Below are 72,089 nucleotides of genomic sequence, written 5' to 3' on the forward strand. Positions count from 1 at the left end.
AAAAAAATACCAACATGAGTTCAGTTTTTTGTGACATAAATAAATTATAGAGATTACGTGTAAATTTTGACGTTATTTTTTGTAATCCATTCGGTTTACTTTAAATGGGAAACAAATTTTCCGACGGAGTGACGAAAGACTGCACACTCTCTGACCAACGCTAGTAGCTGCTAGTCTACCAACCAGGAGGCCTAATCTTTATGGTCCAATGTAATAGCGCCGATTAGCGTAGTGTGTAGTAAAGAGTAGAGAGATGCAGACCGCGCTAAGCGCCTTGCCATCCAACACCTACCTCGGTTGAGTTTTGCCTCTTTCGAAATTTGGGCGTGAACACTTGAGTGATGGGGGGTTTTAGTCAATTTAACTTCATTACTATCGGCTCCAACGCGTAGGTTGAAATCCTTCGATTTGCTCCTAATGAAATCCAGCAGATTTTGACTGGTCAATGCTAGACAACTAACTTATACAAATATCATTGAAACTCAACCTTCTATTTCACCTAATAGAATACAGTTAGGGTTGGTAACCAAATACAAGGCTGATTGGTTAGGGATCGTCGCCGCAGAGGGTGTCCATTTTCCCAAATCCGCAGCGAGGCAATAAAGTGGTGGGCAATAAATAACTGATACAACGCCTAGGCATGGAAGTGGCGGGACAGTTTGCCGCATGTTGCTATTGAAGCTAACGATATAACCGTGTTGTAATATTCGGAATTCATTGTTGCCTCACTTGTATTCTTCTTTGTGCAAGAGAAGCTGGATACGTTATTCTTTTATTTTAATTCTTTAAAAACAGTAGCAATAAGTCTAAGTGATGGAAGTTCAGTTTTTTTTTAATTTATAAAAGTGGGTATTCGAATATTCACTTCATCGTTTTGTTGTTATCCTGTTCATATTTTGCTAGCCTATCCGTCATATGAGACGAACTTTTAATGATAAATTTAGTGATAAAATAAAATAAGAGTAAATTTTGCGATCCGATTAGAAAAGTAGAATAGTCGTGATAATAATAATTAACTTCACTTGGCGACGACATTTACGTTGCGGTAGTTTCCGTTAAGCATTTAACATCAGGTATAATATACCTTGTATCTAATATCAGAGACATTAGGCAATAGTCATTTTGTTGTAGTGTCATCCGTCCTTTATAGGCGAACAAGATTTCAAGTTAGTCCAAATTTAAAAAAAAAACACGTGTGGCACTCGGAGACTGCCGCGGTAAAGCTATTGCATAGCATTTTTATCAACTTATGCAATTATAAATCGACAATAATAATTTAATATTAAAACAACAATAAAATAAGACCACTCTATATTTATAAACATTAAAAAAAGCTAAACATTAACTGTCCCCTTCACACTCATAACCTAGACCGTGCGGGGGAGAGACGGGCAGACTTTTCATGATGTGCATGCGGCAGTGCGACGTCACGCCGCGCGCTTATTCACTACACAAGCGCAACGTGTGAATGTGTTGAACGCGAGCTACATAGTAGGCGTAGTGGGGGTGTCAGGTTATTTTCGTTACGGAATTTCTTGATTCAGTTCATAGAAGCTATGCCATAGCTTAAAACTTACGGTGAAAGATTTCATTACCATAGCATAAACGCATCGAACAATACGTTACAGCGATTTCATTATCAAAACTATTTTACATGGTTTATTTGGCTCACGGATGGAGTTTTAATTATTGCTATAGATATGTTCTCATGAGTATCGATAACGACGGGGGCTGGCTCTGCGCCAACACTGCAAGTTGTGGCACAGCTAGTCGTGCGAAATATCAAATTACCCGATAGTTCCTAATACCGGCTGGCTTTTGAAAGTCATTTAATCTAAGAAGGGGCTACGACTTTTTTCTTTTCAATTGATTTTATTTGACAACAGTGAACCTCGGTCACTACAACTATCATGGATAATACACATAAATACAACTATCGCGGTGTTTATGTGTAATATAACCTATTGTATATTTGCGTTATTATAATTGAAACCTTCCCGGTAGTAATATACAAAAAACTGCTGTACAAAACACAATGCTGTAAGTAACGTGCGAATGTAGAGAAAATAAAAACATATGTGTATTAACTTTTTTAATATTAGAAGTGCTGTTTTGTTGTGTGGTCTAATTATTAAGGTACATGTAGTTGCGATTATACGTGCTTTAAACATTTAAAATGAAGTTACAATCTAACAGCACAACCAAACTCAAATTTTAATTTTTACATGCTGTTTTGTGTTATACAATTAAAGAATAATAGAATAGGTTTTTTTCTGTTCACAATAAGCAAACTGTGTTCTTTATTTTTAATGAAACATCTAGCACCACTCTTCTCGGAATGAAATAAAGTTACCAAATAATAATTATGACATTGCGTTGTTTAAAGATTTTAAAATATATATATATATATATATATTTAAACTCTTAAATTGGCTGCTGAAGTTTTAGACCACCTGGTATTAGGCAATTACCGGATCCTATAGAGAGTAAGTACAACATGAATGTCATAGACAGAGTCGAAAGCTCGGTTAAATTGGTATGTTCATATATTACACCGCACAGCTCGAGGCGCGTAATTGCTTTGCATCTAAAAAAGGACAGTAGGAAGCGTGTGGGCTTAAACAATAAGCTACCAATTCGGCGCGACATTTCCTGAGCAAAATTTTATTTTTTTATTTTTCTATTGTTTATTTTGGATGGACGAGCTCACGACCCACCTGCTGTTAAGTGGCTACTGGAGCTCATGGACATCTACAACGTAAATGCCACTACCCATATTGAGATATGAGTTCTAAGGTCTCTGATTTTAACAGTAATTTAGTGGCGTATCGACATTTCCTTACGCTATGTTTAGTAGTTGGCAATGAATAGTGGGGTGTCTGTTTTGATAACGAATTTCTATAAGATTCATGGGTTTGCTGATTAATATAAACAAAGTTTTGACTGATTCGATGGCGCAGTTTTCTTTTTCCTACCTAAGCTGGTCTTGAGAGGCTATGCCAGCGTAATCGAGTGAGTAGGTGAGCTCTCGGGGCTCTAACCTGGGGGCGTTGCTAACACTAGCCCTAGCAAGAGTAGTGCTTCGCAGAATCTACCACCGGATCAGAAACGCGACCCTATTGAGAAGATCCGGCGAGAAACTCAGTGGGCTGTGTCTATGGGTTAGTTTACTCGCCAAACCCTTCGTCGCGAGCGACGGGTTCAACGAGAACGGTGTCCGGTGCTTGAGGTACTTAAGTTCGTTAGTGGACCGGGAAGATCCGAGTAGTGGAGTAGTTGCGGCCCTGACTGTTGCGCCAAGCGTAATAGGTTCGATTCCCACCTTGGGCAAACATTCGTGTGATGAACAGATGTGTTTGCTTTTTGTCTGAATATATTTAATCTATTTACGTCTATATTTAAACGTATTTAAAACTCTATGTCAGTCTCTAGTACTCATAACACACGGAATCCTAATTTGGGGCTGTATGACCATGAGTGATTTGTTCTCAGTTTTCTTTATCATCAGTTATGTTTATTATTAAAAGTAATAATATGGGTCAAGAGTTTGAAATTTAAAAAGCACTGTTTTAATTTTCAAACTTAAATTTACTAAAATCGAGAGTACTTACTCTTATATCTTTATATTATTAACTTTATATCTTTGTTAAAGGAGAACATTCTGGGAACAACAAATTTGAACTTTTTTTTTTTTTTCGGGTAGAAGCCGAACATCCTACGAGGTCCCCGCGCAAAAGGGGCGCGCGGGGTATGTGAGACTCAATGATCTGCATGGTGTTGTGAGCAGACCGCTGGCCCAAGGATTTTAGGGCCCACCCACTAAACGACTCCCCTGCACTCTTACACCCGACGTCCGATCCCCTCCGAGGTCAGAACCCGGATGACGTAGGGGGGTTACCGTGGCCAACACTACAACGAGACGGCCCGGCTCACCAAGGACCAAGGACGCCCAGCCGACGGAGCCTTCGAGGCGAATCGAAGGCTCTGTAACGTCGGCCGTCTCGGTACGGCAGCCCGTCAGGCCGCCCAGACGGTGCCGCTGGTGTCCCGGAATACTCCGCTGGACCAGAACCAGCCTGCCGGATCGGGACGCGATACACCGTCGACCGGTCGCTCTATTTACTCCACGGCAGCGCGCTAGAGTGCTGGTAGCACGCCGCGCGGCCTCACCCCCTCAGGTCGCCCCTTGGCCTTCATCGGGGGGAGGCCGCTACCTACAGGGGCCGGGACGTACGGGCGTATTCCCGCCTCCGGCCCCGGCTCGACGGCGACGGTTCGGTGCGGAAAGGGTAGAGCTCTCCCTCTCTCGCTCCGCCGCTTCCTTCTGCGAGATGGTGGACTCGCAGAAGTCGAGCATCGCCTTCCAGGACGCGTCGCTGCCGAGCATCGTAGCCACGACGCGCGGCAGCTAGAGGTCCTCTCCTATGACCGGGACGAGGGCGGCGCGTTGCTCGTCGAATCCAGAACAAATTTGAACCTGGAAAATAGTATTGTTTTTAAGAGTAATCTTGATTCACGCTTTCAGTTATACGAATATCGAGCGAGATCCAATTAAATTTGTCCATAATAATAATTAATCAACCCGAGTCGGGATCTTTCGTGCGACACAGAACTTTCCTCTTTGTGTTAGTGCGAAAGTAATTTAACTTTATACTACCACTATTTGTTATGCCGACCGAGAGGGCTGGTGGTCGTGGCGTCGACGACCGCCGGTGAGGCGTCCCGAGGGGGAGGGTGATGAGAGAGATGTGCTCCGCACTAAACGCTTCACTTTCCCCCTTTTGCTTTTTCATGAGTTCTGTCTCATGCGAGGTTTGGATGCTGGTTGTTGAGCGACAGGAGGTTTTAGTCGGTTCAACTCCGACATGCTCCGCTCTCCATCCCCAGTGGAGGGCGGGAGTCCGGTGATTTCCTCCTGACAAAAAAAAAGCATTATAATTGGTTGAACTTGTGTGTTTTTCCAAGCTGCTAATGAAACATTTATTACGGGCCGTGAATTTTCACAGCTCTCATATCATTCATTATGAACTATTATAGAAAGTTGAGTAATTGTCAACTTATGGTGAGTAATTGTCAAATTGTTTTTTGTATTTTGGGGATATGTTTTGCTGTAGAGAAAACCGACAATGTTTTTGTTTGTTTGGACTTTAATTGCGAATATTTAAAATTATACTAGCTCGTAGTATGAGATTAGTACAAAAAACAAATGTATGTAGGTGGAAAACGTAAAAGGAATAGAGTTACAATTATTGTCAAAAAATAACACAGTGACATGTTAAGAAGCGAATCGTATTGACTTTTGTATTTTAAAGTACTGATGAATGGTTTTTTAAACTTGATATTCTCAACTGCCTCCCAAATGTGGTCACAGTGCGGAAACAAACATGGTTTTCGAAAGAATTTCAGTGAACTGAAAGTGATGTCATCTATTTTACAACAGCAGCATTCAATTTTGAAATCATATTTTTTAATTTTACTGCGGCCTACTTTTCGATTGGAAAAAGAACATATATATTCATATAGATACCAATAACTATAATGATAATTTATATATTAATATTTATAAAACAATTTACACGTAAATATTACATTTTTGCCACGTACCATCCGGCTATGGAATGAGCTCCCCTCGCCGGTGTTTCCCGATCGCTATGACATGTTCTTCTTCGAACGAGGCTTGTGGAGAGTATTAAACGGTAGGCAGCGGCTTGGCTCTGCCCCTGGCATTGCTGACGTCCATGAGCGACGGTAACCACTCCCCATCAGGTGGGCCGTATGCTCGTCTGCCTATAGGGCAATAAAAAATTTTTTTTTTACATAAATACTTATGCAACGTTTTGTAAATACTAAGTAGACGTTTTACTTTAACACATATTAAACAGATTGACAACTATCTGAAAACATATTTCTGGGGCATCATTTTTCTTGTTGTAGATGTGTCAAACGGATGCCGGAGTCCAGCTCGCGCCATAATATATACATATGTCATTAACGACCGTCTGGTGTAGTGGTAAGTGACATGGTCACTACACAAGGGGGTCGCGGGTTCGAATCCCGCCAAGGGAAGATATTTGTATGATAAATATAAATGTCTTTTCCAGGGTTATGGATGTATATTAAATATATGTATGTGTATAATAAAAATCTTACATTTATTTCCGTTAGGTATCTGGTACCTGTAATACAATTTCTTTACGAACTTATCACGGGACCAGTTAACGTGGCGTGATTGTTAGTAAATATTTATTTATTTATTTATGTATCAAGTGGATCAGGCGAAGTCCTTCACCCCACAAATCAGACATGAACACGTCTTATTTATTAGATATCGTTTACGTTTACAACAAGTTCCTATCTCCAAGAATCTAACTCCGACCATTCCATTTGGGTACAACGGGCGTGTTATTAATTAGGCCTCGCACGTATCTATCAAATCTATAGAAATAGCCAAGAAAATACATAAGTGTCTATTTACACAGAACCTTTTAGCTTGTAAATATTTCAAAGTTTTGCGAAGAAAAGAAATATACTTCTAACAAATTTCGAGGCAATTTGTTCAATTACTTCATTAAAACCTTAGAAACTAGCGTCAGAGCCTTTGAGACATCAATTTCATAGAATCACATATAAGCAAATACATTTCATTAAATTTCTGTATTTGATCAGATCGATTCGGCTCTCACGCCAACGCGGTATTGGTTTATTTAGCCCACATTCAATTAATTTAAATTATCATACGAGCATATACATAGTATACGTAAGCGAAGTTGATCGAATTTGTTAAGCAGAATTATATTATTTGTGGTATTATTAATCCTTTATAATAACTATTTAATGAGCTTGATTGGTAAAGCAGTTGTTCCGCACAAAACTCGACCAATGAACAAAAACATGAACAAGAATCACTACATCTTGAAGACGTACTGCGATAAAATCTTTTTGGTCGGCTCCGGAAACTTTTGGTATCAAAAAACGGAATCTAGAAATGACAAAACATTGCTTTACAAAATTTATAGCTGCGTTTTGTTTTTTACGTATGGCTTCATGACGGTGCTGGAGATCATGGCGGCGACGATGGGCGATTTCCCGGATGACGAAAAACGGGACTCCGTGACGTTTGCCACAAGCCACACCGTTGTTATGATTAAATTTATTTCCATAATAAAAAACAAAGAGCTCTTGAAAACGCTGAATCGTAAGATGATGATGATTTGCGAGGCTCACGAGGAACAAACTCTGATGGACGAGATGTATCGGACCGTGAAAATAAATGTTGTCGCTTATTGTGTCGCGGTTTATGGTTCAGCCACGTTTTACGTGTTTGAAGGTTTGAGGAAATTTTATAATGGTCAGTATTATTTATTTATATTATGATTGCAATTAAAGTTTTATTTTGTAAGTAAAAATAATAAAATGTCTCTATAAGCTAAAAGCCCTTTTCAAGTTTTATTCAAAGGAGATTCTGAATACAAAGGGTATTTTTTAGCGCACAAATTATTGAATAAATGTCCTAACTAACCTCGTCCGAGCCTATAGGCCAAACCCCACGATTTACTTGTGGTCTGTAGCAGTTTAGAAGCCACTATACAATTAAGTATAATAAAAAACTACTATACAATACAATACTCCTCAAACCGATTGAGAGTTATTTTTTGTAAAATGACACTCGACAATTTAGCCCGAAACTAAGATTTCCTGTAGTATATAAACTAGAGACTACATACGTTTTCATTTCTGCCACGTACCATCCGGCTATGGAATGATCTCCCCTCCCCGGTGTTTCCCGAGCGCTATGACATGTCCTTCTTCAAACGAGGCTTGTGGAGAGTATTAAACGGTAGGCAGCGGCGTGGCTCTGCCCCTGCCATTGCTGAAGTCCATGGGCGACGGTAACCACTCACCATCAGGTGGGCCGTGTGCTCGTCTGCCTACAAGGGCAATAAAAAAAACTTATTGAACACCCACACACATTGGTGATGACTACGGGCTCATGTGACAGCCGTTTAGTTCCAGATGAGTAAGCTCGTCTGCCTATCTAGGGCAAGGAAAAAGTAACATTCTCTTTATTTCAAAGGTTCTCACTTCGTCACAATAGTCACATATTACCCATCTAAGGATGACGATACAATGCTGGCAAGTATTGTCCGAATTGCCACCACACTAGTCTTACTGGTGATGATGCTGTCTATGATTATATCAGTTGATACGTACACAATGGCGTATTTAATAATGTACAAATATAAATTCATAACGTTGAGGCACTATTTCAAAAGATTAAGGGAGAATGTAGATGAGCTTGTAGCGGCTGGGAAGGCAAGATTGGCTGCTGAGAAATTGGCTCAAGGACTTGTCGAGGGTATCAAGATGCATAATGAATTGTTAAGGTAACCGAATCACCATTTCTTAGATGAGTTTGAATCAGTTATGAACAGTTTCATTTTCTAATGGTTTTCCCGAGTAGTATACACACATAACTACTTTTATTTATTTATTTTTTATTGCTTATATAGGTGGACGAGCTCACAGTCCACCTGGTGTTAAGTAGTTAGTGGAGCTCATAGACATCTACAAAGTAAATACCGCCACCCACTTTAAGATATAAGTTCTAAGATCTCAAGTATTCAACGTAACAACGGCTGCCCCACCCTTCAAACCGAAACGCATTACTGCTTCATGGCAGAAATAACAGGGTGGTGGTACCCATCCGCGCGGACTCACAAGAGGTCCTACCACCAGTAATTACGCAAATTATAATTTTGCGGGTTTCATTTTTATTACACGATGTTATTCCTTCACCGTGGAAATCAATCGTGAGCATTTGTTGAGTACGTATTTCATTAGAAAAATTGGTACCCGCCTGAGATTCGAACACCGGTGCATCGCTCAACACGAATGCACCGGAAGACTTATCCGTTAGGCCACGACGACTTCGACAAAACACATTTTTTTTATTATTAGCGGTAGCTATATTGGTAGGTAGCGGTAGCTATATTGGAATAGGAAACAGAAGAAAAAAATCGATGTGTACAAGCTCTGAATCTGTCTATTTAAGTAAGGAGATTATACTCGGGTTGTGGAGGATATTCCGAAATCCGTTCCTTCCTTCCTAACAAGCGCGACAACCCGAAGATCAATAGTAGGATTCTACTACTAGTAATTAAATTAAAACTACTAAAACCAGTAATTAAAACCTTCACGGAATATTTGTCCGTGATGGCGAAAACTACAAAGAATTCGTAAACAGTGGAAATAACACATAATGACAAACTTAAACCATAAAACTAGTCTTACTCACTATAAATGTTACTTTTGTCATCGTCATTGATCACTCAAAATTTTTATCAGCAATAGATTTAAGGGCTTGATTTTTTGTTGTAATTATGATATTTGAGAAAGATTTTTGTTGTTTTGTAGATGTTTTAATATTTTTATTAAAATATATATTTGATGAGATTTATAACATCCCATTAAGATTAATAGTAATAATAGTAGAATCCGGGAGGTCTGTGCATTAAATTAAATTAACTTTATTACGTAAAGGTAAGGTAACTAAATCTTGGTAATAATATATAATCTTGACTATATGTATTTACTCTTAACATAAACTTGCGATTTGAATTTGAAATAGAATGTATGTTTGTTTGTTAGCTTCCGCACATCGCCGAAACTACTAAATGTATTTTTATGAAGTTTTCACAGGTAGGCAAGTATTCATTTGGAGTAATGGTTTTTCACGCATTTTTTCAAAAATTTTATATTTAAAAAAAAAAAACAATATTTTTTTTTTTTTTTTTTTTTTTTTTTTTTTTTTTTTTTTTTTTTTTTTTTTTTTCTTATTTTATTCTGTCAGTTCTTAGAAGCTGTAAGCATAACACATAACACATATTATTTATAATATGCGAAAGTAACTGTGTCTGTTAAGTTATGTTAACTTAAGTTTTCATATTCAAACCGGTGAACTGATTTTGACGAAATTAAGTATGAAAATAGGAATCATGAGAAAGAATATAGACTCATCCCACTGCTGGGCATAAGTCTCTGTTCACGCGACATAAAACATAGTTAACGCCGGTGAAGCTGTGGGTGGATAGTTACACATAAAAGCATTCATAGGAAATTAAGCATGAAAAAATGTCTTAACAAAATTCACAATATTATATTAGTCATATTATATTGTATGTATTGAATTTTAAGCTATTGCATAGCTTTTATGGCGGGCTTTGAGCGCGGCGACTGAATCAAGAAATTCCGTAACGAAAATAACCTGACACCCCCACTACGCCTACTATGTAGCTCGCGTTCAACACATTCACACGTTGCGCTTGTGTAGTGTTTGTGAATAAGCGCGCGGCGTGACGTCGCACTGCCGCATGCACATCATGAAAAGTCTGCCCATCTCTCCCTCGCGCGGTCTAGGCTATGAGTGTGAAGGGGACAGTTAATGTTTTGGTTTTGTTAATGTTTATAAATATAGCGTGGTCTTATTTTATTGTTGTTTTAATATTAAATTATTATTGTCGATTTATAATTGCATAAGTTGATAAAAAAATGCTATGCAATAGCTTTACCGCGGCAGTCTCCGAGTGCCACACGTGTTTTTTTTACTGGTGGTAGGACCTCTTGTGAGTCCGCGCGGGTAGGTACCACCACCCTGCCTATTTCTGCCGTGAAGCAGTAATGCGTTTCGGTTTGAAGGATACGGCAGCCGTTGTAACTATACTGAGATCTTAGAGCTTATATCTCAAGGCGGGTGGCGCATTTACGTCGTAGATGTCTATGGGCTCCAGTAACCACTTCACACCAGGTGGGCTGTGAGCTCGGTCACCCAACTAAGCAATAAAAAAGTTAAAAATGAATGTGATATTCTGCTTCAGTTTATCAAAAGACATCCACAAAGCGTTCGGGACAGTAATGGCGTTACAGCTCTGTCAGAGTTCGGGCTCGGCGGTCTCGCTACTACTTCAAATTGCCGTAAGTAATACAATTGTTACGCTTGTCTTCACTTGCCCACGACTTTTTCTACTGATTTTCCAGAGGGATAGCGTTATTTGCCTTGAAAATGTTAACGTCGTTTCCTTAGAGATTTTTGCTTGCGCGATAGAAACTGGCAAAAACGCTCCGTTCGTTATTTATGTTCAGAAATTTATCAAGATAAAAACGATTTCATGATAAAAGTATTAAAACCAGTAAAGTGATTGATTAGACGAGCTCTTGGTTGAGAACATGAACTAATAGTTCTACTTTTGGGTGCATTTATGTATTTCAGCTACATTTTGTTTTCAGTCTCTGTATTGATCTTCTGCAGATTCTTTAATGGAAATTTGAAAGTCTTATAAATTTTTGTAAAACTAAAAAGACCATTTGTAAATCTAAATTAATATTCGTGATCTATCAGTAATAATCAGTATACTTTAAAGTAAAATACCAGAAGAAAAATTCAATATGCGGCAATTAGTCCATAGATAGCGGACATTGTATAATCGCACTGTCACCTATTGTTAGATACTCTTCTGAAGCATCACCTAAAACATCATGCCATAAAGCGCCAGAAACCCCACAAAGAAAGTCCATTTTAGGCTTAGATTGTGTTAGATGGAATGAGCTAAACCCACTGTACGGGAGGTAAGTGGCTCTTGGTGAAACTGTTCAGCTTGACTTCGGTGGCGAGTGCTGGTACTATTGTTAAAGTAGATGAACTTCCAGTAGAGGTACAGATTTTGTGGAATAAATGGTAATACTCAGTTTCTCCGGAAATTCTGTGACTATACGCCATTTATAAAATTGGGATCTCCGAAGTTTTGACCAGCTAGCCGTTTATTTAATTAATAAATAGTAAACTATAGTAGGGTTATTTTGTCGCTGCAGTTTGGGTCATAAAAAGTCGGAGCGGTGCAGCGAATATTTCGCTCTCTCTTTCACTCACGAGCCTTATGGACGAGAATAGTGATGCGAATTATTGTTGTCGATAAGCGTTATCGATAGTATATTTAGTTTTGTCATTTTGTGGGTTAGTGATAAAAATCAAAGAAAAAAATTGATAAAGCAACGTATAAGTACAAAAGTTTAGAATACAACAAGTCACAGTGGGTTTCATTAATAACGCATTAATAATTCAAAAAATTTAAAACATTGTTGATAACAACACGTGCTTGTGCTGGTATATTGATGCCAACAGGCAAAATATTATTTTGAATAAATTGTGCCGTTTTGGTACAAAACAAAGGAGTAGCCATTGTGTCACTAAAGAAATTCAGAGAACGAATGCACAAAAACAAATTTCTCTTCGACATATATACTATGGCTTTCGATGACTCATTTCTTTCTATCGATAATGGCGTTGCGCCTGCGCAACATGCTCACCGTCCTAGCCCGGCTGTGTTTTATGACCCAAACTGCAGCGACAAAATAACTCTACTATAGACAAACCCGGCCCGCTTTGCTGGTCCGTTTTTGATTAACTGTTAACTGTCACTATTTACTACTGTCTGTCGCTACCGCTGGGTCCACACAATCCAATCTGAAGATTTATATATGTAAACATATATACACACCCCGACTTTTATGTTTAGGGAATTTATACTAACATTAAAAGTAATCAAAACATGGCAACTGAGATTAAAACGTTCATTTCTATTTTAATATGCTCATCAAAATTGATGAGTTATATCAAGAACACATTTGCAATATATGGTATTTACATAATATATGAGGGCGAATTAACCATTATTTTGTAGCTTTCAGATCAACTGACGTTTACTATGGGCATGAAGATATTTTTCTTTTTAGCAGCTATGTATTTATTACTTGCATTATTCCTGTGCAATGCAGGCGAAATTACCTATCAGGTATGTACGTCAATTGTGTAGAATTGTAGATTTATATGAAATGGGTGTATGTAAATTTCCGTTATCTGGTACCTGTAACACAAGTTCTTTACGAACTTATCACGGGATCAATTAACGTGGTGTGATTGTTAGAAAATATTTATTATTATTATTTATTTATTATTATAAGACCTACACCACTTCACTCATTTTTCATATACGAGCTGTAAAATTCGGTTCACTGATACAGTTATTGCGAGGAGGAACCCGTTTATGAAAATTATATTTATATTAGTTCATAGTTCATATAAAGGAAGTTTATCATCAATATTATCATACATGGAAGATATCTCAGGAAAACTATTATAGGGGGCTTTATGAACGCAATAGAACCCAAAATAATGATTTAGTGAATGTTTGTCTGTTTATCTGTTTGTCTGTTTATCTGAGCGTTTGTGCACGCTAATCTCAGAAACAGCTCTGCTGATTTATTTAAAAGTATTATCAATAATACCTCGTTAAGAAGATATTTGCGTAAGTTTTTTAATGGCCATAAATTTCAGATCAATTTATCTATTAAAGCACACCTTATTCTAAGCTGGTTCAGTGTCTTACGACGACTTAGAATAATTGTATTTTAATTTTTCAGGCATCGTTGCTATCAGATGAGATATTCTACTGTGGTTGGCACAAGTGCGAATCGCCAGTTTTATCGACTCGAAGGAATATCAGAGATATCGTCTTAATTGCAATTCTGCGAGCCCAAAGCCCACTGGTTATGAAAGCCTTTAAAATGGTAGAATTAACTTACGCCACGTTTATATTGGTAATAATTGAGTTTTTATCAAAAGCAGTATTTAGTACTGTCTGTTTGCATATTTCTTAAAAAATAATTGGGTATCCCATTGTACAACCAATTCAAGACAACGGAGAATTTGTAATATTGTGCGATTTAAATAAAACCTATAATAGGATCTGTTTGCAAATAAATGCTATTGAAGGTCCAATCGCGGAATCCAGCTCATTGAAATGTCTGCACATAACTTTCATTCTGTTTCGGTTCAGTGAGCGATCATTTTATTAAATTGTTTCATGTTTCAGGTGGTGAGGAGTACGTATTCGGTGTTCGCTTTGTTTTACGCGCAGAATAAGTAGCTCGATTCATTTTTGTTATTAAAGAATTATGAGATGTGTTTTTTGTATTTATTTGTTCATTCATTCAATGTAATGGAACCAAAAAAATCTCTAACGATATTTTATAAGTCACTACTGTCATTTGTTTTATTCGAGTCACGCTAATATACGTTAGATTGCAAATTCAGATAAATCTGTTATCGTTAAGGCCGGTTACAGTGCTCCACCGACCGCCTGTGCGTACGTCAGTCGCGCTTGTCGTTTATATGAAAATTCATAAATCATTACAGTGCTGGACTGACCGTACGCACGCGCATATTGCTACGCACTGCGTACGAGGACCGTCGGTCTAGCGCGTCCGCATGCGTGCCGTCGGTCGACCGATGCGCTATGGAAACAAATGAACGCGTTCTGTGCTGCACCGATCGGTGGACCGACGGTCCGGTTTGGGTATCATCATCAAAAAAAGCGATTTCGTATTGAACGTGGCCAAATATATCGACACCGAGCGCCTAATTACCGAAGTTCGTCTTCGTGAACCGCTCTGGGACAAAGGCCACGTGTTATATAAAGATCGTGATGGCAAGTTAAAGGCCTGGCAAGAAGTATATGCTGATAATTCATCAAAACTTGATCGTCATTCTGAAATAATTAAAAAAACTTGAACGTTCCTTAAACGTTTTCGAAAATAATAAGCAGCAATTAAACTATTTGCAAACGCTTCCGTTTTGCGTACCGACTATACCAATCCGATCAGATCGTTGGTCAGGAGAGCACTGAATGAAGCAAACTGACGATCGGTTAATGCGTACCGTCAGGACGGAACGTACGCACAGACGGTCGGTGGAGCACTGTAACCGGCCTAAGATTTCTGTATTGCGTACGTATGCAAATATAAAACATTTCAATGTTACGCATTGCGTGCTACGATCATGTAAAAAAAACCCATTTATTTTGATTTGTTATTAAGATTTTTTTTCTTTTTGTTTTTCTTACCTAAGCCTTGAGAGGCTATGCCTGCGTAACCGTAACGCGTAGGTGAGCTCTCGGGGCTCAAACCAGGAGGCGTTGCTAACACTGACCCTAGCAAGAGCAGTGCTCCGCATAATCTAGCGCCGGATCGGAAACGCGACACACTGAGAAACTCAATGGGCTATGTCTATGAGTTAGTTTACTCGCCGAACGCTTCGTCGCGAGCGACGGGTTTGACGAGAACGGTGACCGGAGCTACCTACCTAAAACATCGTTAATGGATCGGGAGGATCCGAAATGACCTGCTTAGGGTGACGTCGACTGTTTAGCATTCGGTCCACAGGATCGGGTATGCAATTTCCTGCGGCCACGACAAGAGGGTTAGCTTACTCGCCGAACCCTTAGTCGCGAGCGACGGGTTCGACGAGAATGGTGACCGGTGCTTGAGGTACTTAAATTCGTGAGTGGATCGGGAGGATCCGAGTGGTGGAGTAGTTGCGGTCCTGACTGTTGCGCCGATCGTCATAGGTTCGATTTCCACCTCAGGCAAACATTCGTGTGATGAACAGATTTGTTTGCTTTTTGTCTGAATATGTTTTATCTATTTACGTCTATATTTAAACGTATTTAAGTATGTAAGTCAGCCTCTAGTACTCATAACACACGGAATCCTAATTTGGGGCTGTATGACCATGAGTGATTTGTTCCTAGTTTTCTTTATCAGCAGTTATGTTTATTATATAAAGTAATAATTTGGGTCAAGAGTTTGAAATTTAAAAAAGCACTGTTTTAATTTTTAACTTAAATTTACTAAAATCGAGAGCAAGTCATATCTTTGTTAAAGAAGGACATTCTGGGAATAACATATTTGAACCTGGAAAATAGTATTGTTTTTAAGAACAATCCTGATTCACGCTTTCAGTTATACGAATATCGAGCGAGATCCAATTAAATTTGTCCATAATAATAATTAATCAACCCGAGTCGGGATCTTTCGTGCGATACAGAACTTTCCTCTTTGTGTTAGTGCGAAAGTAATTTAACTTTATACTAGCCTATTTGTTGAACTTGTGTGTTTTTCCAAGCTGCTAATGAAACATTTATTACGGGCCGTGAAGTTTCACAGCTCTCATATCATTATGAACTATTATAGAAAGTTGAGTAATTGTCAACTTTGTTGTATTTTGGGGATATGTTTTGCTGTATTGAAAACCGACGATGTTTTTGCTTGTTTGGACTTTAATTGCGATATGTCAAATTACACTATCTCGTAGTATGAGATAGTACAACAATCAAACGTACGTTGGTGGAAAACGTGAAAGGAACAGAGCTACAATTCATCATCATCATCATCATTCTCCTGCCCTTCTCCCAGCCACCTGGGGTCGGCAAAAAATGTTTTCTCCTCCCATACTCTTGGAACATATACTTCCCCTTTTTACCTCCCCTCTAACATATTCGCTCACTCCCCTCTTACCCATATCGTCTTTCACGCAATCCTTCAAGTTTATATTTGGGTTTACCTCTTCCTCTATATCCTTCCAGAGTTACAATTCTTGTCATAAATAAAACAGTGACAAGTTGAGAAGCGAAGGCCGTGAGTGGATCAGGTGAAGTCCTTCACCGTACAAGTCAGACATGAACACGTCTTATTAGATATCGTTTGTTTACGTTTACAACAAATGTTCCTATCTCCAAGATTCTAACTCCAGTCATTCGATTCGGGTACAACGAGCGTGTTGTTAATTAGGCCTCGCACGCATCTATAAAATCTATGTTTCTATAAAATCTATAGAAATCGCCAAGGAAACACATAAGTGTCTATTTACACAGAACCATTTAGCTTGTAAATATTTCAAAGTTTTGCGAAGAAAAAAAATTACTAGTAACAATTTTCGAGGCAATTTGCTCAATTACTTCATTAAACCCTTAGAAACTAGCGTCGGAGCCTTTAAAATATCAATTTGATAGAATCACATATAAGTAAAAAAAATTCATTAAATTTCTGTATTTGATCAGATCGATTCGGCTCTCACGCCAACGCGGTATTGGTTTATTTAGCCCACATTCAATTAATTTAAATTATCATACGAGCATATACATAGTATACGTAAGCGAAGTTGATCGAATTTGTTAAGCAGAATTATATTATTTGTGGTATTATTAATCCTTTATAATAACTATTTAATGAGCTTGATTGGTAAAGCAGTTGTTCCGCACAAAACTCGACCAATGAACAAAAACATGAACAAGAATCACTACATCTTGAAGACGTACTGCGATAAAATCTTTTTGGTCGGCTCCGGAAACTTTTGGTATCAAAAAACGGAATCTAGAAATGACAAAACATTGCTTTACAAAATTTATAGCTGCGTTTTGTTTTTTACGTATGGCTTCATGACGGTGCTGGAGATCATGGCGGCGACGATGGGCGATTTCCCGGATGACGAAAAACGGGACTCCGTGACGTTTGCTTCAAGCCACACCCTTATTATGATTAAATTTATTTCCATAATAAAAAACAAAGAGCTCTTGAAAACGCTGAATCGTAAGATGATGATGATTTGCGAGGCTCACGAGGAACAAACTCTGATGGACGAGATGTATCGGACCGTGAAAATAAATGTTGTCGCTTATTGTGTCGCGGTTTATGGTTCAGCCACGTTTTACGTGTTTGAAGGTTTGAGGAAATTTTATGACGGTCAGTACTATTTATTTGTATTATGATTGCAATGAAAGTTTTATTTTGCAAGTAAAAATAAAAATAAAAAAAGATGGTAAAGACGGCTTGAAAATGAACCTAAAAGCCTTTTTCAAGTTTTAATCATAGGAAATTCTGACTACAACGGAGATTTTTAGTGCACAAATTTTTGAATAAATGTCATAAATAACCTAACCCCGTCCGAGCCTATAGGCCAAACCCCACGATTTACTTGTGGTCCATAGCAGTTTAGAAGCCACTATACAATTAAGTATAATAAAAAACTACTATACAATACAATACTCCTCAAACCGATTGAGAGTTATTTTTTGTAAAATGACACTCGACAATTTAGCCCGAAACTAAGATTTCCTGTAGTATATAAACTAGAGACTACATACGTTTTCATTTCTGCCACGTACCATCCGGCTATGGAATGAGCTCCCCTCCCCGGTGTTTCCCGAGCGCTATGACATGTCCTTCTTCAAACGAGGCTTGTGGAGAGTATTAAACGGTAGGCAGCGGCGTGGCTCTGCCCCTGGCATTGCTGAAGTCCATGGGCGACGGTAACCACTCACCATCAGGTGGGCCGTGTGCTCGTCTGCCTACAAGGGCAATAAAAAAAACTTATTGAACACCCACACACATTGGTGATGACTACGGGCTCATGTGACAGCCGTTTAGTTCCAGATGAGTAAGCTCGTCTGCCTATCTAGGGCAAGGAAAAAGTAACATTCTCTTTATTTCAAAGGTTCTCACTTCGTCACAATAGTCACATATTACCCATCTAAGGATGACGATACAATGCTGGCAAGTATTGTCCGAATTGCCACCACACTAGTCTTACTGGTGATGATGCTGTCTATGATTATATCAGTTGATACGTACACAATGGCGTATTTAATAATGTACAAATATAAATTCATAACGTTGAGGCACTATTTCAAAAGATTAAGGGAGAATGTAGATGAGCTTGTAGCGGCTGGGAAGGCAAGATTGGCTGCTGAGAAATTGGCTCAAGGACTTGTCGAGGGTATCAAGATGCATAATGAATTGTTAAGGTAACCGAACCACCATTTCTTAGATGAGTTTGAATCAGTTATGAACAGTTTCATTTTCTAATGGTTTTCCCGAGTAGTATACACACATAACTACTTTTATTTATTTATTTTTTATTGCTTATATAGGTGGACGAGCTCACAGTCCACCTGGTGTTAAGTAGTTAGTGGAGCTCATAGACATCTACAAAGTAAATACCGCCACCCACTTTAAGATATAAGTTCTAAGATCTCAAGTATTCAACGTAACAACGGCTGCCCCACCCTTCAAACCGAAACGCATTACTGCTTCATGGCAGAAATAACAGGGTGGTGGTACCCATCCGCGCGGACTCACAAGAGGTCCTACCACCAGTAATTACGCAAATTATAATTTTGCGGGTTTCATTTTTATTACACGATGTTATTCCTTCACCGTGGAAATCAATCGTGAGCATTTGTTGAGTACGTATTTCATTAGAAAAATTGGTACCCGCCTGAGATTCGAACACCGGTGCATCGCTCAACACGAATGCACCGGAAGACTTATCCGTTAGGCCACGACGACTTCGACAATACACATTTTTTTAATTATTAGCGGTAGCTATATTGGTAGGTAGCGGTAGCTATATTGGAATAGGAGACAGAAGAAAAAAATCGATGTGTACAAGCTATGAATCTGTCTATTTAAGTAAGGAGATTATACTCGGGTTGTGGAGGATATTCCGAAATCCGTTCCTTCCTTCCTAACAAGCGCGACAACCCGAAGATCAATAGTAGAATTCTACTACTAGTAATTAAATTAAAACTACTAAAACCAGTAATTAAAACCTTCACGGAATATTTGTCCGTGATGGCGAAAACTACATAGTATTCGTAAACAGTGGAAATAACACATAATGACAAACTTAAACCATAAAACTAGTCTTACTCACTATAAATGTTACTTTTGTCATCGTCATTGATCACTCAAAATTTTTATCAGCAATAGATTTAAGGGCTTGATTTTTTTTTGTAATTATGATATTTGAAAAAGATTTTTGTTGTTTTGTAGTAGTGTTTTTTTATTAAAATATATATTTGATGAGATTTATAACATCCCATTAAGATTAATAGTAATAATAGTTGACTTCGGGAGGTCTGTGCATTAAATTAAATTAACTTTATTACGTAAAGGTAAGGTAACTAAAGAAGAGTGAATACATAAATATAATCTTGACTGTATTTATTTACTCTTAACATAAACTTGCGATTTGAATTTGAAGTAGAATGTCTGTTTGTTTGTTAGCTTCCGCACATCGCCGGAACTACTAAATGTATTTTTATGAAGTTTTCACAGGTAGGCAAGTATTCATTTGGAGTACCAACTGGTTTTTCACGTATTTTATCAAAAATTAGATATTTCAAAAAAAGGTTTTTTATTTTTCTTCTTTTATTCTGTCAGTTCTTAGAAGCTGTAAGCATAACACATATTATTTATGCGAAAGTAACTGTTATGTTAAAAAGTTATGTTAACTTAAGTTTTCATATTCAAACCGGTGAACTGATTTTGACGAAATTAAGTATGAAAATAGGGATCATGAGAAAGAATATAGACTAGTATTCATCCCACTGCTGGGCATAAGTCTCCGTTCACGCGACATAAAACATAGTTAACGCCGGTGAAGCTGTGGGTGGATAGTTACATATAAAAGCATTTATAGGAAATTAAGCATGAAAAAATGTCTTAACAAAATTCACAATATTATATTAGTCATATTATTATTATATTGTATGTATTGAATTTTAAGCTATTACATAGCTTTTATGACGGGCTTTGAGCGCGGCGACTGAATCAAGAAATTCCGTAACGAAAATAACCTGACACCCCCACTACGCCTACTATGTAGCTCGCGTTCAACACAATCACACGTTGCGCTTGTGTAGTGTTTGTGAATAAGCGCGCGGCGTGATGTCGCACTACCGCATGCGCATCATGAAAAGTCCGCCCATCTCTCCCTCGCGCGGTCTAGGCTATGAGTGTGAAGGGGACAGTTAATGTTTTGGTTTTGTTAATGTTTATAAATATAGCGTGGTCTTATTTTATTGTTGTTTTAATATTAAATTATTATTGTCGATTTATAATTGCATAAGTTGATAAAAAAATGCTATGCAATAGTTTTACCGCGGCAGCCTCCGAGTGCCACACGTGTTTTTTTTTTACTGGTGGTAGAACCTCTTGTGAGTCCGCGCGGGTTCTATTCGGGTATTTCTGCCGTGAAGCAGTAATGCGTTTCGGTTTGAAGGATACGGCAGCCGTTGTAACTATACTGAGATCTTAGAGCTTATATCTCAAGGCGGGTGGCGCATTTACGTCGTAGATGTCTATGGGCTCCAGTAACCACTTCACACCAGGTGGGCTGTGAGCTTGGTCACCCAACTAAGCAATAAAAAAGTTAAAAATGAATGTGATATTCTGCTTCAGTTTATCAAAAGACATCCACAAAGCGTTCGGGACAGTAATGGCGTTACAGCTCTGTCAGAGTTCGGGCTCGGCGGTCTCGCTACTACTTCAAATTGCCGTAAGTAATACAATTGTTACGCTTGTCTTCACTTGCCCACGACTTTTTCTACTGATTTTCCAGAGGGATAGCGTTATTTGCCTTGAAAATGTTAACGTCGTTTCCTTAGAGATTTTTGCTTGCGCGATAGAAACTGGCAAAAACGCTCCGTTCGTTATTTATGTTCAGAAATTTATCAAGATAAAAACGATTTCATGATAAAAGTATTAAAACCAGTAAAGTGATTGATTAGACGAGCTCTTGATTGAGAAAATGAACTAATAGTTCTACTTTTCGGTGCATTTATGTATTTCAGCTACATTTTGTTTTCAGTCTCTGTATTGACCTTCTGTAGATTCTTTAATGGAAATTTGAAAGTCTTATAAATTTTTGTAATAGTAAAAATACCATTTGTAAATCTAAATTAATATTCGTGATCTATCAGTATACTTCAAAGAATAATACCAGAAGAAAAATTCAATGTGCGGCAATTAGTTCATAGATAGCGGACATTGTATAATCGCACTGCAATCCTATAACCTATTGTTAGATACTCTTCTGAAGCATCACCTAAAACATCATGTAATAAAGTGCCAGAAACACCACAAATAGAGTCCATTTTAGGCTTAGCCTGTGTTAGATGGAATGAGCTAAACCCACTGTACGGGAGGTAAGTGGCTCTTGGTGAAACTGTTCAGCTTGACTTCGGTGGCGAGTGCTGGTACTATTGTTAAAGTAGATGAACTTCCAGTAGCGGTACAGATTTTGTGGAATAAATGGTAAAATACTCAGTTTCTCCGGAAATTATGTGACTGTACGCCATTTATAAAATTGGGATCTCGGAAGTTTCGAACGGCTAGCCGTTTATTTAATTAATAAATAGTAAACTAGACAAACCCGGCCCGCTTTGCTGGTTCATTTTTGATTAACTGTTAACTGTCACTATTTACTACTGTCTGTCGCTACCGCTGGGTCCACACAATCCAATCTGAAGATTTATATATGTAAACATATATACACACCCCGACTTTTATGTTTAGGGAATTTATACAAACATTAAAAGTAATCAAAACATGGCAACTGAGATTAAAACGTTCGTTAGTATTTTAATATGCTCATCAAAATTGATGAGTTATATCAAGAACACATTTGCAATATATGGTATTTACATAATATATGAGGGCGAATTAACCATTATTTTGTAGCTTTCAGATCAACTGACATTTACTATGGGCATGAAGATATTTTTCTTTTTAGCAGCTATGTATTTATTACTTGCATTATTCCTGTGCAATGCAGGCGAAATTACCTATCAGGTATGTACGTCAATTGTGTAGAATTGTAGATTTATATGAAATGGGTGTATGTAAATTTCCGTTATCTGGTACCTGTAACACAAGTTCTTTACGAACTTATCACGGGATCAATTAACGTGGTGTGATTGTTAGAAAATATTTATTATTATTATTTATTTATTATTATAAGACCTACACCACTTCACTCATTTTTCATATACGAGCTGTAAAATTCGGTTCACTGATACAGTTATTGCGAGGAGGAACCCGTTTATGAAAATTATATTTATATTAGTTCATAGTTCATATAAAGGAAGTTTATCATCAATATTATCATACATGGAAGATATCTCAGGAAAACTATTATAGGGGGCTTTATGAACGCAATAGAACCCAAAATAATGATTTAGTGAATGTTTGTCTGTTTATCTGTTTGTCTGTTTATCTGAGCGTTTGTGCACGCTAATCTCAGAAACAGCTCTGCTGATTTATTTAAAAGTATTATCAATAATATCTTCGTTAAGAAGATATTTGCGTAAGTTATTGTAATGGCCATAAATTTCAGATCAATTTATCTACTAAAGCACACCTTATTCTAAGCTGGTTCAGTGTCTTACGACGACTTGGAATAATTGTATTTTAATTTTTCAGGCATCGTTGCTATCAGATGAGATATTCTACTGTGGTTGGCACAAGTGCGATTCGCCAGTTTTATCGACTCGAAGGAATATCAGAGATATCGTCTTAATTGCAATTCTGCGAGCCCAAAGCCCACTGGTTATGAAAGCCTTTAAAATGGTAGAATTAACTTACGCCACGTTTATATTGGTAATAATTGAGTTTTTATCAAAAGCAGTATTTAGTTCTGTCTGTTTGCATATTTCTTAAAAAATAATTGGGTATCCCATTGTACAACCAATTCAAGACAACGGAGAATTTGTAATATTGTGCGATTTATATAAAACCTATAATAGGATCTGTTTGCAAATAAATGCTATTGAAGGTCCAATCGCGGAATCCGGCTCATTGAAATGTCTGCACATAACTTTCATTCTGTTTCGGTTCAGTGAGCGATCATTTTATTAAATTGTTTCATGTTTCAGGTGGTGAGGAGTACGTATTCGGTGTTCGCTTTGTTTTACGCGCAGAATAAGTAGCTCGATTCATTTTTGTTATTAAATAATTATGAGATGTGTTTTTTGTATTTATTTGTTCATTGATTCAATGTAATGGAACCGAAAAAATCTCTATCGACAATTTATAAGTCACTACTGTCATTTGTTTTGTTCGAGTCACGTTACACAATATACGTTAGATCGCAAATTCAGATAAATCTGTTATCGTTAAGATTTCTGTATTGCGTACGTATGCAAATATAAAACATTTCAATGTTACGCATTGCGTGCTACGATCATGTAAAAAAAACCCATTTATTTTGATTTGTTATTAAGATTTTTTTTCTTTTTGTTTTTCTTACCTAAGCCTTGAGAGGCTATGTCTGCGTAACCGTAACGCGTAGGTGAGCTCTCGGGAGGCGTTGCTAACACTGACCCTAGCAAGAGCAGTGCTTCGCATAATCTAGCGCCGGATCGGAAACGCGACACACTGAGAAACTCAATGGGCTATGTCTATGAGTTAGTTTACTCGCCGAACGCTTCGTCGCGAGCGACGGGTTTGACGAGAACGGTGACCGGAGCTACCTACCTAAAACATCGTTAATGGATCGGGAGGATCCGAAATGACCTGCTTAGGGTGACGTCGACTGTTTAGCATTCGGTCCACAGGATCGGGTATGCAATTTCCTGCGGCCACGACAAGAGGGTTAGCTTACTCGCCGAACCCTTAGTCGCGAGCGACGGGTTCGACGAGAATGGTGACCGGTGCTTGAGGTACTTAAATTCGTGAGTGGATCGGGAGGATCCGAGTGGTGGAGTAGTTGCGGTCCTGACTGTTGCGCCGATCGTCATAGGTTCGATTTCCACCTCAGGCAAACATTCGTGTGATGAACAGATTTGTTTGCTTTTTGTCTGAATATGTTTTATCTATTTACGTCTATATTTAAACGTATTTAAGTATGTAAGTCAGCCTCTAGTACTCATAACACACGGAATCCTAATTTGGGGCTGTATGACCATGAGTGATTTGTTCCTAGTTTTCTTTATCAGCAGTTATGTTTATTATATAAAGTAATAATTTGGGTCAAGAGTTTGAAATTTAAAAAAGCACTGTTTTAATTTTTAACTTAAATTTACTAAAATCGAGAGCAAGTCATATCTTTGGTAAAGAAGGACATTCTGGGAATAACATATTTGAACCTGGAAAATAGTATTGTTTTTAAGAACAATCCTGATTCACGCTTTTAGTTATACGAATATCGAGCGAGATCCAATTAAATTTGTCCATAATAATAATTAATCAACCCGAGTCGGGATCTTTCGTGCGATACAGAACTTTCCTCTTTGTGTTAGTGCGAAAGTAATTTAACTTTATACTAGCCTATTTGTTGAACTTGTGTGTTTTTCCAAGCTGCTAATGAAACATTTATTACGGGCCGTGAAGTTTCACAGCTCTCATATCATTATGAACTATTATAGAAAGTTGAGTAATTGTCAACTTTGTTGTATTTTGGGGATATGTTTTGCTGTATTGAAAACCGACGATGTTTTTGCTTGTTTGGACTTTAATTGCGAATATGTCAAATTACACTATCTCGTAGTATGAGATAGTACAACAAACAAACGTACGTTGGTGGAAAACGTGAAAGGAACAGAGCTACAATTCATCATCATCATCATCATTTTCCTGCCCTTCTCCCAGCCACCTGGGGTCGGCAAAAAATGTTTTCTCCTCCCATACTCTTGGAACATATACTTCCCCTTTTTACCTCCCCTCTAACATATTCGCTCACTCCCCTCTTACCCATATCGTCTTTCACGCAATCCGTCCATTTTTTTTGCGTTTACCTCTTCCTCTATATCCTTCCAGAGTTACAATTCTTTTCATAAATAAAACAGTGACATGTTAAGAAGCGAACCGTATTGACTTTTGTATTTTAAAGTACTGATGAAAGGTTTTAAATTTGATATTCTCAACTGCCTCCCTTTTTTTTTTTTTATTGAAGGATTACTGGTGGCCCGGAGGCATTTCCAGTTTCACCAAGACAGGTGGCCGAGCAAAGGCTCAGCCAGGAAGGGTGGGATTTGCTAACAGCTACCCGAGCGCCTCCGAAGGAGACCTAACAGCTCAAGAGTAGCTGCTTCGCGAATGAATCTACTACCGGATCGGAATCGCGACCCGCTGAGAAGATCCGTCGAGAAACTCAGCGAGCTGATTCATGGGCACGGCGAACTCTTTGTCGAGTTCGACGAGTACGGTTACCGAGGTCCCTAAGCCTGCTCCTAGTGTTAGAGCTGAAGGCGTCTAATGCAAAGGTTATTGGATCTGATAGATCCGTGCCAGACTTTGTCGAACGCTTTTTCGACGTCGAAGAAGAGAGCTCCCGTGTATAACGGTTTTGGTCGATTAAGCCCCACAAGAATGTGCTCCGTGAGGCGGTGCACCTGTTGAACGCATGAGTGATTTGTACGGAATCCGAATTGTTCATCGATGAGAATGCCCTTGGATGAGACGAAGTCTCTGAGGCATTTGTAGAGCAGACGCTCATACAGTTTGCCTAGAGACATGAGGAGGCTAATCGGGTGGTAGATATCGTTTACCTTTACAACAAATGTTCCTGTCTCCAAGAATCTAACTCCAGTTATTCGATTCGGGTACAACGGGCGTGTTGTTAATTAGGCCTCGCACGCATCTATAAAATCTATGTATCTATAAAATCTATAGAAATAGCAAAGGAAACACATAAGTGTCTATTCACACAGAACCTTTTAGCTTGTAAATATTACAAAGTTTTGCGAAGAAAAAAATTTACTAGTAACAATTTTCTATGCAATTTGCTCAATTACTTCATTAAAACCTTAGAAACTAGCGTCAGAGCCTTTAAAATATCAATTTTATAGAATCACATATAAGCAAATACATTTCATTAAATTTCTGTATTTGATCAGATCGATTCGGCTCTCACGCCAACGCGGTATTGGTTTATTTAGCCCACATTCAATTAATTTAAATTATCATACGAGCATATACATAGTATACGTAAGTAAAGTTGTTTGAATTTGTTAGGCAGAATTATAATATTTGTGGTATGGTTAATCCTTTATAATAACTATTTAATGAGCTTGATTGGTAAAGCAGTTGTTCCGCACAAAACTCGACCAATGAACAAAAACATGAACAAGAATCACTACATCTTGAAGACGTACTGCGATAAAATCTTTTTGGTCGGCTCCGGAAACTTTTGGTATCAAAAAACGGAATCTAGAAATGACAAAACATTGCTTTACAAAATTTATAGCTGCGTTTTGTTTTTTACGTATGGCTTCATGACGGTGCTGGAGATCATGGCGGCGACGATGGGCGATTTCCCGGATGACGAAAAACGGGACTCCGTGACGTTTGCTTCAAGCCACACCCTTATTATGATTAAATTTATTTCCATAATAAAAAACAAAGAGCTATTGAAAACGCTGAATCGTAAGATGATGATGATTTGCGAGGCTCACGAGGAACAAACGCTGATGGACGAGATGTATCGGATTGTGAAAATAAATGTTGTCGCTTATTGTGTCGCGGTTTATGGTTCAGTCACGTTTTTCGTGTTTGAAGGTTTGAGGAAATTTTATGACGGTCAGTACTATTTATTTGTATTATGATTGCAAGGAAAGTTTTATTTTTTTTAAAGTAAAAATATATTTTAAAAAAAAAAGCCCTTTTCAAGTTTTAATCAAAGGAGATTCTGACTACAAAGGATATTTTTAGTGCACAAATTATTGAATAAATGTCATAAATAAACTAACCCCGTCCGAGCCTATAGGCCAAACCTCACGATTTACTTGTGGTCTGTAGCAGTTTAGAAGCCACTTTACAATTAAGTATAATAAAAAACTACTATACAATACAATACTCCTCAAACCGATTGAGAGTTATTTTTTGTAAAATGACACTCGACAATTTAGCCCGAAACTAAGATTTCCTGTAGTATATAAACTAGAGACTACATACGTTTTCATTTCTGCCACGTACCATCCGGCTATGGAATGAGCTCCCCTCCCCCGGTGTTTCCCGAGCGCTATGACATGTCCTTCTTCAAACGAGGCTTGTGGAGAGTATTAAACGGTAGGTAGCGGCGTGGCTCTGCCCCTGGCATTGCTGAAGTCCATGGGCGACGGTAACCACTCACCATCAGGTGGGCCGTGTGCTCGTCTGCCTACAAGGGCAATAAAAAAAACTTATTGAACACCCACACACATTGGTGATGACTACGGGCTCATGTGACAGCCGTTTAGTTCCAGATGAGTAAGCTCGTCTGCCTATCTAGGGCAAGGAAAAAGTAACATTCTCTTTATTTCAAAGGTTCTCACTTCGTCACAATAGTCACATATTACCCATCTAAGGATGACGATACAATGCTGGCAAGTATTGTCCGAATTGCCACCACACTAGTCTTACTGGTGATGATGCTGTCTATGATTATATCAGTTGATACGTACACAATGGCGTATTTAATAATGTACAAATATAAATTCATAACGTTGAGGCACTATTTCAAAAGATTAAGGGAGAATGTAGATGAGCTTGTAGCGGCTGGGAAGGCGAGATTGGCTGCTGAGAAATTGGCTCAAGGACTTGTCGAGGGTATCAAGATGCATAATGAATTGCTAAGGTAACCGAATCACCATTTCTTAGATGAGTTTGAATCAGTTATGAACAGTTTCATTTTCTAATGGTTTTCCCGAGTAGTATACACACATAACTACTTTTATTTATTTATTTTTTATTGCTTAGATGGGTGGTGGTGGTAACAGCCCACCTGGTGTTAAGTGGTTAGTGGAGCTCATAGACAGCTCATAGCTCATCTACAAAGTAAATGCCGCCACCCACCTTGAGATATAAGTTCTAAGGTCTCAAGTATAGTTACAACGGCTGCCACCCTTCAAACCGAAACGCATTACTGCTTCACGGCAGAAATAGGCAGGGTGGTGGTACCTATCCGCGCGGACTCACAAGAGGTCCTACCACCAGTAATAAAATGTATTTACTCTTAACATAAACCTGCGATTTGAAATTGAAGTAGAATGTCTGTTTGTTTGTTAGCTTCCGCACATCGTCGGAACTACTAAATGTATTTTTAGGAAGTTTTCATAGGTTGGCAAGTATTCGTTTGGAGTAGTGGTATTTTAGAGATTTTTTCAAAAATTAGATTTAAAAAAAAAAACTTTTTCTTCTTTTATCTGTCAGCTACCGGCCATGGGTGTTTTGGCCGATACCTCTTCAAGATAGCCGGAAGGGAACCGACGGCGCAGTGCCACCACTGCGCGGACCGCGACGAGGATGACACAGCGGAACACACACTGGCGCGTTGCTCTGGATTCGACGAGCAACGAGCAACGCGCCGCCCTCGTCGCGGTCATAGGAGAGGACCTCTCGCGACGCGTCCTGGAAGGCGATGCTCGACTTCTGCGAGTCCACCATCTCGCAGAAGGAGGCGGCGGAGCGAGAGAGGGAGAGCTCTTCCCTTTCCGCACCGATCCGTCGCCGTCGAGCCGGGGGCCGGAGGCGGGAATACGCCCGCACGTCCCGGCCCCTGTAGGTAGCGGCCTCCCCCCGGTGAAGGTCAAGGGGCGACGTGAGGGGGTGAGGCCGCGCGGCGCGCTACCAGCACTCTAGCGCGCTGCCGTGGAGTGAATAGAGCGACCGGTCGACGGCGTATCGCGTCTCGACCCTGCACCGTAGGCAGGGTGGTGGTACCTATCCGTGCGGACTCCCAAGAGGTCCTACCACCAGTAATTACGCAAATTATAATTTTGCGGGTTTCATTTTTATTACACGATGTTATTCCTTCACCGTGGAAATCAATCGTGAACATTTGTTAAGTACGTATTTCATTAGAAAAATTGGTACCCGCCTGCGGGATTCGAACACCGGTGCATCGCTAGATACGAATGCACCGGACGTCTTATCCTTTAGGCCACGACGACTTCAACAAAAGTGTTTGAAGCTGTTAATCTCGTCGCACCGTGCTCGAGGCGTGGTCTGGCCGCTGGCGCCTGGTGGCCACCTGGCGGACCCCGCTTACGGGCGACGGACCGTCGAGGCGATCCGCCCGGTCCTCTCGGACTGGGTGAATCGCGACTGAGGACGTCTCACCTTCCGAGCAACGCAAGTGCTCACGGGACACGGCTGTTTCGGTCGCTACCTGCACCTCGTCGCCCAGAGGGAGCCGACGCCAAAGTACCACCATTGCAGTGGTTGCTACGAGGACACGGCGGCGCACACGCTCGCGTACTGCTCCGCTTTCGCGGAGCAACGCCGCTTGCTCGTTGCAAAAATAGGACCGGACTTGTCGCTTCCGGCCGTCGTGGCTACGATGCTCGGCAGCGACGAGTCCTTGCAGGCGATGCTCGACTTCTGCGAGTCCGCCATCTCGCAGAAGGAGGTGGCGGAACGGGAGAGGGAGAGCTCTTCTTCCCTCTCGGCGCCGTGCCGTCGCCGCCGAGCCAGGGGTCGGAGGAGGGCATTTGTCCAGCTGGTCGTCTGGTAGGGCCGCCGTACCGCGTAGGCCGACGTCGTTGGTCGTCGACTATCGCCTCGACGACCCGTCGGTCGGGCGTACTCGGGGTGGCGCCGCGTGTCTGGTTGTAGTGCTGATCGCGGGAACCCCCCTACTCTGACCAGGTTTTGACCCCGGACGGAGATCGGATGTCGGGTGTAAGAGTGCAGGGGAGTCGTTTAGTGGGTGGGTCCTAAAATTCCTTGGGCCCGCGGTCTGCTCTCAACACCTGCAGATCGTTCAGTCCCACATACCTTCTCGAACCTGGTAGGAGGTTCGGTCCTCGGCCCGACAAAAAAAAAAGGGTTCGAAGCTGTAAGCATAACACATATTATTTATGCGAAAGTAACTGTGTCTGTTAAGTTATGTTAACTTAAGTTTTCATATTCAATAGTTAACGCCGGTGAAGCTGTGGGTGGAATGTTACACATAAAAGCAATTATAGGAAATTAAGCATGAAAATTTTTCTTAACAAAATACACAATATTTTTAGTCATATTATATTGTATGTGATATTCTGCTTCAGTTTATCAAAAGACATCCACAAAGCGTTCGGGACAGTAATGGCGTTACAGCTCTGTCAGAGTTCGGGCTCGGCGGTCTCGCTACTACTTCAAATTGCCGTAAGTAATACAATTGTTACGCTTGTCTTCACTTGCCCACGACTTTTTCTACTGATTTTCCAGAGGGATAGCGTTATTTGTCTTGAAAATGTTAACGTCGTTTCCTTAGAGATTTTTGCTTGCGCGATAGAAACTGGCAAAAACGCTCCGTTCGTTATTTATGTTCAGAAATTTATCAAGATAAAAACGATTTCATGATAAAAGTATTAAAACCAGTAAAGTGATTGATTAGACGAGCTCTTGGTTGAGAACATGAACTAATAGTTCTACTTTTGGGTGCATTTATGTATTTCAGCTACATTTTGTTTTCAGTCTCTGTATTGATCTTCTGCAGATTCTTTAATGGAAATTTGAAAGTCTTATAAATTTTTGTAATACTAAAAAGACCATTTGTAAATCTAAATTAATATTCGTGATCTATCAGTAATAATCAGTATACTTTAAAGTAAAATACCAGAAGAAAAATTCAATATGCGGCAATTAGTTCATAGATAGCGGACATTGTATATTCGCACTGTCCTATAACCTATTGTTAGATACTCTTCTGAAGCATCATCTAAAACATCATGCCATAAAGCGCCAGAAACCCCACAAAGAAAGTCCATTTTAGGCTTAGCTTGTGTTAGATGGAATGAGCTAAACCCACTGTACGGAAGGTAAGTGGCTCTTGGTGAAACTGTTTAGCTTGACTTCGGTGGCGAGTGCTGGTACTATTGTTAAAGTAGATGAACTTCCAGTAGCGGTACAGATTTTGTGGAATAAATGGTAAAATACTCAGTTTCTCCGGAAATTCTGTGACTGTACGCCATTTATAAAATTGGGATCTCCGAAGTTTCGAACGGCTAGCCGTTTATTTAATTAATAAATAGTAAACTAGAGAAACCCGGCCCGCTTTGCTGGTCCATTTTTGATTAACTGTTAACTGTCACTATTTACTACTGTCTGTCGCTACCGCTGGGTCCACACAATCCAATCTAAAGATTTATATATGTAAACATATATACACACCCCGACTTTTATGTTTAGGGAATTTATACAAACATTAAAAGTAATCAAAACATGGCAAATGAGATTAAAACGTTCATTTATATATTAACATGCTCATCAAAATTGATGACTTATACCAAGAACTCATTTGCAATACATATATGGTATTTACATAATATATGAGGGCAAATTAACCATTATTTTGTAGCTTTCAGATCAGCTGACATTTACTATGGGCATGAAGATATTTTTCTTTTTAGCAGCTATGTATTTATTACTTGCGTTATTCCTGTGCAATGCAGGCGAAATTACCTATCAGGTATGTACGTCAATTGTGTAGAATTCTATGTTTATATGAAATGGGTGTATGTAAATTTCTATTATAAGATCTACCTACCGCTTCACTCATTTTTCATATACGAGTTGTAAAATTCGGTTCACTGCTACAGTTATTGCGAGGGCGAACCCGTAGGAAAATTATATTTTAATTAGTTCATAGTTCATATAAAGGAAGTTTATCATCAATATCATCATCGTCATCACCATCATCATCATCAATATCATCATCAATCATCAATACATATAATAAAAACGTAACTGGTCGCTGTCTGTACATGGAAGATATCTCAGGAAAACGATTATAGGGGACTTTATGAACGCAATAGAACCCAAAATAATGATTTTGTGAATTTTTGTCTGTTTATCTGTTTGTCTGTGCGTTTGTGCACGCTAATCTCAGAAACAGTTCTGCTGATTTACATGTGGTTTTCACTAATTTATTGTGATAAGCTTAACTTAACATTTAGTGTTTGTATCATGTCAATCGGTTTATAAATAAAAAAGTAATGCCAATTTAAAAAATCACGTAGCGGGGCGTTTGTAGATTGTTTACCCCTGTGCGGCCGCGCGGGTATATAAAGCGCGCCGATGCCGCGCCGCTGCCTCCTTGCCTAGCCCGTCGCTTGCTACGAAGAGCTCCACGAGTAAATTAGCCCATAGGCACGTTTGTTTTCTAAAGTTAAAAGATTAGGTTGATACATCTTAATAGTTATTAAATTGTAATAAAGTTAAACTGTGTAATAATCTGTAAGTATTTATAATTTAGGTTTATGATAAGTACGTGTTTACCAAACAACCTTGTGTTAGTAGGTACTACTTATTGTAAGAATGCCTCGAAAAAGATCCAACCTCTCTCAGTGCAGCAGGAATGCTAAAAGTATGAGATTAGTTCGATCACAGGAATCTGAAGAAGGTCATGAGGCAAGACTCACTACATCTCAGAAACGTCAGGCGAGGTTTCGTGTTACAGAAACTTCGGCTCAGCGAGAATTTCGATTGAGTTCACATCGTTCTCAAATAATGGCCACTCGAATTAGGGTGAACTATCGGTCGTGAATCTTATGCACTATCGCGTGAATCTGAGACTTTCACTGATAGGGAATCCCGCCTGAGCTCCTCAGAGGGCTTGGACAGCAAATGCCCGGTGTCAGGAGACACATGAAGAACGAGAAACACGTCTCACTGCCGATCGCGAGGCTCATGCACTATCGCTTGAGTCTGAGACCTATACTGATAGGGAAATCAGTCTGAGCTCTCAGAGGGTTCGAACAGCAAATGCCCGGTCTCAGGAGACACTTGAAGAACGGGAAGCACGACTCACTACCGATCGCGTTTCCAGTGAGCCTATGTTTCGCGATGATAATAAATAAAGCCCAAGGTCAGACACTAAAGGTTGTGGGTGTAGATCTAAGTGTTAACTGCTTTTCACACAGTCAACTCGGTCACACGGATATGTAGCTCTGTCATATGTTAGCAATCCTAGCAACCTGTATACTTTGATCCCCGATGGATATACGTCTAATGTCGTGTATAAACAAGCATTACTTTAAATTAGATTTTTTTAAATACCCAAAATGACGGTGTTTATAAACGAAAAGATATGTCCTAGAGCTGCTGCCCAAAATCGCTATTCCACGCGGACAGAGTCGCGGGCACAGCTAGTACTACCTATAGTAGAAAGAGCATTCGTACCTAGTCATGATTTTTGGTGTAATACACTTTGCAGTTTCTCAGATAAAGTTTATTTTTGAAATGTTTTTTTTGAAGTCTCAGTTATTTTGTGGTGGGGCTGCAATAGGCACAACGGTGGCATTTAATCGTATGTTCTCACAATATCTCAGAGCCAGCACCCTAACCAAATTAATAAGTTTGTAGGTTTGTTTATTTCGCGTAATCCATTTCAGGACACGTGTAAGGTGCACTGATGATATCTGCCTTTAGGGTGATCGTCTTACTCGACACTACCACACAGACCACTTACCTATTAGGCCACGGTCGCATTCACTTACGGTAAAAGGACAGGTCCTGTTAAAATAAACTTTTCTTTGATTATTTATTGCCCTTTCAAATAAATTATGATTCCGTTGCAATTCAAAAACGTCCAGATCCAGTCGTAAATTCACATTATCTGAGGCATGACATAGGGCTAAACCTCAGATTTTTTGGTTCATAACACATAAATAACAAAACCCGGCGAAAGTTGTGATTTATGTTGATAGCAGTAATGTTTGATCTTACATTGTAACTTCATTTTTATATTCTAACTGTAAAAACATATTTTCGTTGATGCCTTCGACCCTTTCTTTATTATTCGTTGTTTCCCGGCTCTGTAAGGTTGTGTAAGACTTTGGTATTGTTGAACGAATTTACAAGTCATGGTGAACACATAATTTTTTTTCCGGGCTTTTTGATTTGACTTATAATTCAGCTTACATCAGATACAGCTCATAAAATGACTTAGAAACTACATAGAAAGATCAAATATGACCACTTTTCCTGAAACTAAATGACACAAGCTGTGCGACGATTCCAAATGTTTTTGAGTAGTTAATTGGAATGTTCAATGTTGCGGGTGTCGGAGAAGGCTATGGTTAAATCTGTAATTAAATCTGGCATCTAGCAGATAAACTGTTAGGTTATTATATATGACACGTCAATCTCTTTGATCTACAGTTGCATATCATTCACCTCTCTTCCTAACCTTGTAATGTGTCAGTTTCTTCAACTTTGTGTTTTATTTTTACTATTAGTGGAACCTGTGCTTAGTAAAACGGAAATCGTCCTTAATAACTATAGTTTAAATTAAGGTTCAATTTGTATTTGTCTAAAATTTTGAAGTAATTGGCGATAAGAGCAAGTTGCTGATCAGTCATTGAAACCTAAAAGTATTATCAATTTGCGTAAGTTTTTGTAATGGCCATAAATTTCAGATCAATTTATCTATTAAAGCACACCTTATTCTAAGCTGGTTCAGTGTCTTACGACGACTTAGAATAATTGTATTTTAATTTTTCAGGCATCGTTGCTATCAGATGAGATATTCTACTGTGGTTGGCACAAGTGCGATTCGCCAGTTTTATCGACTCAAAGGAATATCAGAGATATCGTCTTGATTGCAATTCTGCGAGCCCAAAGCCCACTGGTTATGAAAGCCTTTAAAATGGTAGAATTAACTTACGCCACGTTTATATTGGTAAAAATTGAGTTTTTATCAAAAGCAGTATTTAGTTCTGTCTGTTTGCATATTTCTTAAGAAATAATTGGGTATCCCATTGTACAACCAATTCAAGACAACGGAGAATTTGTAATATTGTGCGATTTAAATAAAACCTATAATAGGATCTGTTTGCAAATAAATACTATTGAAGGTCCAATCGCGGAATCCGGCTCATTGAAATGTTTGCACATAACTTTCATTCTGCTTCGGTTCAGTGAGCGATCATTTTATTAGATTGTTTCATGTTTCAGGTGGTGAGGAGTACGTATTCGGTGTTCGCTTTGTTTTACGCGCAGAATAAATAGCTCGATTCATTCTTGTTATTAAAGAATTATGGGATGTGTTTTTTGTCTTTATTTGTTCATTGATTCAATGTAATGGAGCCGAAAAAATCTCTATCGATATTTTATATTTCACTACTGTCATTTGTTTTGTTCGAGTCAAGCTACACAATATACGTTAGATCGCAAATTCTGATAAATCTGTTATCGTTAAGATTTCTGTATTGCGTACGTATGCAAATATAAAACATTTCAATGTTACGCATTGCGTGCTACGAACATGTTCATGAATAAATAAAACGTTGAAAGACTCGCCTACGTTAAGACCTATTGCGAAAATTTATAGCTCCACGTGTGCATTGATTAGGAAAATGAGATTGATCATTCGACTATTTTTTTGTCGTACCGGTTTTGAAAAAAAAAAACATAATAATAATTGTAATATCCGAATAAAGCATGGCAGCCAATGTGATTAACTAATATTAATTAATTTACAAGTTCAAAATACATTCCGATAAAGAAAAAACTATTAAACTAGTTAATACTATAACTGGCTAAAGGGGTACCAAAAAGGGATTGTATCTTATTAAAGTTCTGCCGCCGCGCTGTGATATATTACGTTCCACATGTCGCCCGCGGTATATTTGCGTCCGGTTCAGTAGTATTATTACCCGCATTTTCCAGGGCCAAATAAATTGTATGTGGAGTGGCTAAATATAAGGAAATGCGGAAAGAAACAGTGTATCAAGTAGATAGATTCATAAAATAGATTAATTATAGTTCGTAATTTCAATTGGTCGTTCACAGAACAAGTTCGACATATCATGTAAAAAAACCGTTTTATTTTGATTTGTTTTTAAGGTTTTTTTTTTCTTTTTGTTTTTCCTACCTCAGTCTTGAGAGGCTGTCAGCGTAACCGTAACGCGTAGGTGAGCTCTCGGGGCTCAAACCAGGAGGCGTTGCTAACACTGACCCTAGCAAGAGCAGTGCTTCGCAGAATCTAGCGCCGGATCGGAAACGCGACCCACTGAGAAGATCCGGTGAGAAACTCACTGAGCTATGTCTATGAGTTAGTTTACTCGCTGAACGCTTCGTCGCCAACGACGGATTCGACGAGAACGGTGATCGGAGCTTGAGGTACCTAACTAAAGCATCGTTAGTGGATCGGGAGGATCCGAAATGACCTGCTTAGGGTGACTTCGACTGTTTATTATTCGATCCACAGGATCGCGTATGTAATTTCCTGCGGCCTCGACAAGAGAGTTTTCGTGTCGTGCCGCCTTCTCAAAGTGGCGTACAGTGGTGTACTAATGCCGACTGAATATACTTACTGATGGAGTCAAGCTCCAGGTCATAATGGAGATCCACGTTCCTCATGAACCACGACGGCTATCCTGCAAAAACGGGATTGAATGACTTGAAGGGGCTTCAAATTAGTGCGAGCCACGTGAGCGAACACTAACTACACTTTGCAGTTTTAAGGATGATCGAAAATCCTATTTATTGTATATGTGAGGACAAATAACGTATTAGTAAAATATATGTTTTTTAAAGTCAATGTTTATCATAATTTATGTGCATACAAAGAATTATGTGCATTGAAGAATAAATGTATGAAATAAAACATGTATTTTCCGCGGAAATACTGTTTCTCGCTCATACTATTTTCATGAGGGTTCTATCAACTGCGGATCATAACATCATGCCGTAGACGCTATGTTACTCCCAGCGGGTTTTATTTGAGATAAAAATGAACCGACTACTAATGTTTTCATTCCTCATCCGAGTATCCATAGTTATTCTCGTATGCGGCTCACATGTGAGAGGGTTCGCGCGAAACGCGAATCTTTTTTCTTCTGCCGCGAATAAAAAAACTTTCACCGCCATAAAAGTATATGAGTTCGTCCCAATACTGCGCCGATGACTTCCAATCTCTCTGTAGCGTGTCCCGACCCAACCCTGGAGATTACTTTTTCTCCTTCATCCAGTAAATTGAATTAAAATGAGAAGCAAACGGATAAAGAAAAGGGTGTACGTCGATTTTCACAAGAGTTTCGTGTTTAACTTTTTATACCTTTGTGCTTGTTCGATGTTATCTAGTCGAAAAGGTAGGCATTTTCTTTAATTTTTAAATTTATTTGTTAGTTTCGTTTTTTTTAATAGAAATGGTCGATGGTATTATAAATGTGATAGCTCATAGAATACTTAGAACAGGCGATTGTGGATTTCATTCGCATTACGTAATATTGAAAAGAAACTTTGGCGACATTTTGTATACTTAATAATATTATAAAGAGGAAAGATTTGTTTGTTTGTTTGTTTCGAATAGGCTCCGAAACTACTGGACCGATTTGAAAAATTCTTTTTCCACTAGAAGCCGACATTGTCCCTGATGAACATAGGCTACTTTTTTTAATTATTTTTTTATTTTTTTTGTTTGGTTTCATGTGTGTTTTAATGTTTCCGAAGCGAAGCGAGGGCGGGTCGCTAGTTTCTTATAAACCAGTAGACATGATAGTATCCAAAACACCTTTATGCGATATAGTATAGCAACGAGACGAGCACAAGAATGCGTACCATAATGCTTAATGACAGTGCAAGTTAACGCAACAGCGAAATGTAGGATTGCTAATTTCAGAGTATAATTTGTGTTTGTACAAACGAATTCCATTAGCGAGAAATTGCAGTATCGTTAATTTAGAGACCGTTGTCTGCAGTAGCTTGTTCTTGCAATTTATATCACTGTTAGTTCTATCAATTTTACCGTTCTATGATTGTTAATAAATTAAATATTGAATATGACTTTCAAGTTTAACTTTTGTAAGTTAAACTGCATTAGGAACACTTAAGATGACATTTAAAAAAAAAATCAATTAATCAGTTCTTCGGAAACAAAATGACTAATAAGTGGTGAGTAATAAAAAAAATATATATTTATTTCATTACCTACCTACCATTCATGTACCGACTTCAGATTTTGGATCCATATTAAATTCATTAAAAATAACTAAAATTTCAGAATAAAATAATAATAATAAAACAAAAAATAAAAAATAAAAATGAACGTTAAACGAACCTTAACATTTAGGTTAACGTTGTTTTAAAATTTAGTTAAAAATAATTATTGTTTAACTCATTATTTTTTTCTTTCTACGTAAGCTACATCCATAGAACTAGTTGAAATACGGAGCATTTTATTAATATTTGAAATACAATCTTTTGACATTATAATACATGCGGCTTAACCTTAACAATGTGTGTGAGATATAAGCTTGTATCACTCACTCTATTCTTTAAAGACGCAATTTCACGAGACGACCTTTACTAAAAGCATGCCAATTAAAATGGTTCTTAGAAATTTTATTCTCCGATGGAACCAAGTTTCAAGTTGAAAGGATGTCTCGTGTCGAAAAATGAATTCATATATCTGAGAACGAAACCCTTTGACAAATGATATTTTCATTGCGAATGTAAAAGGGGAAGAAATCATAGACCAATCTTTGCTTTTTGGAAATGTTAGATTCACATACGTTATTCTGGTTTCTACATGAATGGTGAGCTCACGGGGCTCAGCCTGAAAGAATTTGTTAACGTCCACCTAGCAACAGCAGTGCTTCGTGAATCTACCGACGGATCAAAATTTAATATCTTCATTTCAATCTTATCATTCCTGAGTTAAACCTGAAGTGATCGGTGCAAATATTTTGCGATGTTCTCAAAACACCATAACAAAATGAATGATTTACAGATTACGCTCACCTGTACTTATAGATATATGTACATAAGTAGCTCAAAAATCTTCAATAACAATGGCTTTGATATCCGTATACCACAACGGACAAAAAAATACGATATAAAAAGATATGAAAAAATAAGAATTGCGTTTGTCGCAATTTGCTTATGAAAGCCTAAGCATGTAATTTACAAAAATAATGAATTAAAATCATGAAAGTCTACTTTACTTGGTAATTTTGTAATTTGTTTATTTTGAGCGCACTATAAAACTTTTTCGCATTGACTGGTTATGAAATAACAGACCCTCGCCGACAAGAGCTCTGGAAACGGACCAATTAATAGTTGAGGCCGGGTTTATTAACAAACTTTTCGGAATTGTTTTGCAACACTAATTATATAAAGTTGACGATTGGCAACAGAATCGTTGCAATTAATTATAAATTAGCCTTTATCTGTGAGTTTAACTGAAATTAATTGTAATAATATTGATTTATTCGTGAATGACTTTCCACCCGCAGCTTCATTGGCGTCGACTAGACTTTGTACCCCGTGGACGAAAACCCGTATTCAATAGTAGGATAAAAGTTAGCCTTTATTCTTTCCCGGGGCTCAATCTATTTCCATACCCAAATTCGGTTTAGTGGTTTGAGAGTGAAACGTAACAGAAAGATCCTCTTTCGTATTTATATTATGGTCCTATAGTTCATAATGACGCAAATTTCATGTGTCTATCAGGAAGAGAAAACTGAGACGTGCTAGGCTATTTTAAATCAAAAACGATCGTCTGGTAGTCGCTACATTACATAATGCGCTAATTGAATTTATTGAGCGATTTCTAATTCTACATATTAAAAATATTATTAATGTATGTTCACAAATAAAATGAAGTATGCTAAACATCCGGAAGTGTAAAAATAATATTTTTGTTATTGCTTAGGTGGGTGGACTAGCTCACGGCCTACCTGATGTTAAGTGGTTACCGGAGCCCATAGACATCGACAACGTAATTGCTACCACCTACCTTGAGATAGTCGTTCTAAGGTCTCAGTTTTTACAATACAACAATTGCTCCACCCTTCAAACCGAAACGCATTAGAGCTTCATGGCAGAAATAGGCAGTCCTACCAGTAGTAATAAATGTGAGTAAACCTAAGAAAATAATCGTATATTCTACGTACTACGTGTTATCGATGTGTTTTTGTGTTGAATAAAACGATGATACAACTTAGTATAGCGGATACTATAACGTAAGGAAAAAAATTTACTACATGTTTTTGAATGCCAATTATGTGCTTTAAGCCGACTGAGTTTCTCGCCGGATCTTCTCAGTGGGTTGCGTTTCCGATCCGGTGGTAGATTCTGCGAAGCACTGCTCTTGTAAGGGTCAGTGTTAGCATCACTCCGGTTTGAGCCCCGTGAGCTCACCTACTAGTTAAGTTTACGCTGAAATAGCCTCTCAAGGCTAGCTTAGGCAAGGCAAGGCAAGCCTAGGTAGGAAAAAAGATGTGTGGTGTCATGGGACACCGGATAGGAACGAAGTTCCTTATTATAAAAATATTAATTTTAAGTTCTATTCGAGGTATAAAGAAAATAAAACTGGGGGATTCGCAACAACCCACGGTCATTCGGTAACGTGCGAACTTATTATGGTACCCTTCATTCACGCTTGTTTGCATAAGAGTTAGTGTATTGCGCAAACGAACGCTTTGAGATCGTTGTCAATGAATGATAAAAATATGTTATTTTTTGTACGTTATTACAAAGTTAAGTCTTACACTGTGTGCATTACGTTTGCCCGGTTAGGGTACCACTCCGCATCGTCCCATAAGGAACTGCGTTCCAAAAAACAAAAGTGCTAGCTGAAGATTACGATATCTCTATTACAATAATATTGGGACTTCCTGATGTCTCAAGATTTAGTTTATGGGCTCCTGTAATCGCTTAACAAAGCGAATACGAATTCTAATTAAAAGGAAAATAGACTCATAAAGTTCACAAGCGTTTCATTAACATCGCAGTCCGGCGCTCGTTGCTGGGAACAAACAGTGGGCTGCAATTCCGACCAAATGAGATGTAAAACAAGAAATCTCGGAACGTTTCAAGGCAATCTATTAGGTTGCGAACACGTAAATAACGAAGGCTGAATATAAACTAAACCCGCAATATCTTGGGCTTACAGTAAAAGAACAACACGTGTCTATTGCTGACTATAGCATGTATGACGGCTTGAAAGATTCAAGAGCCACTAATGGTATAATTCTAGCGCTCTAGACTTCTAGCGTTTTCCAATAGAATGGTGGCATTCAATCAACTCGCCACGCCACTCTGGTTAGCCGCGAGCTCGTCCACAAATCCAGTGCAGTAAAAAAGGTTTTCTTGTAAGCATTAATCCATAACGCATCAAAAACAAAAGAAAACAGTGCCTAATTTATACTAACGGTAAGTTTTTAATTATCACTTTGTCTAATCTCTGTAGATTAGACTTATTGTGTATAATTTATTGTAGAGTTCCAATAGTCCTGTTTATCTTGACTTTAATTTTTGTTGGAATGCACTCCGTGGATCGTTTTGTAATGTTCCGGAATCAATCAGACTTAGTACCGTCTAATTGTCATCTCACGCCAAGGAGCTGAAATATCCTCTCTCAACATCTCACCATCATCATTAGTCTACCTTCATATAATTTATTAATTTAAGCCCCTATATTTTTTAAGTAAACTGTTTGTTAATTTTATGAACTCTTGTTTATTGTGTGTGTGTGTGTGTGTGTGTGTGTGTGTGTGTGTGTGTGTGTGTGTGTGTGTGTGTGCGCGCGTGTGTGCGTGTGCGTGTGCGTGTGCGTGTGTGTGTGCGTTTGTGTGTGCGTGTGTGTGTGCGTGTGTTTGTGCGTGTGTGCGTGCGTGTGTGTGTGCGTGTGTGTGTGTGTGTGCGTGTGTGTGTGCGTGTGTGTGTGCGTGTGTGACCCTGACCTTGACCCTTTTATGATCCGTTTATTAAAATTGAGTCTCATCTTCACCACTGCGGTTACTGGTTGGTGTAACGGTGTAATATTCAGCTTTCACCGTTACAAACTATGTATTTCATTATTTCATTGTTCTAATAGCGTGGAGTGGTAATATGAAGTAGGTAGTGAAATTAATATTTTATCTACAGCAAAAAAAAAAAAAAAAAATTATGCTAATTTTTTTGGGTCAGGTAGCAAGCCTTCAAGCAGATATAAAAACGGAATGTTTCACTACAATTACCGAACCTATTGTTCCACGAAACAATCGAGTACAACGAGCGAATGAAACGCGTTGTAATAGGTAGTAATTTCAGGCAGTCGTTAAAAGTTTTACGAGCGATCAATGTCCCGCCTTCAACGATTTATCAGCTCGCAAACCATTAACAAGAATGTTCCGATTTCTTGGTATGCCCATTATTTACTATACAGCTGTAAATTTTTGTCATAAAATATCTTTCGTTAATAATGTAGCATCCATTAAAATCAGCAACCGGTAAATGGTAAACAGTCGATGTCGCCCAAAACACGTCATTTCGGATCCTCCCGATCTAGTAAAAGTGCTTTTAGGTACCCCAAGCACCGGTCATCGTTCTCGTCGAACCCGTCGTTTGCGACGAAGGGCTCGGCGAGTAAATTAACCCACAGACACAGCCCACTGAGTTTCTCGCCGGATCTTCTCAGTGGGTCGCGTTTCCAATCCGGTGATAGATTCTGCGAAGCACGGCTCTTGTTAGGGTTCGTTTTAGCAACATCGTCAGGTTTGAGCCCCGTGAGCTCACGTACTAGTTAAGGTTACGCTGATAAGGTCTCTTTAGACCATCAGCTTAGGTAGGATAAAAAAAAGCGACAGTTTTCACAAAAAACATATCTACCTCGACTACCGACGGAAACGTTTTGCAGTTTAAGTTTCGAGAAGTTATTCCGTCCAAATTTTATGTAAGTAGCTAGTTCTTTTAAAATGACGTTAGTTAACTCAAAATTACGTCTTAAGCATGGAGTTTTGAGAGGAAATCACGTAATAAGGCTTACTCCTTCAGGCGACTTACCTCGGTCGTTTCCTCATTACTTATTCCGCTCGGAGAGGACAAAAAGAGCATCGTCTAGAACTCAGCGAAACGTTAGTATTTCACCTCATTAACTGGGACAGATGACACGTTTTATTTCCTTTAACCATTTCCGTCGAATGCTGAGATAGAATTCTTGAAGCTCGTATTTCTTTTTAGTTTTCTAATCACGAAGGCGTTCATGTGCTCCAGTTTAATTGAACAGAAATTTAATTCGAAGAAAAAAAAAAAAGCAAAGAAAGTAGGTTGACTTTTTAAATTCGGACTAGTGTTATCTGTTTTCTTGAAAAGCTTATTTTCAGAGCGGTGCGTTTTAAGAGATATTTTCTCCCACAAGCGCTAAAATTTTATTTAAGCAGGGTTGCATTAAAAATTCGAGTATTGCTGACACCCATTCGCTTAAAGAAGGAAAAGGAAAAAAAGCCACAAGTATAGTAAAAATTCGTTAAACTTCTGGTGCTGTTCAAGAAGAGTTGGGTAAAAATCAAAATTAAATTATTATTGTTATCTTCTAAAAAGATGTTTATGACCCTCTAGGCTACATAAATTTTTTTTGGGACAAAAAGTTAAATTTTCATCATAATATATTACAAAAATAGAAGCCTATTTTTAACAATCCCTAACTTTCAGACACAAGCTCCTGAAGAGGCGCAAATTTACTTAAATAAGTTTGTGAATTATGGCATATTGCCTGATTTCATATAAACTCAAATTACTTCCTTATTTTTAGTCTTTGGATAATTATAAAGGTGGGAAAAGAAATTTTATTTTAAGCACCCTTGATTCAAAGTGGCTCCTAAAAGCCTCTAAAAGAGTTCATTTGCATAATGTCTTTTTCAAACTTGAGTACATAGTAAACCTTTTTGTCATGCTATTTCTACATTATGAATTACATTTTCTGACAACGTTAACATGGAACAGCTTCATATTTGTTAGGTGTACGTTGGTTTTTATCATGAAATGAAGAAAATAGATTCTTAAAAATTTTGGAAGCTTAATTGCATTATTCGTTACAATGGCCAGCTTGTGTTACTGGAGCCGTTCAAAAAAACTTAGTGTTGTTGAGGTGCTAAGGCTTGGTTTTGAATGACTTGATATTATAATGAAAGTCGTGTGGTTTATGTGGCACTTTCTATGACACTGCCAAATACATTTAAAATCATAAAAACGTGACAGTAACATTTATCATAAAAAGAATATTAGTAGAATAGTATATTATACAAATGATGTCGAACGACTGTTTTTTCGTGTGTAATTTCATCACTACTCCCCTCTCACCCCGCTATGTTTGGAAATAATTTGAATGCACAATGTATTACTCAGTAAGTTTAAAACATAAGCTAGTGGCATTATACATTTTCCAAAGTACGAAACCGTGTTAAAATATTGCATTTTGTGTTTAGGACATTTATATGGTAATGCAAAGTAAGCTATGTCTTGTTTTATGTATTTTTCTACGAAATCACTTAAAATTTTCATAATGTAACTGAAAGAAACCGGTTAAAAGAACTTCAACTAATCCTGGATATTTTTTATATCTAGGCATAAAATATAGGAAGGAACGATGTGAAATTGTAGTAATCAAGGAAATTGAAAATATGGACTTAAACATATTATGTTTAACGTTGATTTACGTTGTATTTGAGTTTATATTTTTTTTAATTTAATAAATCGAAGGAAAACCAGAAATAGCCATGGAGTTTTTGACAGTTCGAAAATAAAAGCAAGGTTTTAAGCTGACGAGGCTGTTCGAAACCAAAATTTCAGTATTAAAGTCTGCATATTTTTGTTTTTCTGTAGTAAAATGAACTGTGTTTCGCAGTATATAAATTAAAATCTAAAAGTTGTTGTTCTAGTTTATCTAGATTATCTAAAGGTCAATGAACCTTGGCGTGCTTGGGAAGTGTTAACAGCGGGGCGTGCCTGCGCTATCACTATATCTCGTGTACCGCAATTGCACTTGTCAGCCGTTGCCTGGAGTTAGCACTTCCTTAAGTCGCGGCCAAAATTGGCGTACTTTATCATAATCTACATTTGTATTCGAATTCTTTTTTTTTTTTATTGCTTAGATGGGTGGACGAGCTCACAGCCTACCTGCTGTTAAGTGGTTACTGGAGCCCATAGACATCTACGACGTAAATGCGCCACCCACCTTGAGATATAAGTTCTGAGGTCTCAAGTATAGTTACATCGGTTGCCCCACCCTTCAAACCGAAACGCATTACTGCTTCACGACAGAAATAGGCAGGGCGATGGTACCTACCCGCGCGGACTCACAAGAGGTCCTACCACCAGTAATAAAATGGTAATTGAACAGTCACTTAGTGGATTAGTATTCGATGATTGACGATTCTTTTTTTTTTTTTATTGCTTAGATGGGTGGACGAGCTCACAGCCCACCTGGTGTTAAGTGGTTACTGGAGCCCAGAGACATCTACAACGTAAATGCGCCACCTACCTTGAGACATAAGTTCTAAGATCTCAGTATAGTCACAACGGCTGCCCCACCTTTCAAACCGAAACACATTACTGCTTCACGGCAGAAATAGGCAGGGTGGTGGTACATACCCGCGCGGACTCTCAAGAGGTCCTACCACCAGTAAAAATTACCCTACCACCTACCACCTACAAATAGTCCTACCATCGATTATTTTGAAGCTACTTAGCTCCTTCTTCAACACGCATTCAGGCTGTAGCATGCTAGTTACGTTTACGGTTTATATACATATTATATGTATATTAAGTCTTTACCTACGAAAATACCGTTTAGTTTACAGAATTTTTGGGTACTTCTTTTTTTTTATCAATAAAAAAATGCACCCATGACATCGATGTATCTCTACTAGCGCAGGGGCAATTTTACAATGAAAAAGTCAGGTGTACGGAACTCAACAAACTCTTCAAAGACATTTTGTACTCCCTTTCGGGTGTTGAATTTTTTCTCTGCCAAGAGATGGTCCGAAAAATCAGAAGTCTGGTGAGTACAGTGGATGACGTAAAATCCCAACCCTAAGTTATGATGGAAAAGCTCACGAATCTCTGGCCATTCTAGGTTAATCACTCGTTCCCGTTGCTCCTGCATGATAACGCTAATCTCATACGGAGCAACGAAATAACTAGGGTTAGAAGTTTTTCGTCAACCACCGCACTCACCAGACCTTGCGCTAACAGATTTCTATTTCTACAGAGTTTGGACAAAGTCTTGGCTGGGAAATACTTTATAATCGACAGAGAGTGCAAAATACCTTTGAAGAGTTTGTTGGCTCCCGTACACCATATCGTGTGTAGCATAAACAAGCAGTCCTTTTTTCTAAAAATCTATATTAAGAAAGACATTGAATAGGTTGAGAAATATAAAAGTTACAAAATAAAAATTTATACAGATTTTGGGGAATCAGCGATAAAGAGATCTTCCATCGAAACTGCTATTTTTCGGGACTTGTACAATATGTAAGCGTATCTTGAAAATGTAGTTGGTGCTATTCAGATTTTTTCCGAATTTTTTTTCATTGTGTGATAGCGATCGCTATACAGATAACTGTAGCTTGTGTCTGTATTTTATACTGTAGAGAAGAATGTAATTTCGACTTAAAAAAAAATAAAAAATTTGTTTGTATCACAGCATAATGTAAGCGAAATTTATTCAAGTTCTTCACCCTTACTACGTCCGTGTACAATAGCGTTTTCCTGCGTTCAAACAAGTGTTGTTCACGCTAATTACTTACTATTATTTGTACATATCTTACATACAACAATATGTACGGTATATAGCATAACCTGTCTCGTTGTCATCACTAAGCCAAAAAATTAATGTTGTATTTATATTGAAAAAAAAAAAAAAAAATCGTAATAGGCAAAATTACATTAAATTTCCAATTTTATTAAACTTGTATCTAATCTCATTAGAATTTTTGAACATTTCGAATACCTTCCGGTTTTTTATTCTCACTAAGCGTCATACAACGATACAATTGCAAAAGAAAATTTGTCTACCCTCGGAGGTTTTGTATACAAGTGGAATAAATAACTCGAATGTTCGATATTGAATAAGGTATGATGAAAGTGTGGAAATAAAATTAGGGTATTTCTAAAAGTCGCATACGTGCCATGAGTTATGTTCACGATTGCTCACGCTGCTGGTTCGTTGGTTGCTGTTGGTTAATTTAATGAAAAACAAGAGCATACCAATTTTTACTCATCACTTAAAATATGCAGTCCGAAATGTGTTCTAAATGCTTGTCAGGCAATTTTTGGATTATGATAACTGAATGCATTAGAATGTTAATTATTTTTTAATAAATAAAATTTGGTTGAACATTAATCAGTATTCTAAATCATCCGTAGGAGGTCTAATTAAAAGGTCCACCACAGACTTTACTGAGCCAACAATAATTTATGAATCAATTACTAAGTAACGTAATTCATACATCTGTGTATAAATACTCTGTTGATCTGCATTTTAATCAATATAGAAAGTCTACTAGTGCTCTGCCTACTTCTAGTGCAAAATGGTCATGTGCTTTGAACTTAAAAGACAAAATAAAATTAGGTCAAACTACACTATTCTTTAATTTGAATGTAGACACTTTTTAATGATGAATACGAAGCTTCTATATTGTATTAATCTTACCTAAAGCTTACTTTTACGCAGCGACTTAGCTCTGCCTCTGACATTGCTGATATGCATGAGCAACGGTGACCACTCACCACCACTTGAGCCGTATGTTCGTATGCCTACACAGGCAATAAAAAAGCACGGAGTAGTCTCGTGTAGGTGACAAAAGTTGAACAAGCAGTCACTCAGGACCCCTAGCTAGACATACATGGCGATCGGGAAATTACGTCAAGGCGTCAAGAGCCCGTTTGATAGTCACCGAGAAAAATTTTATAGCGGAGAAAAATGTTTTGTGTGTTTTCTGTGCTCAAAATTTACCCGTGAAACTTATAATGCCTTTCATAACATCGTCAAAAAAAAGATGTGTGGTGCCGTGGGACACCGGATAGGAACGAAGTTCCTTATTATAAAAATATTAATTTTAAGTTCTATTCGAGGTATAAAGAAAATAAAACTGGAGGTTTCGCAACAACTTATTGCGAACTTATTGTGGTACACTTCATTCACGGTTGTTTGGATAAGAGTTAGTTAGTGTATTGCGCAAACGAACGCTCTGAGATCGTGGTCAATGAATGATAAAAAAAGATGTTATTTTTTGTACGTTATTACAAAGTTAAGTCGTACACTGTGTTCATTACTAATTAAATCTTACGTTACGGACGTTTTTTTCCGGTTAGGGTACCCCTCCGCATCGTCCCATAAGGAACTTCGTTCCAATTATATTAAACGAATTCCAATATAAGATTCTTTTTTAACTGTTGGTCAATATTTTCCCCCATTAGTCGCTATAGTGGTTAACAGTCAAATATGTACGTGAATGCACGAATAATATTAAATTATTGTGTATTAATGGGCCGGCAGTGGCCACTAATCGTGTTCACGTTATCTTTTCAACATTCATAGATAACGTGTCTGTTTCAAGCTGGCATTGCACGCCAGATAGGCCAGATACCATTTTACAGAGCGCACTTGCACGCGGTTACGTAATTTGTTTTACACTTAATGATTGCCTCGAACGGGACTTAGAATATGATAAGAACGATACCTATCTTTATATTATAATGCTTAAAGGATCTATTAACTATCAAGCAGGACTTCATGAGGTACAATATTTTTTTATAGCTTAGATGGCTGGACGAGCTCACAGCCCACCTGGTGTTAAGGGGGTACTGGAGCCCATAGACATCTACAACGTAAATGCGCCACCCATCTTGAGACATAAGTTCTAAGGTCTCAGTATAGTTACAACGGCTGCCCCATCCTTCAAACCGAAACGCACTACTGCTTCACGGCAGAAATAGACGGGGTGATGGCACCTACCCGTGTGGACTCACAAGAGGTCCTACCACCAGTAAAATCTGAAAATTCATTGGTCTCCTTTTCTAAAATCGGATAGTCTACTTTACGTGCCTGGCTCGATTACCGAGTCGAAAGGTTAATGAACTACAATCTGCAAGAAGTGAAAGGTAAATATTAATCAGAATATTGTAGAAACACGCTCTAATGAAGCCGAGGCCGGGCCAGAGGGCACGGCAAACATTTTTAATCCTCAGCGCATCTCATAAATTTCTACCCGGAGATAAAGTCGCTTTTGTTTTTCTTCACGAAAGAAATATTTTTTGCTAAATTTAAGTTTAGTTGCGGCGAGACGACGGTTGATGAGCTTAAGTTTGGTGAAATTTTCCTTAACCGTTAAACGCTTTGCGTAAGATATTAGGCGTGTTGGAGGTGCCGGCAGAAATCACTTATCATCTCTTGTTTTAGCGAATTTTTTCTCATTAAAGGAATGTGCTTGAAACTTACTTTAATACGAAACGTTTCTCGTTTTCCCTAATGAACGCTTAGGATTTTACGTTGAAAGCTTAACGTAAAAAGTTAAAAAATCTAATTAGATTGTATATCTACACTGTCTAATTAAATTGTATATCTAACCTCTTACAGTTTAAGAACATTCACATTTAGTACTTTGTTTTATTCAAGATTAGTAGAATATAATTTTTATGTATATATAGAAATTCTGAATCTATTCAACTGACTAAATTCGTATTCAAAGACACCTTATTCAGGTGGATAAGAACATAAACTATCTGTTATTGACATGAAATGTTTCAAGTGTAATGAAATATGGGAGGAATTAATATTTCAGGTGGCTTGGTAGACCAAAACTTTACCAATAATTTTGATTTATTGGGGCCTCACCGCTTCTCATATCTACTGGAAGTTTTCCTATTTAAACAATCACTAAGTTGATCCCGGGCCTGCTCCTAATAGTTACTTACAAGTTCTTTGCAACTGAGCCATTTCAGAAATTTGAAATTCTCTAATATTTTAGTCGAATGGCTTAATTTGTATTAATTACACTACTAATCATTAAAATTATTTTGTTGATTTTTTTTCAATGATACGACTTAAGTCAAGGTTTTTGAAAGTAACAGAATTCAATTTTATTTACTAAATCATTGCTGTATGTTTTGAAGCCTACAAAACTTTACTTTTTTGTCCTAGAAAATTTCACAACTTTTTTGGTTTACTTTGATGGCTACTACTGGTTGCATGTTACCGAATGTAAATTGTAAATCTACATTGCGGTCAATAAGGATTTTTTGGAACGGTCCTAAATCCTATATGAGGGTGAGTTTGACATTTTTTTTTTTTGATTGAAGGATTACTGGTGGCCCGGAGGTCTTTCCAGTTTCATCATTAATAATCGATTGGTGTCCACTTACTTGTTAGTAATCCATTTAATCACGATCGTCATTTAGAAAATTTAACTATTCTTGCAAAAAGTATTTTGCAAGTTTTTAATTTAACAGATAAATTTTAAGTGTTAATTGGGTCAAAAGAAGAAACTGAAAGCAAAATATTTTAACTGCGCACTGCCTTAATTACCGTATACAAACAGGCCCTTATTTGACGAACAAATACTACAGGTTTAATTAGGTAATTAATATTTTAACGCGAACGAGATGCTTCCATCCAGTCGGCGAGTTCTGATTTCAACAAAAGTTCCAATAACCCTAAACATTAACCGAGCAAACGAGGTACGCGATTTCTTTGTATTGGCCACCGAACCGCCACCCAGAAATCCCATTTGGCGATAAAGATCTGTCCCACCTAGTAGCCATTAATGGTCAGGCGATCTCCAAATACAAGGCAATTTATGCAGTGCACACTCAAGAACCTCGTTGTACATATATATTTCTTTTGTGGGTGAAAGATTTTTATCCGTCTGTGAAAAACGTTTTAGGGGCTCTCTTAACGATTTTCAATCATAACATTTAATTTCAGCAATAAATCGTTATTTGTGCTCTAAATTGTGGTGGCAGGACCTCTTGTGAGTCCGCACGGGTAGGTACCACCGCGCCGCCTATTTCTGCCGTGAAGCAATAATGCGTTTCGGTTTGAAGGGTGGGGCAGCCGTTGTAACTATACTGAGATCTTAGAACTTATATCTCAAGGTGTATGGCGCATTTACGCTGTAGATGTCTATGGGCTCCAGTAACCACTTAACACCAGGTGGGCTGTGAGCTCGTCCACATATCTAAGCAATAAAAAAAAAAGTAGTTTTTACTCTGAATAGCCGTATTAATAAAGCTTTTTGTACAAAGCTCGTAAAATTAGGCACCGTGAGCTAGTTGTTTAGTGTTCAAAGTTGTAGTACTCGTGTGTTAGTAGCTCACTAAATACTGCCTAAAGATAATTTATACACTTGTCGATGAAAACGTAATAAAATGTTATTTTGTAATTTAAAAACATATTTATTTTGGAATCGGAATCACTCCAAAGGGTATTTATTTATAATTAATAATTAGTGGTTTGCCGATAATTCAGAAAACTGATTTATGTATTTCAGATAAATCTATGGCTTTATTCATACATTTAATTTTTATAGGCAAAAAACTTCGTATAAAGCCCGATCGATTTTGTTTGTGGTCTCGGCTGCGGCTATGCTCAAGGCGCTCCGTAAGTTATTAGAGGAACCGGAAAATTTGTTTTTGCTCACCGCTTTTGTAAGCCGTTAAATAGAGCGCGGGTTATCTGACGTTCTTATCGCCAGAATGCAATGATTTTCATACTTTTGAATACCTTTTAAGGGATAGTTTTGTCCGAGCGTTGTGCTTTGACTAAAATAAATCGATTGTGCGTTTAACTTACGGAGGAAAAAAATTGCTGTTAAAATTTAATTTAAATTTATGTTTTGACCATTTGTGACAGCATTTTATTTTTACGATAACGCGAACTCGCTAATATTAATAAACGAGAATTCACTATGAAACTGATTCATTATGATATTTGGCACTGGTTGTGGAACGCGTTCCATCATTTCTACGGTGTAGCAATCATGGGTTCCAACTCCAAAGCTGAACGAATCAATATCATATGACTATGAAACTAAACGTGAAAAGATGGCCTATTATATTTATTACACTAAATATTGATAACCTACTTCACGTTCTTACGAATTTATATAGTGTTCATAGTGCTAATCCTATGATACTTCATCATTCATTGTAAATATTGATTAAATTTATATTTATAAATGACACTTCCAATTTTAATAGAACCAAATTACACGTTGACGTGTTAACAAATCCGAAAAAAGTATAATAATAAATATGTATATAATATATTATTTAATCAAATATAGTAAAGGTAAAGCAAAACGTAGGTCTACCTACATACTTAATGGCTGTGGGTTCAATTTCCGGCCGAGAAGTGTTTGTATTTACGCACCATTACCTACCGATAACCACAGAATGAAGCCTTATTTATACTGAGCTTTTACTGCAGAAGAAACAGCGGAATAATTTCGCAAGAATTTAGTCTTCGAATGAATACATGATATTCTGGCTAAGCTGAAGGATATGTCGATCATAGAAGCGTTCATTTTCCATGTATTGATTCTTTGGGCACGACCATAAGTAATTCCTTAGATGTATTTTTGATATCTTGTATATCACGTCCTATGATTGATGGTCGAATGTTTAATAATAACTATTCTTGGAGACAGTTCTTTATGTTTTTTTTTTTGTTGTCATTATACAGAAGAAAGTCCTTTCGACATGAAAAATATTCCCTAAAATAATATTAAGTTTTAATGCTCGGTTATGCTGTGTACACATTTTTTGGAAATATAAGATTGAGAAATCGAGATTGAATATTTTAACGGTGTGTTCGTTATTTAGTCGACAAACTGTGCTATGAAAAACCTTTCACGTGACATGTTTTAATATAGATCAATCACCGAAATACCATTGTGTTTGCTTAAATATTTGATTTGTTAAATTATGATGTGAGGGGTCATTATTTGGCCGGTGAACGCTGCTAATAAAATACGAACTACCCACGTACACCCGAACTTAACATTACCATAAACAATTTTCGATTCGCCTGCTGCGTCGATGATTTCAATTTTTGCATCCAACGTGTATTCGTTGAAGCAATTTAAATTCGCTGATTAACACCGGTCACGTGAACGAATAACTCGAATGAAGATAATTGGGATATTATTTTATTTTATTACTAGCTGACCCGGCAGACTTCGTAGTGCCTCAATCGATAAATAAAAGACCTAAACTTTTGTATAAAATAAACTCAAAACAGTTAAAATCAGCAAAAGGAATCCGTCCAACTGAGGACACATCAAAGGAAAAACAAAATTTTCAGATTTATCTACCTTTTAAACCTTTTCTGAACTAACACAAATAATTCAAGACCAAAATTAGTCAAATCGGTCCAACCGTTCCCGAGTTTTAGCGAGACTAACGAACAGCAATTCATTTTTCATAGCTCATAAAGAACACAATGTATTTTATTTATCCCTATAGTCTGGTAGACAATCTTACGACATACCTCCCTCCCGGCGGCTGAGCCCGTGCTTCGCCTACCTGGTGATACTGAAAAAGCCTTCGGGCCACTAGTATAAGACGCGATATCAGTTTTGTTTAATTTACAAAAACAGTATTAGAACGGTGACCTATGTTTTTTACAATTGGAGAGGTCTATGTCCAGCTGTGGACTGCTGATGATGATGATAATGACCTATGTTTAGGCATCATACTACTTTTATGTTGAATATTATGTTATTTAAAAAGGTCTTGTGTCCTCTTTAAAATAGCTTTTGTTTCTTACATGTCAGCGATCGAGAACATTAGTACTGCGCGTGTTCAATTAATTGTCCCTGTTGAGTCGATCAATGAACAATATTACTATAACTGATGATTATATTATAGTAATAATTTTTTAATGATCTACAAGCTCTATGAAAGAAAATGTAGACAGCTCTCAAGAAAATAACCTATATACTTAGGTTAAGTGTACCTTTGGACGCAAAAACTAAAAACAATGTAACCAAGTCCATTGAAACGAGAAATACTCGCCTATATTTATTTCTTTGCATTTGAAACGGTCTGACCTCAGAGGTCAAATAGCTACACGGTACAGCACTTACGCCAAATGACATAACATTAGTAGTCGCAATTCTGTAAATAAGCTTATATGGCCGTCAATTTGCTGTAAAAGTATTTGAAAATTAATCTTAATGCAACGATTTTATGTCATAAATTTGTTTTGCTATACGTTTTGACATACGAGATTCATGTCAAATCGAGTTAGGAGAGCATTGTACATGCGTAATGCAGAGGTTGTATGTTGTAAAACGTTTGCATATTTTGATTTAGATAGCCAACTTAAAATATATATACACCGCTTATTAAGTATTTATTACATTACTTATTAATTGCTAATATATTTAAATACATTGCTTATTCGTTTATAAGCTACTAGCGGCCCGCTCCGGCTCCGCTCGGGTCTTTAACAAAAATTTCAACGATATTTGACGTTGTTTTATTTTTTTAAATAAAAGAACACTTATTGCGGCATAACTATAATAGTTAGACATATGTTGTCGCGACACTTTTTGTAAATAATAATGTGTTCTACAAAGTCGTAGTGCATTATTTTATTCTATCATCAATAGTTTTCGCAGGGCACGCGATGTAATGCATATTTTAGGTAATTTTTTTACACTTTGGTAATTGGTATTATTATTATATAATTGGCATATTAAATTGGTATTAGTAAGGATCCCTAATTATTTTTCAAAAAAGATTATAGCCTATGTCACTCGGGAATGGTGTAGCTTTCAAACAGTGAAAGAATTTTTCAAATCGGTTCATTAGTTTCGGAGCCTATTCAGAACAAACAAACAAATCTTTCCTCTTTATAATATTAGTATAGATTTGTTTAATCTATTATAAATGATTTGCTATTTAAGAACTTATTGTTTGTATATTTCATATTTTCATTACCTTTTTTAAGTGCGCGTCTGGCTGTGCTCTCATATTTTACAAAATAATGTACAAACATCAGATATACCTGAAATAAATACGCACGAACCGTAAATATTTTCAACAACAGGTACCTACTAAAAAGTTAATAATTTGTTGTGGTTTTATGTACCCACCGCCGATGGGGCGAAATAAACACGGTAATAAACACTGAGTTACAACTGAAAACGGGGTATTAAATCCGCTACGCCTTACAAAAACACTACATTTGTGAGTTTCGTAATTTACGTGAACGTCAATAAAATGATACGAAACAAAATGCCCGTATGTAGAGGAAATCAATTTTCTCCGAGTCTGTGAATAAAATCAAGCGCGTATACCTTTGACATATTAGAAGTTTAGGGTTGTTAGTTGTGAAATAAAATCGAAAAATTTTTGTATTCTGAAATAAACTTTCAGTTTGTTGTTTTTTTTATTGCTTAGATGGGTGGACGAGCTCACAGACCACCTTCTGTTACGTGGTTAATGAACCCCATAGACATCTACAACGTAAATGCGCCACCTGCCTTGAGATATAAGTTCTAAGATCTCAGTATAGTTACAACGGCTGCCCCACCCTTCAAACCGAAACGCATTACTACTTCACGGCAGAAATAGGCAGGGCGGTGGTACCTACCCGTGCGGACTCACAAGAGGTCCTACCACCAGTAATATCAATGTCTTTTTGTAATGAAGACTTATGCAAAGTAAGTTTTTTCATTATTGTTTTTTTATTGCCCTTGTAGGCAGACGAGCATGCGGCCCACCTGATGGTGAGTGGTTACCGTCCCCCATGGACTTCAGCAATGCCAGGGGCAGAGCCAAGCCGCTGTCCACCGATCATTTGCTTATCTGCGATTAGTCCTAGGATTATGAGCGGATTCGTTTATGATTTATCAGGTAGATATTCGGCGATCTTCCAAGTAATAGCGATCTCCTATTGCGTTGTTAATTTCTCTGAATATCACGTTTTTTCAGCCTCGATCCGTAGCTGATGTTGACTAAAATAGACCTAGTAGTAGCTCAGGGCCCATAAATAGTAAAACTTGAATTCCGCTACGTTCCTTGAGATGTATCATGAACGTGATGGTATAAGGGCTGTTCTACTCGCGAACCGGAACGAATTATTGCTTCACGGCAGAAATAACCAGGGCGGTAGTAATTTGTTATAGCCCTTTCTATCAGATTTATAAAACTATAAAATATAAATATAAAAGATGTGCGGTGTCGTGAGTCACCGGATAAGAACGAAGTTCCTTATTATAAAAATATTAATTTTAAGTTCTAGTCGAGGTATAAAGAAAATAATTATTCGGGTATACATTCTTTATTATGATTTTTTTATTGATAAAAAATAAAATAAAAAAACTCCTTAACAAAGTTATCAACTTTATTTTATTCACAAAAATTTATAAAAATATATATACATAATAATAATATACAAAGAAACAGCTAATAATAATAATAACCGTCATCACGTAGACTATTTAGACAGATTAGACATTGTATGGCCACCATACTAAGACTATACATAAATAATAAAAATCTTACGTTACGGACGTTTTTTCCCGGTTAAATACAAAAGTATTTTATAATGAACTAGCGACCCGCCCTCGCTTCGCTTCGGAAACATTAAAACACATGAAACCAAAAAAATAAAATAAAAAAAATTAAAAAAAAGTAGCCTATGTTCATCAGAGACAATGTCGGCTTCTAATGGAAAAATAATTTTTCAAATCAGTCCAGTAGTTTCGGAGCCTATTCGAAACAAACAAACAAACAAATCTTTCCTCTTTATAATATTAGTATAGATATAGATATAGATTGAAAGTTATACGAATATATTGACAATTCTTACTGATAAGACAAACAAAGGCTGGGACGGAAAAAAAACAGATATTAAACGATTACAAGAGTGCTGATTAATGTATTAATACACAAAAACACAAATTAATTTCCACTTAATTCAATATTCTGCTAGTTCGTTGATGTTATAACAAAAAAAAATACTCGAGGAAATCTTCGGAAACATTAAATATGAATGTGGTAATCTCGGACGTCGCACGTTGATTGCTGAAACCATTTCTATACCACATGTCTCCCGAATCACGATTTCCGCAAACTTGTTTCCATAATTCGTTCGCTGTCATATGAATAAGGGACCATGTTCAACAATAAATTCCATGAAATACACCGCTTCATGTGGCAACATGATTTCGCATGTAAGATATTTCGACTCGAAATCATTATCTTTGATATCCAGAAAAGAGGATGATTTGCATTTCGCTGACATTGCCTTTTTACCTTCAAAAACCATTTATTGTTTTATTATTGTTTCTTTCTACACTGCTTCCAATATTCGTACGATATAATGTTGTGATATCATTTGTTTTGTGCCAATTTTTGTTTTATTAATTCAAATTTGGAATCGGGATGAGAGTTGTGACAAGAGTAAGCTTTAATCGATGGAAAATAGGTTTTGCAATGAAATCTATACTCCACTAATTACATCTATTTTATATGTTAACATACTACATTTCTTATATGTTATAACATATTTTATATGTTAACATACATTATATGAAACATCGATAGTGATTAAAAGCACATGGCTTTGTATATGGACACGTTGACTACTATCAATATCCTAGATATGTCCTGTTGGATCCACCTGATCCACTTTTCTGTCGGACGCTTCTAGTTATCACTCTGGCATAGGTCATCGTATTTAGAACCCTTAACCTATACCATCGGCCTGCTGAGATTTTCACCGGAATATCTCAATGGGTTGCGATTCCGATCCAATGGTAGACACTCTCACAATGTAAGTGACAGGCCTCCTTCGTGGGCATTTGCCCTAAGCGTGAGCTTGCTTTTCCATTCTCCTGAATCTGCAAAAGCCTCCGGGTCATCAGAAATCCTTCTATCCCAAAAAATACCAGCAACGAAGTTGAAATGAAAAGCGTGAAGCGAGATAAACTAAAAAGTGATTAGAAGATTTACTGGAGGTAGGACCTCTTGTGAGTCTGCGCGGGCAAGTACCACCGCCCTGCTTATTTCTGCTGTGAAGCAGTAATGCGTTTCGGTCTGAAGGATAGGGCAGCCATTGTAACTATACTGAGATCTTAGAACTTGTATCTCAAGGTGGGTGGCGCAATTACGTTGTATTTGTCTATGGGCTCCAGTAACCAACCACTTAACACCAGGTCGGCTGTGAGCTCGTCCACCCATCTAAGCAATAAATAAATAAAAAGTGAACAAATAAATAGGGCGCGACAGAAGTGGAATAAAATTAATAGTAAACATGTCTTTGTGAAAAACTTGCATTTACTGAAACCTAGCTCGTCATACTCTTTCTTATACTTGACATCTTATACTATAATATGATACAGATAATTTTACTAATTATTAATGCACAAAAGATAATGTATAACTACATTACGTAAACTACATAACTTACAATATAAATTTTTTATATTAAGGTGACAGGAAATGTCAACTGGTGGTAGGACCTCTTGTGAGTCCGCGCGGGTAGGTACCACCGCCCTGCTTATTTCTGTCGTGAAGCAGTAATGCGTTTCGGTTTGAAGGGCAGGGCAGCCGTTGTAACTATACTGAGATCTTAGAACTTATATCTCAAGGTGGGTGGCGCAATTACGTTGTAGATGTCTATGGGCTTCAGTAACCAACCACTTAACACCAGGTCGGCTGTGAGCTCGTCCACTCATCTAAGCAATATAAATAAAAAGTGAACAAATTACTAGGGCGACACAGTAGTGGAATAAAATTAATATTACACATGTCTTTGTGTAAAACTTGCATTTAATGAAACCTAGCTCGTCATACTCTTTCTTATACTTGACATCTTAAACTATAATATTATACAGATAATTTTACTAATTATTAATTAATTAAATAACTACATTACTTAAACTGCATAACTTACAATATAATATTTTTATATTAAAGTGACAGGAAATGTTTCTTTAACTGTCTATTAAAAAATCAAGACGGAGAGTAATGACGTGTAGAATATTAGCTCTACGCTACAATGTATTACCATATTTTCCATTATTATATTCTAGTCTTATTGTATAGACTAGTGAAAGAGTTCATGACCGCGGTTGTCAGACTTATAGACATAACGTGAATGTCGCCAACAAACTTTGATATTTGAGTTTAAGTCTCAATATTTCTAAATCCATTACTGTTTTGTGGCAAAAATATGTGAGTAGGCTGGTGGTTACTTATCTGTGCGGGAATCACTCTACACCCTACAACCAGTAATTACACAAATTGTAATTTTTGCGTGTTTGATTTTTATTACACGTTGCTATTCCTTCACAGTGGAAGTTTCGTTTGGACATATGTTAAGTATTTAATTTATTTTAAAATCATTATGAATTTTAAACACTATGACGGATCAACAAAAAATTAGATGTTCATAATTAAATAGTTTCATAGATTTCCTTTATTCGGATATCATAACGTACGTAAAATTACAATGGCCAGGAATTCGTTGGTACATAAAGGATGGATAAAATTTTTACGAAGCATAAAGGGAGACATGTTAAAAATCTGTAGTCATAAAACACGCGATCGCCTACACGGAGTACTGACGGTATATTTTATTTGACCTGAACCAATGATCGATCGCCGTCAACGATCGCCTTCAACAATTCCAGGTTATTAAAAATATTCTGTGACATTCTGCGAATAAATCTTAAGAGAACTATTGTCTTGTCTTATAATCTTTAAGTCAACTTTAAAAGAATGATGTCGAAACATTACATTAAAAAATATTTGCGAAAAAACAAAAAAAAAAAGCCCGCTGAGTTTGTTTCGCCGGTTCTTCTCAGGACTGTGGCTTTTTTTGGAACCGTTGGTAGAGTTAGTATTGTTATTTATATTTTGACATTCAACAAGTGTGTCATACTGACATCTAAGTTGAAATAAATGATTTTGAATTTTGAATTTTGACTTATCTGCTTAGTGCTGTTTGTTTTTATGTTATGAAGTCGTCATGGCTTAACGGACAGAACGGCTGGTGCATTCGTATCGAGCGATGCGACCGTGCAAGTGGTCGAATCCCGCAGGCAGGTACCAATTTTTCTAATGAAATACGCACTTAACAAAAGATCACGATTGACTTCCACGGCAAGGGAATGACATCATGTAATAAAAATCAAACCCGCAAAAAATAATAATTTGCGTAGTTACTGGTGGTAGAACGTCTTATGCCTATTTTTGCCGTGAAGCAGTAATACGTTTCAGCTAGACGGGTGGGGCAGTCATTGTACTATAAAACGGACACTTAGAATACATGTCTCAAGTTTGGCAACAAAGTAAATACCACCGTATTTACTTTGTTGACGTCTATCATTATGGGCTCATGTAACCATTTAACACAAGGCGGGCTTTGAGATCATTTACCTATGTAAGCAATAAGAAAATCTAAGTATGCAAGTATATTGATATCTGAGTAAATCGTTGTTTAATATTATATTTATATTTTTCATCATTTAAGAATATGTTTAAAGCTTGAATATTTATTTTATATCTACTTCGATCAACAGTTACTATTGTTGATCGAAGTATATATATTATCGTATTTAGGTTTAATCCGCGATACACTGACCTGTTATGTCAAGCTGCCTAGGATTTTGTCTTGGTCGACGGTGTCACCCACCCGGCGAAACTACCCACCCGTGTCCCAGATATTGAGGGACACGAATCTTCTTTGCTGGGCCTTCTGCTGACCACTCACCCAGCCAGATAAAATGTGATCAATGCTCCACTTGAGTCATTTGATTACTACCTTATTCGTGCTGGCATACGACTTTCTGGTCCTGGTCGTCAGACGACGACCGGTTGTCGAAGAGTTTAGCAGTATAAGTCAGCAGATTGCGATGGAATGCGTGAATTTTGCTCATTCCGCTTATAGGGACAGCTCTGCTGATCCTGATGTGTATATGGACCGATTTAAAGACGTGGTGCTCTAGGGGATGGAATTGTTCGTTCCTTCTTCCGAGTGTTTCCCGAGGGCTATAATATATCCTTCTTCAAACGAGGCTTACAGACGGTACTCAGTGGTAGGCAGTGACTTGGCTGTGGCCCTGGCATTGCTGATGTCCATGAGAAACGGTTACCACTCACCATCAGCTGGGCCGTTTGCTCGTCTTCTACATGGGCGATAAAAAAATTTATTAATAACCATATACCGTAACATACCTGCCGTATTTTTTTGAGAATTTCCCTGGTTGAAAACGGTAATCTGGAAGATATCGTTTTTAGCGATAAGACCGCCCATTGTACAGTTTTTACTAACTTATTCACTTAGTATCAATACTTAATTATGTTTGGTGTGCCAATAATGCCTACTCTCTCTCTATCTATCTCTGTTCTGATGTTACAGTAAAGTGGGTGAATAGAATCTAAGAGGCTATTGTATATAATGAAATATCATGTTTCGGTTATAAACGTTTAATAATTGCTTTGTAACCCACTCCGCAAACGTAGATCCGTTTTAAATTATTATTAAAGTCACGACTGAATCTTTTGATCTTTGTCTATAGGGTAATAATTTTTGTAATTGGAACTGAGTAATGAAAGGAAATTTTAGGATAAAATACGTCGTAATAACAGGGTTGTCTTAAACAAATTTAAAGTTATTTATTTTACGAAAAAAATAAACTTAAACACTTATGAAAGATTACAGTTTGTTGTGTTTTCTTAAATTAGATGATTTATGTGATAAAGTATTCATGTATAATGGTCACGTTTGAAATAAAATAAAATAAACACGATATATTGCAAAGCATTGATAAGTTAATAAGAGCTATTTTATTTATAGAATAAAAAAATTAAATGGTCATATTATCATAACCTTAAATAGTTGTTTTAAGAGTAACATGACGTAACGAAGCCGTAAAAGTTCTTTAGTTTAGTAAATTTAATTAAATATATGGTCCGCGTAGTATTAACCGGTAACAGAATTATTTTCAAACGTTATTGAATTCCTCGATTGAAAATCTAAGTTAAATGCCCATTCTTTGAATGCCACTTGATGGCATAAATTTAATATCGTAACCGAGAGCTATCCAATGGAACTTTTGTAACAAATTTCATTTATCTCCTCTCCCCGAGGAATTTCATAAAATCGATTGTTATCAAAATGATTTAAAGTCGTAATTTAATGGGATTCTTTTTTGTGTCAATATTCGTTAGTGTAGGTATAATCTGTTCAATAAAATATCAAATTATGATGGACATTCGACAATAGAACGAAAAATTGCTCTCAAAGGAATTAAATTACTCTTTTATCTTTTTTTAAACCTATTGAATGTGTAATATACTAATATTTTTTGATAAAACATTTTGGATATTTTTATAACAATGTATGTACATGTGCGAGCGAGCACGATATTTATATATGTACACGGAATTAGCGATTAGAACCGAATAGCCGATTAGTACAATGTTTAGTATACGACAAAGCGGACCTCATTTTAGACTGAAAAATACTAATGTTATGTAGCTAAGGCGGAACGATCGTCCAATAAATAACAAATGAGATTACTATACCATGATAATTTAAGATGTAAAAAATAACTATAACATTTAAATTTGGTGTCATGGTTCCCGCAGACACGGCCCACCGAGTTTCTCGCCGGATATTCCCAGTTGTTCGCGGTTCCGATCCGTTGGTAGATTCAGCGGAGCACTGCTGTTGCTTGGCAAATTTATTCAGGCTGAAGCTGATGAACTCACCTGCCACTCAGAGTGAATTACATAATAACGTATGTGAATCAAACATTTTCGGTATGCAAAGACTGGATTACAATTTATTCCCCTTAGATGAGTGGACGAGCTCACGGCCCGCCTGACAACTACAACGTAAGTGCCGCCACCCACGATGAGACATGAGTTGTAAGATCTCATTTTTAACAACGGCTGCCCCACGATTCAAACCGAAACGCGACTGCTTCGGAATAAGTCGTGGTCTACGCCGATACCGAACATCCAAATTTAATAATATGCACATGCAGTTTTTCTTACTGGCGTAGATGGGTAGAGCTGAATTCATGGTCCTCCATCCGAGCTTGTCGGAGATAGCACAACATGAACGAGAACAATGATACTTCAAAATCCAAATTACCTTTAAAATAAAAGACCCTTAAAACTAAGAGACATTCTCTGGACATTTCTCTTTCCCTCTCAGACACGCGACAAACTCATTTCTTATTATATGTAAAAGGTTCGAAATACCCTTGGAGTTACTGAGCCTTAGACGCATTCATGAAGAGGAGGATAAAAATTATTTTCGTACAAGCGAAATTTGTCTATTTCTGTTCGAGTCTCGTATCTGTCAGAGAAGTGAGGTTCCCAGGGATCTGTATTGTGATATCGACACGAGTAATCGGTTTCCTGCGTCATAAATCTCCCGGGTAATTAATCATGGGTCTGACCGTGATGTCGACGGTGGACACCGCGACGCCTAGTCTCGTTTCCCGGGACAATGTTTTTTCTTACCGCTCTTTGCTCCATTGTTTATTTTTACTATAGTAAATGACGGAATTGTTCATCTTTTAATGAAATTATTTTGTAATCGAGAACCATTTTAGCTGGATGTAAATAGTTGTTGTAAGATAAAATTTTTGTTTATTTTAAAGAAATAATGTGATGACATTAAAAAAGTCAGATTAAATCGTAAAAGTCGTTTTAATAATGTCTACAATTAGCGAAAGCCGAAGTAAAAACTTCCAAAGACTTCCAACATGAAATTTTTACCATAGCTATACTAATTTAATCATTAATAAAAAAATATATATTATAATATAAGGAACTGTTAGAGTATCATTGTTTATTTATATTTCCGATGGTGTCCACCCCGATACTTCCTCCCCATAAATAGATTACGAAAGGGGTTGCTATAAAACACGATTTGTGGCTCACCAGAGATGGAATTTTGTTCAAACATTTCCGCGTAAGTCATAATGGTGTCGTTTTTTAGGCAACACTGACGTTTTCAGTATTGCCTGAACGGAAAAAATAAGTATACGAATTACTGAAGGTTTAAGTACACGTTACTTCACATAGGTTAAGCTGTGGTATCTGTTTATTATCTCTTAACACAACGGTGTAAGCTGGTGTTTTGGTAATGATAGAAGAGCGTGTTCTTGAAACTTCATGAAACTTCGAATTAAGTTGTCATGCAAAGTTTACTGTTTAGCATATATTATCAGTAAGCTCTAGTAAAGCTTTACAAATAAAGAGACGCTTTAACCAAGCCGCCAAATTAGCAAATATTTTTTATTGCGTTAAATGGGTGGACGAGTTTTACAAATTATGGCACTTATGCGGATAACCATAGTAAAATTATCGACAGTGCGTTTCCAAATATTATTTCTGCCACGTACCATCCGGCTTGGGAATGAGCTCCCCTCCACGGTGTTTCTCGAGCGCTAGGACATGTTCTTCTTCAAACCGTATATAACCGATAACCGTCAAATTCATATTATTTATAATCGTTCGTTTCATTTCACTGAATAAATGCAATTTTTTTTGTTAATAATTTATTTATTATGAATTCCGTAAAGTGACTTTTATATTTGTTAGGTATTTGTGTTTTTTTTTCATTTTGTTCCTATCGGTTTTTCAACCCACAGACGTCCCTGTTGGATATTAGGACGTTAGAAAGATCATGACTAAAGTAAAATAGCTGTTCAATGGAAACTGTAACTTGTTTTAATAGAAAAGTGTGCACTATATTATAAGCTTTCAAATTTAAAGTAAGGGTTTTCCCCATGTATTATCCATAAATTGGTAATCACACCTAAAATCAGAATTTCAAATATCTTTAGTAAAAATCGAAACTTCGACCGAGAACCAAGCCTGTACTAGTAAGCTTATAATACCAAAGGTATTATACCATTGCCACTACGCTAACAAAGCGATCAATATTGAATAGTGTCTCTGTGTTGTAATAAATACGATATTTGCACAAAGATTATAACACATCATTTTGGTCATGGTAAGTCAATATCAGCTTTCACATGTTAGGTAATTCATTTTAGGCATTTCAGGATAATCGAATAGATAAGTGTCACAAAATAAGTCGCATTTCTAGTTAGTGTCGAATCTATCAAAAACTTTCAGATACTATCTCTCAGATTTAGGGATTTAAAAAATTGAACACTTATTTTTCAGTTGCAAAGTTTTCTTTTCTGACAAATCAATTTTAATATTTCACTTTGATATAGTCTTGAAGATCAGATTTGAACTTAAAATAAATTTTAATCTATTTTTATTATTATCGAATCTATTTTATTATTGGATGAGCATTTCTTCATTTTAGTAATTGGTATCGCAATTACCCTCATTAGCTTTGACCTTGAAGGAGAAAAATTGTATCTGACTTATTTAAATTTTCATCTAATAAATATGATTAATATTCGGGCTTTCAATGTTTCGTATATTTAACTAAAATTCATTTAATTATTCCAAACGAAATATAGCAAATTTCGGTGGTTCTAATTCAAAGATATCCTTTTGTTGAACGAGATGAAACAAAGTTAAATCACACCTTGTCAGTTTAGCGTCCCTTGTACGGTATATTTGCGTAGGCACTTTCGGAACAATCAGTTTGCAAGCCCAGAAAGGGTGCGAAGTAGGCCGAAGGGTTGGGCCTGTATTCAAAGTCTCATAAAGTTTTGCTATAGGCCCAACGAAAGGATAATAAGAACGAGAACGTGTTTTTGTATTTTGAAAGATTATAATATTCTCAGGCGTGGTATCGAAAAAAAAATGTCGGTTGAAATTTATGTTCGTGTATATTATTGAAAGCTAAATTCAATAGGTAAAATGACATCGTATACTTTGATCAAAAATTACAAATTTTATAGTATTACTAGCTGACCCCGCAGACTTCGTAGTGCCTCAATGGATAAATAAAAGACCTAAACTTTTGTTGAAAATAAATTTAAAACAAACAAAAGGAATCCGTCCGACGGGGACACATCAAAGGAGAAACAAAATTGTTTTTTTATATAATTTCGAGCATTTCCATATTTATCTACCTTTTAAGCCTTTTTTGAACTTTCACAAATAATTTCATAAGACCAAAATTAGCCAAATCGATCAGGCCGTTCTCGGGTTTTAGCGAGATTAACAAACAGCAATTCATTTTATACGTATAGATTTTAATGTTGGTAGGTATTCGTTGTTGCTTTAGGTTACATCAGTTAACGTCAAGCCGTCCACGACGAGATAGGCCGCTCAAGATTAGCCGCTGAACACGATCTATGCATACCGTCGCTGCCAACCGCCTGATGCAGATAGGCACTTAATCCCGGCTCCACCTCACGCTGTTAAATCCTACTTCAGACCGTTTTTATCCTGCCATAATATTTCCTGCTTTATACTCAACATTTTAATAGAGCAACTGGTAATTTAATCTAGCGATTGTTAAAATACGGTTAAAATTGTAGCTGAATTGTGTTCATAATTCATTGTAGAATTAAGCTGGTTCTTTTAGCATTATAGATAATTATTATAACCGAATCAAAGAGTATTGAGAAAAAATAATCTTATTAAAATTTATTTTATTTTATAAACAGTAATTTGGTAACATTAACAAGGTTTTTAAAATGCCTGTTTTAGAATCAGTGAATTGGATTCATTTGATCACTTCCTCCTTGCGTCATATTCCTCACTGCTGAGGGTCGTGACCACCCTTCTGTATCACCGTCTCACGTACGATCTTTCTCGATCTTTTTTTGTCTCTGGAGGTGTAGAGGGCGTTGTGAAATGTAGAATCAAGAGCGGAAAAGAAGCGAAAGAACCATTTTATCTGGTAAGTCATTATAAACTTTGACTGAAGTGTATATGTACGTTAAAATTTTAGATACAAAAACATTTTATGATAAACGTTTTGCAATAAACTTATATTAATGCAATTAATTCATCAATATACATTTTCGAAGTAAATTTTTTCCCACCAGTTTGTCATAACGTTTTTTAACAATTTACTTTTAAACTTTGATAATTCACAGTTTCATTGCGAAACTTATCCTGTTTCTGTTCGTTAAAAACAGAAATAAAGATTGTGGAGGCTTTTGTATTATGTTATTAAAGATTATAAAAATAAATATAATGTTCAGTAGAACTGGTATACAATTAGTAGTAGAACGTGGCCTTGCGTCTCATTTATATTGTTGTATAGTTACTTCCTTCCCGCTGTGGCTCCTGTATACATAAAGTGTACACATACATAGTATACATAAAAGATGAAGTTCCTTTTTCTTTAACTGGGTTTTATTTACTATCTTTTTAGATCACCTCGACTAATTTATCATTAACAATGTATTGTAAAAATGATATTGATATATAATATGCTTAATTATTAATTAGTCATAAATATGTATTATGTGCAAATTAACGTTGCAAGTAATTAATTACTGTTGAAGAAAAATACGTAGAAATGAGTCAATGTAAAGCCAATTTATTCTAAAATCGTAAACTCGTTAAGTGTTAAGTTGTTAACAGTGTTAATTGTTCGAAACGTTGAAAATAAAGTAATGACAATAAAAAAACGCGAGATTAAACCGTAAAAGTAGTTTTAATTATGTCCGCGACTCGTAGTAAAGAAAGAAAATACTTTAACGCCACTAAATATTTAAATTTTTTACAATTTTCCCAACATGAAGTTTTCTTTTTAGGTAAAATACATTTGACGGTAAGACGACTCAAGTTTGACTGCTGGTTTGTCTATTCGTTCCAACTTGAATTGATTTGATCAGATCCTCGTCGAGTTTGAAACAACTTTTCCCAAGTTCCACTAAACTTGCGGTTCTGAAATAGGTTTAACTAAAGACGAAAGAAGTAGTTCTGAACGGCAATCATTTCTTACAGAAGTTCGGTTCGGTTATGGAATATGACATTGATTCATAGTTTCTATAAATGGATTTATTTGTTCTACTTTTATAATCACCTTTTATAGTGAGACGAACTTGTGATTCATCTGGAATCTAATAGTTACCGGAATATAGATGCACTATATACAGTAAAAACTCTGTATTCGCGGGGTATATGTTCCGCAAATATGCCGCGAATACAGAAACCATGAAATTATAAAAACGCGTTTACATAGGATATTCGATTGGATACCTACATATTGGAATCCTTTTTATCAACGTGTATGTACCGATGTACCAATTAGATACGCGAATAAAAAAATATTTAGTTGCGAACACGGGAATTGAGTCGCATTTTTTAAATCCGCGATTAGTGTAAAGCGAATGAAAGAAACGCGGATAAGGAGCTTTTACTATATTAGTCTGAAAAAGAAATCTGTCGGTTTTGAAGTAGCTCTTATAACTGCGTTACGACTTTAATATATTAGCCATGCGCATACGAATGAGGTAAACACAGCAACAAAGCAAAATGTTAAGTAAAGAAAAATCACCCTCCGGTTTCCAGTGTGGATGAATCTCTTGGTTTTTTTGTTCAAAGCAAGCTTCTTTTTTGTCTTTGTACTCTTAGACCCATGTGTCGATTGGAACATAAATCAAAGCTCTCTCAATAAATCTTGAATGGTTTGAAAACGCTGAAGAGGTCGTGTACTTTGTTAACTCCTATTTGATCACTTTAGAAAAGTGGTCACTTAGAAAAACATGTCGTCGTGGCTTAAAGGATAAGACTTAGGATGCATTCGTATCTAGCGATGCACCGGTGTTCGAATCCCGCAGACGGGTACCAATTTTTCTGATGAAATACGTACTTATTGACGTAATGAAATACGCATTTACGTTGTAGATGTCTATGGGATCCAGTGACCACTTAAGAATTTAAAAAAACGTTCTATGAAGTTTGGTTTTCATTTTGAATAATTTATTTGGTAGCTACATGCCTAAATTTTCTTCATCACTACATAGTATAAAACTAAGTCGCTTTCTCTGTCCCTATATCTCTATGTATGCTTAAATCTTTAAAACTACGCAACGGATTTTGATGCGGTTTTTTTTAATAGATAGAGTGATTGAAGAGGAAAGTTTATACGTATAATAACATACATTAAACAGTGGAGAAATCAATAATAAATTACAGTTTCCGAAGCGAAGCGAGGGCGGGTCGCTAGTTTCATAATAATGCCGACAATAAATTAAAGAATCCTTGTCAAATAGTAAATTAGATTTTACGTTAAGAGCTTCAAGACACAGCAGGAATCCTTTAATCTTTTTGAGCGAAATTAAACCATTTGTAAACGTTCAGCGACCGGGGGGAGTAAATCAATCTATACATTGAATTAGTTGATGTTGAACGGGCGATTTCGGCAATATTTTAGAGGCGACGCCAATAGAATGAGGCGTTTTGCACTCGAGGCACGTTTCGCCCTATTCATCAAGTTGCCAAAGCCATTACCGCGCCCGCCACCTGCACGAACCCCAGTTTGTATTATACTAGATTATTCCACGGTTTTCATTCGCATCTATCGATAACTTGTTGAATTATAATCTGTGGTTTGTATTTAATTTGTGATTAATGGATATTGCTACTGAAAAATCTTTTTATCAATCCAGTGTAATAGAACCGAAGCATCGATTATTTTTGTGAACAAACAATCAGTAAGTACAGTATGTGGTTTAACGTTTGATGTGCAAATTTGGTTTCCAGGCACCTTTTTGAAACAAAATGTAAAACGGTAAATTAACAAAACAAATTAGAGATTTTATGACTAACATAGTACACAATAAAAAATAAAAGCTCTATTTCTAAATGAAAAATAACATATTAGGATAGAACTATATAAAAGCACTCAAAGAAACTGGGTAACTAAATCAGTAACTTCGCAGACATATAGCTCTTTGTGAATTTTGGTAGATTGAAGAGTGATAGTCTCTTCATTATTATGAAATACAGTTTCTCGTAACAATTACGTAGAAACGATCTCCGCTATGCCTAGGTTACTTGGCATCCACCCCACGTAGAGGTCTATTCATCACAAGCCGAGCCCAGCGAAGCTATTCGGTATTACCTGCGCCAACTTCCAGCTCAAACTTTACATTGTCCATGAAACATATTTTAATGAGAATAACAATAATTGTAGATTATTATAATCTGTATTGTTGTGATCATTGTACATAATCTATACATATAAATAAAATTGGAGTGTCTATTTGTAATATTAAAATAACCGCTTTTTACTACATGCATATGAATATATATACGGTACATACACCAAAATATTTTTTTTTACAATTTTTGTCTATCTGTCTGTCTGTTTGTTCCGGCTAATCTCTGGAACGGCTGGACCGATTTTGACGGGGCCTTTCACTGACAGGTAGCTGATGAAATAAGGAGTAACTTAGGCTACTTTTTTAGACTAGTTTCGCCCCGTGGTGTCACCCGCGGTACGACAATAACCGCGGGTAACATCGCGGGACTCAACTATCAATAATAAAATTTAATGTTTCCGAAGCGAAGCGAGGGCGGGTCGCTAGTGTATTATAATATTCATCCAATAGAAAGGAATTACAATACTATTATACTAAATGAAATGTCAGATCCATTGAAGCTGCGCTTACTTAAAAAAGCAGGTTTTAAAATTTCAATACTTTACTTTACTTATATATTCAAGAGAAAAATTAAACATACAAAAAAAAATCATTTGGAAAAAGGATTCTTGCGCTGAAATATTCAATTAAATAAGAAACAATTTTCTTGGCAGTGAACAAAAACATATTTTATGTACACATTCTCGCAACAGTAGACAACATGCATAAAATTCTTCAGTACGTTTCGCCTCATGTCATTTAAGGGGCCGTTATGTTCAAATATTAATAACTCGAAGCTGACAAGGACTGAAATATATGTATAAACAAACATTTTACGAACTGTACAGAATGTATAATTTCTAAAGAACTTTGGGAAATTCATAACTCTAATTTTCGCGTGTTTCGGCTTTATAATAAACTAGCAACCCACTCCGGCCCAGCTCGGGTCTTTACCAAAAATTTCAATGAGATTTGACGTTGTTTTATTTAAAAAAATAAAAGAACACTTATTGCGGCATAACTATAATAGTTAGACTATAATAGTTAGACGTAATGACGACGCTTGTAGCTGAAAGTAAGTATTGTACTTTTGACGAAGCATGTTGCTGATAACTCTATTTCTGTAATCTGACGAAGCATGTTGCAGATAATAACATGTACTTTTAGATTAGGAATATTATGTTCTTTTTTTTATAATAGACAATTTAAAGTATAATTAGTTAGACATATTCTGTCACGACACTTTTTGTAATTAAATTTGCAATTTAATAAGGCAATTTTTTTACACCTTGGGTTACATTATTGGAGTTTTAGTAAAGATCCCGTTTTTTTAAAAAAGATTATAGCCCATGTCACTCGGGAATAGTGTAGCTACCAAACAGTGAAAGAATTTTTCAAATCGGTTCAGTAGTTTCGGAGCCTATTCAATACAAACAAAGAAACAAATCTGTCCTCTTAATAATATTAGTATAGATTGGTATAGATATACTACTTGCGTTCACCAAACGAAAATCGACCGCTGATAAGCAATGTAATGATTAAAATAGTGTTAATCATTGAAACATTTTTAATTTTTTTATTATTATTAAAAGAACAGTGTGTAAGGTAATGTAATATGTATAATTTGACGGTTTTTTTTTTCATATATATATATATATAATTTTTTTTTTT

The 72,089-nt window shown here is 37.0% G+C and overlaps 3 protein-coding genes across 7 annotated transcripts; all 3 read left to right on the forward strand.

Annotated features, from left to right (window-relative positions):
- The first annotated feature begins 6,654 nt into the window (after positions 1–6,654).
- On the forward strand, positions 6,655–14,019 carry LOC114240366 (uncharacterized). Of its 2 annotated transcripts, XM_089736267.1 has the most exons (7): positions 6,655–6,757; positions 6,857–7,348; positions 8,075–8,384; positions 10,875–10,971; positions 12,735–12,845; positions 13,474–13,650; positions 13,926–14,019. In XM_089736267.1, the coding sequence occupies exons 2-7, from the start codon at positions 6,880–6,882 to the stop codon at positions 13,977–13,979; spliced, it is 1,218 nt and encodes a 405-aa protein (XP_089592393.1). In that variant the 5' UTR covers positions 6,655–6,757; positions 6,857–6,879; the 3' UTR covers positions 13,980–14,019. The 2 variants fall into 2 exon arrangements, with proteins under 2 accessions (XP_089592393.1, XP_089592392.1); XM_089736266.1 differs by having other exon boundaries at positions 6,671–7,348.
- A 2,918-nt stretch (positions 14,020–16,937) lies between these two features.
- On the forward strand, positions 16,938–23,752 carry LOC114240282 (uncharacterized). Of its 2 annotated transcripts, XM_089736312.1 has the most exons (7): positions 16,938–17,040; positions 17,140–17,631; positions 18,383–18,692; positions 21,133–21,229; positions 22,414–22,524; positions 23,155–23,331; positions 23,607–23,752. In XM_089736312.1, exons 2-7 carry the CDS (start codon positions 17,163–17,165, stop codon positions 23,658–23,660), a joined length of 1,218 nt encoding a protein of 405 aa, XP_089592438.1. In that variant the 5' UTR covers positions 16,938–17,040; positions 17,140–17,162; the 3' UTR covers positions 23,661–23,752. The 2 variants fall into 2 exon arrangements, with proteins under 2 accessions (XP_089592438.1, XP_089592437.1); XM_089736311.1 differs by having other exon boundaries at positions 16,955–17,631; positions 23,607–23,751.
- Positions 23,753–26,555: 2,803 nt separating this feature from the next.
- On the forward strand, positions 26,556–35,681 carry LOC114240354 (uncharacterized). 3 transcript variants are annotated; one of them, XM_089736262.1, is made up of 7 exons: positions 26,556–26,658; positions 26,758–27,249; positions 27,976–28,285; positions 30,699–30,795; positions 31,991–32,101; positions 35,138–35,314; positions 35,590–35,681. In XM_089736262.1, the coding sequence occupies exons 2-7, from the start codon at positions 26,781–26,783 to the stop codon at positions 35,641–35,643; spliced, it is 1,218 nt and encodes a 405-aa protein (XP_089592388.1). In that variant the 5' UTR covers positions 26,556–26,658; positions 26,758–26,780; the 3' UTR covers positions 35,644–35,681. The 3 variants fall into 3 exon arrangements, with proteins under 3 accessions (XP_089592388.1, XP_089592387.1, XP_089592389.1); XM_089736261.1 differs by having other exon boundaries at positions 26,574–27,249; XM_089736263.1 differs by lacking the exon at positions 31,991–32,101 and having other exon boundaries at positions 26,574–27,249.
- The last annotated feature ends 36,408 nt before the right edge of the window (positions 35,682–72,089 follow it).

The sequence above is a fragment of the Bombyx mandarina genome, chromosome 21 (assembly GCF_030267445.1).
Source record: "Bombyx mandarina strain Sakado chromosome 21, ASM3026744v2".
Classification (NCBI taxonomy): domain Eukaryota; kingdom Metazoa; phylum Arthropoda; class Insecta; order Lepidoptera; family Bombycidae; genus Bombyx; species Bombyx mandarina.

Excerpts from the sequence above, each read along its gene's own strand:
- LOC114240366 (XM_089736266.1), top strand. The coding sequence starts at position 6,835 with ATGAGCTTGATTGGTAAAGCAGTTGTTCCGCACAAAACTCGACCAATG. Across the intron at positions 7,349-8,074 it reads TTTGAGGAAATTTTATAATG|GTTCTCACTTCGTCACAATA; the intron begins GTCAGTATTATT and ends TTTATTTCAAAG. Across the intron at positions 12,846-13,473 it reads CAGGCGAAATTACCTATCAG|GCATCGTTGCTATCAGATGA; the intron begins GTATGTACGTCA and ends TTAATTTTTCAG.
- LOC114240282 (XM_089736311.1), top strand. The coding sequence starts at position 17,118 with ATGAGCTTGATTGGTAAAGCAGTTGTTCCGCACAAAACTCGACCAATG. Across the intron at positions 18,693-21,132 it reads ATGCATAATGAATTGTTAAG|TTTATCAAAAGACATCCACA; the intron begins GTAACCGAACCA and ends ATTCTGCTTCAG. Across the intron at positions 22,525-23,154 it reads CAGGCGAAATTACCTATCAG|GCATCGTTGCTATCAGATGA; the intron begins GTATGTACGTCA and ends TTAATTTTTCAG.
- LOC114240354 (XM_089736261.1), top strand. The coding sequence starts at position 26,736 with ATGAGCTTGATTGGTAAAGCAGTTGTTCCGCACAAAACTCGACCAATG. Across the intron at positions 27,250-27,975 it reads TTTGAGGAAATTTTATGACG|GTTCTCACTTCGTCACAATA; the intron begins GTCAGTACTATT and ends TTTATTTCAAAG. Across the intron at positions 32,102-35,137 it reads CAGGCGAAATTACCTATCAG|GCATCGTTGCTATCAGATGA; the intron begins GTATGTACGTCA and ends TTAATTTTTCAG.